This window comes from Rhinoderma darwinii, chromosome 10 (genome assembly GCF_050947455.1).
Source record: "Rhinoderma darwinii isolate aRhiDar2 chromosome 10, aRhiDar2.hap1, whole genome shotgun sequence".
Classification (NCBI taxonomy): domain Eukaryota; kingdom Metazoa; phylum Chordata; class Amphibia; order Anura; family Rhinodermatidae; genus Rhinoderma; species Rhinoderma darwinii.
Window position 1 is genome coordinate 46,173,523 of NC_134696.1, and position 60,948 is coordinate 46,234,470.

The following is a 60,948-nucleotide window of genomic DNA, read 5'->3' on the forward strand; positions in this document are numbered from 1 at the left end:
GTCATAATGATGGCGGCTGCGAGAAAATCACGCAGCCGCGTATCATACGGGGCTGACACACGGAGCTGTTAAGTGCTTTTTGCGCACACAAAACGCTGCGTTTTTTGCGTGTGAAAAACGCACACGCTCGTGTGAATCCGGCCTAACTGTCCCTAAATGCAGTCTGGCTGTTCAGTTGGCAGCATTTGTCAGACACAAGAATGTCAAGATTGGGCATCCCCTTTTTAGATAGCGCTACAGTGCCCTCTGTAAATAATGGCACAGTGCCCGATTTAGATAATGCCACAGTGCCCTCTGTAGATACTGCCACAGTGCCCCTGTAGGTACTGCCACAGTGCCCTCTGTAGATAATGCCACAGTGCCCTCTGTAGATATGGCCACACCCCATTACATAATGCCACAGTGCCCTCTGGAGATAATGCTACAGTGCCCTCCGTAGATAATCCCTCTGTAGATAGTGCCACCCACCTAGATAATGCCATAGTGCCCTCTGTAGATAGTGCCACAGTGCACTCTATAGATAATGTCATTGTGCCCTCTGTAGATACTGCCACAATGCTCTCTGTAGATACTGCCACAGTGCCCTCTGTAGATAATTCCAGTGTCCTCTGTAGATATGGCCACACCCCAGTACATAATGCCACAGTGTCCTCTGTAGATAATGCCACAGTGCCCTCTGTAGATAATCCCACTGTGACGTCACTCACAGGTCCTGCATCGTGTCAGACGAGCGAGGACACCGGCACCAGAGGCTTCAGTTTGTTTCTGCAGCAGCATCGGCGTTAGAAGGTAAGTCCATGTAGCTACTTACTTGCAAACGCTGATGCTGCTGCAGAATCAACTGTAGCCTCTGGTGCCGGTGTCCTCGCTCGTCTGACACGATGCAGGACCTGTGAGTGACGTCACAGCGTGATCTCTCGAGAACACGGCTGTGTCTGCACTGCCAGAAGCTGGGCGTTCTGAAGAGAAGTGGATGATACTTCTCATCAGAGCGCCCAGCTAGTAAAAGTATTAAAAACGCCCCGATGTACGCACATAATACACGCCCACTTGGACTTTTACTTTTAAACACACCCACTTGGACTTTTGCAAGCCTCATTTGCATAACTACAAAAATGGTCATAACTTGGCCAAAAATGCTCGTTTTTAAAAAATAAAAATGTTACTGTAATCTACATTGCAGCGCCTATCTGCTGCAATAGCAGATAGGGGTTGCAAAATCTGGTGACAGAGCCTCTTTAACCCCTTCCCGCTCCTTGACGTACTATTACGTCATGGCAGCTGTATCGTTCGCGCTCCATGCCGTAATAGTACGTCTCGGGAGTAACGGCCGTTTCGGCCGTCCTCCCGACACATACAGGAGCTGTGACGCTGCTGTCTTGTTCAGCAGCTGTCACAGCTCCTACAGCGGGGACCGATCGCTGTGTCCCCGCTGATTAACCCCTTAAAAGCCGCGTTCTATAGAGATCGCGGCTTTTTAGGGGTTAAGCTGCCATCGCCGGCCTGCTACGCGATAGCGGCCGGCGATGGTGACTATGGCAACCGGACACCAAACAATGGCGTCCGGCTATGCCATAGACGGAAGCCTAGTGGGTCCTGACAACGTCAGGACCCACTATGCTTGCTGTCAGTGAGTAGCTGACAGTTCTAATACACTGCACTACGCATGTAGTGCAGTGTATTAGAATAGCGATCAGGGCCTCCTGCCCTCATGTCCCCTAGTGGGACAAAGTAATAAAGTAAAAAAAAAGTTAAAAAAAGATGTGTAAAAGTAAGAAAATAAAAGTTTTAAAAGTAATAAAAGTAAAAGTCCCACTTTTTCCCTTATCAGGCCTTTATTATTAATAAAAATATATAAACAAACAAATAAACTATACATAATTGGTATCGCCGCGTCCGTAACGGCCTGAACTACAAAATTATTTTGTTATTTATCCCGCACGGTGAACGCCGTAAAAAAAAATATTAATAAACCGTACCACAATCACAATTGTTTGGTCACTTCACCTCCCAAAAAATGGAATAAAAAGAGATCAAAAAGTCGCATGTACCTAAAAATGGTACTGATGGAAAATACAGTTCGTTACGCAAAAAATAAGTCCTCGCACGTCTTTATTGATTGAAAAATAAAAACGTTATGGCTCTTAGAATAAGGTAACACAAAAAGTGAATGATTGTTTACAAAACGTATTTTATTGTGCAAACGCCATAAGACATAAAAAAAAACTATAAACATCTGGTATCGCCGTGATCGTATCGCCCCGCAGAATAAAGTTAATATATCATTTATAGCGCACGGTGAACGCTGTAAAAAAAAAAGTATACAAAAACAATAGTAGAATTGCTGTTTATTAGTCACCACGCCACCTAAAAATGGAATAAAAACTGATCAAAAAGCCGCATGCACCCCATGAAAACTACAATGGATTCCTCAAGGGGTCTAGTTTCCAAATTGGGGTCACTTTTGGGGGGTTTCCAATGTTTTGGCACCACAAGACCTCTTCAAACCGGACATGGTGCCTAATAAAAAAGAGGGCTCAAAATCCGCTAGGTGCTCCTTTGCTTCGGAGGCCGGTGCTTCAGTCCATTACCGCCCGAGGGCCACATGTGGGATATTTCTCTAAACTGCAGAATCTGGGCAATAAGTATTGAGTTGCGTTTCTCTGATAAATCCTTTTGTGTTATAAAAAAAATGGTATAAAAAGAGTAAATGTCACCTCTACTTTGCTCTAAATTTCTGTGAAACACCTAAAGGGTTCATAAACTTTCTAAATGCTGTTGTGAATACTTTGAGGGGTCTAGTTTCTAAAATGGGGTGTTTGATAGGGGTTTCTAATATATGGGCCCCTCAAAGCAACTTCAGAAATGAACTGGAACCTAAAAAAATAAATAAATGAGGCAATACTTGGCTTCTTACATTATACTGATAATGAGCCGTGCCCACTCCGAGATGACCCCAGTTATGACCGTTTGTATAAATGGAGACCCCTATTAGACCGTTCCAGTGCCCGGTTTTCCCAAGCATACACCCCCGAGAAGTGTTTTTCTATTGATGAGTCCCTGGTACATTTTAAAGGGAGGGTTCAATTCCGCCAGTACCTGCCAGGTAAGAGGGCAAGGTATGGCGTGAAGATGTATAAGCTGCGAGAGTGCATCAGGGTATACCTACAGATTTAGGATATATGAAGGAAAGACCACCCCCAAACCAGACTGCATCCTGGACTACAATAGGTACATGGGAGGGATGGACTTGTCAAATCAAGTCCTGAAGCCCTACAGCGCCATGCGGTGAGGTATAAGAAGCTGGCCGGGCACATCATACAGATGGCATTGTACAATGCGTATGTGCTACGTCGATGTGCAGGCCAGAGGGGAACTTTCCTGGAATTTCAAGATCTAATCTTTAGGGACCAGGAAGGGGGGGCGCATCGTACCAGGGCAACACTTTCCAGGAGAAGGTCCCCAAACCGGTGGAAAGGGAAAGAGTCAAAAGAGGTGCAGAGTCTGCTATAAGAGGGGGATAAGGAAGAACACAATATACCAATGTGACACGTGTCCCGAAAAACCAGGGCTCTGTATAAAAGATTGTTTTAAAATGTATCATACATCCCTTGATTTTCAATTTACCCTGATGCACTCCGCACAGCTTACCCCCCTCATCGTTCCCTTCTGAGCCCTGCCGTATGCCCAGGCAGCTGATAACAGCCACATGTAGGGTATTGTCGTACCCAGGAGAACCCACATTACAATTTAAGGGGTGTATATCTCCGGTGGCGCATGCTGGGCACACTATATTGGACACTGAAATGGCATATACATATATAAAATTGCAAATCTCACACTGCACCATCTGCTGCGCATTATCTTTTACACAGTACCTGTGGGGTCAAAATGCTCACTACACCTCTAGATGAATGTCTTAAGGGGTGTAGTTTTTAAAATGGGGTCACTTCTCGGGGGTTTCAACTGTACTGGTACCTCAGGGGCTTCTGCACACATGACTTAGCACCAGAAAAGCTCCAGTAGGCCAAATGGTGGTCCTTTCCTTCTGAGCCCTCCCATGGGCCCAAAGGGCAGTTTATCACCACAAATGGGGTATTGCCGCACTAAGGACAAATTGGGCAACAAAATGGGGTATGTTGTTCCTTGTGAAAATAAGAAATTTTGATCAAAAATGACATCTTATTGGAAAAAATATCATTTTTTTCATTTCACAGCCCAATTCAAATAGGTGCTGTGAAAAAACTGTGCGGTCAAAATGATAACAAAAACCATAAATGAATTCCTTGAGGGGTGTAGTTTCCAAAATGGGGTCACTTCTGGTGGGTTTCCATTGCTTTGATACCTCTGGGGCTCTGCAAATGCAACATGGCACCCGAAAACCAATCCAGCAAAATCTGGACTCCAACAAACACATAGCGCTCCTTTCCGTCTGAGCCCTCCCATGGGCCCAAACGGCAGTTTATCACCACAAATGGGGTATTGCCGCACTAAGGACAAATTGGGCAACAAAATGGGGTATGTTGTTCCCTGTGAAAATAAGAAATTTTGATCAAAAATGACATCTTATTGGAAAAAATATAATTTTTTTCATTTCACAGCCCAATTCAAATAGGTGCTGTGAAAAACCTGTGCGGTCAAAATGATAACAAAAACCATAAATGAATTCCTTGAGGGGTGTAGTTTCCAAAATGGGGTCACTTCTGGTGGGTTTCCATTGCTTTGATACCTCTGGGGCTCTGCAAATGCGACATGGCACCCGAAAACCAATCCAGCAAAATCTGGACTCCAACAAACACATAGCGCTCCTTTCCTTCTGAGCCCTCCCATGGGCCCAAACGGCAGTTTATCACCACAAATGGGGTATTGCCGCACTAAGGACAAATTGGGCAACAAAATGGGGTATGTTGTTCCCTGTGAAAATAAGAAAATTTGATCAAAAATGACATTTTATTGGAAAAAATATCATTTTTTTCATTTCACAGCCCAATTCAAATAGGTGCTGTGAAAAAACAGTGCGGTCAAAATGATAACAAAAACCATAAATGAATTCCTTGAGGGGTGTAATTTCCAAAATGGGGTCACTTCTGGTGGGTTTCCATTGTTTTGATACCTCAACGCCTCTTCAAACCTGGCATGCTGCCTAAAATATATTCTAATAAAAAAGAGGCCTCAAAATGCACTAGGTGCTTCTTTGCTTCTAGGGCTTGTGTTTTAGTCCACGAGCGCAGTAGGGCCACATGTGGGACATTTCTAAAAACTGCAGAATCTGGACAATACATATTTAGTAGTGTTTCTCTGGTAAAACCTTCTCTGTTACTAAAAAAAAATTGAATAAAATTGAAATTCAGCAGAAAAAATGAAATTTGCAAATTTAATTTCCACTTTGCTTTAATTCCTGTGAAATGCCTGAAGGGTTAAAAAACTTTCTATATGCTGTTTTGAATACTTTGAGGGGTCTAGTTTTTAAAATGGGGTGTTTTATGGGGGTTTCTAACACATAGTCCCCTCAAATCCACTTCAGAACTGAACTGGCACCTTCAAAAAAAGGCTTTTGAAATTTTCTTAAGAATATGAGAAATTGCTGTTTATGTTCTTAGTCTTGTAACGTCCAAGAAAAATAAAAGAATGTTCAAAAAACGATGCCAATGAAAAGTAGACATATGGGAAATGTGAACTAGTAACTATTTTGGGTGGTATAACCGTCTGTTTTACAAGCAGATGCATTTAAATTCTGAAAAATGCTATTTTTTGTAAATTTTCTCTAAATTTTGCAATTTTTCACAAATAAAGACTGAATATATCGACCAAATTTTACCACGAACATGAAGCCCAAAGTGTCACGAGAAAACAATCTCAGAATCGCTTGGATAGGTTTAAGCATTCCGACGTTATTACCACATAAAGTGAAATATGTCAGATTTGAAAAATGGGCTCTGAGCCTTAAGGCCCAAACTAGGCTGCGTCCTTAAGGGGTTAATAGACTTTCATTCATGTCAGTGGTTGTATAATGCTACATTTTCCTATAGTCACAGCAGGAAAAATAAGCATCTGACCAGTGGTTACTCCCATTGTAACAGTTTATTGGGAGGGCTTCCATCAGGGGTGGGATCCGGCCGGTTCGCTCGGGTTCTCCCAAACCGGTTGTTAAAATTACAGTCGGTTTGCAGAACTGGGGTGAAGCGGGAAACCGGTACTGGTTCCCTGCACTCAATTGTATTTGCGTCCTTAGGATGCGAATACAATTGAGTTGACTAGCGCTGCCCTGGCGATGCACATGATGCCTCGCCATTCGGCGCTTTAGTGATGATGCAGTTGGCGCGATGACGTCATCGCGCCGCTGCGTCGTTCCACTGGAGGAAGACTGGCGTCGCTGGAGGATGGCGCGGCAACGGGACAGTTAAGCATATGTTTGTTTTTTTCCTTTTATTGTGAGCAGTGTTGGGGGCCTGAACTATAGGGGGACCTAACTACAGTTGAGCACTATATAGGGGACAATAACTACAGATGAGAACTATATAGGGGACAATAACTACAGGGGAGGACTATATAGGGGACAATAACTACAGGGGGTACTATATAGGGGACAATAACTACAGGGGGAATAGATAGCTGACAATGGCTATAGGGGAGGACTATATAGGGGATAATAACTTCAGGGGAGGGCTATATAGGGGATAATAACTTCAGGGGAGGACTATATAGGGGATAATAACTTCAGGGGAGGACTATATAGGGGATAATAACTTCAGGGGAGGACTATATAGGGGCACTAACTAGAGGGGAGGACTATATAGGGGACAATAACTACAGGGGAGGACTATATAGGGGCACTAACTACAGGGGAGGACTATATAGGGGGCACTAACTACAGGGGAGGACTATATAGGGGCACTGACTACAGGGCAGGACTATATAGGGGCACTGACTACAGGGGAGGACTATATAGGGGGCACTAACTACAGGGGAGGACTATATAGGGGCACTAACTACAGGGGAGGACTATATAGGGGCAGTAACTACAGGGGAGGACTATATAGGGGGCACTAAATACAGGGGAGGACTACATAGGGGGCACTAACTACAGGGGAGAACTATATAGGGGGCACTAACTGAAGGGGAGGACTATATAGGGGGCAATAACTACAGGGGAGGACTATATAGGCGGTACTAATTACAGGGGAGGACTATATAGGGGGCACTAACTGCAAGGGAGGGCTATATTTATGGGGCACTAACTACAGGGCAGAACTATAGGGGGGCACTAACTACTGGGGAGGACTATATACGGGCACTAACTACAGGGGATTATATAGTGGCCCCTATCTACAGGGAACACCATAGGGGGCGCTATCTACAGGGAACACCAGAGGAGCACTATATACAGGGGATGCCACAGGGGGCACTATCTATAGGGAACGATAATAATAACAACGCCACAGGGGGCCTTATCTACAGGGAACGCTACTATCTACAGAGGGCACTACGAGGAGCACTATCTACAGAGGACACTATGGGGAGCATTATCTACAGGGGGCTCTATGAGAGGCACTAAAGGGCGTTTTACACTGGGCGACTATCGTGCAGACCAGCGTTCATATAATGCTCGTTCCCGATAATTGCCCTTTGTAAAAAGGTCAACGGTCATCAGATGAACGAGCAAATGCTCGATCATCTGCTGTTCGTATCATTTTAAAAAAGTTAAATATTATCGTTGTCGGCATCACATCTCCCGGTGTAAACAGGGAGACATGCTGCCGACATGATAATAATGTATGGGGACGAGCAATCGGAGTAACGACCGCTCGCCCCCATCCATAGCTCAGTGTGAGAAGAGCAAACGAGCGCTGACCAACGATGTATCGCTGATCGGCGCTCGCTGAACCGGCCGAATATCAGCAGGTGTAAAAGCCCCTTATCTACAGGGGGCTCTATGAGAGGCACTATCTACAAGGGGCTCTGTGTGGTGCATTACTTTACAGTGTTTGACACAATTTTTTTCATGAACACAGTGTATCATACTATTATATTCAGGAGCGCAGTGTATAGTACTATTATATTCAGCACAGTGTGTAGCATTATTATATTCAGCACAGTGTGTAGCACTATTATGATTATGGGCACAGTGTATGGTATTATTATATTTGGGGGCACAGTGTATGATACTATTATATTTAGGAGCATATAGTGTGGCACCATGAGAATTTTATCCTCGTTTATATGTTGGAAATGTTGGAAAAGTGAGGAGCTGAAGATATCTGAGCGGCAAACTCTGCAAAAATGGGTCGTGGCCGGGAGAAGTCATAATAGAGAACCAAAGAAAAGAGAAAAAGAACAACTTCAATCTGAGAAGACGTCACCGGTGAGTCACTAAATGTAAATGTTTATTCCTCCTGTGACTGATCAGTACTGTAGTCACTGTATGATCTGTAACAAGATGATGGGTGTATCATTCTTTTTTTGTGAAACAACAACTCCCAGTATATCCTTACCATTGTTCTGGCTATACTGGGAGCTGTAGTTTTATGCCATACAAACTTATATGGCAGGGATTAAACTGAATTTTCAAATGATCTCTGTACTGAGCTTATTTGTGCTTGTGCTGTATTTATGTACTAAGCTTGGTTCTGGTGCTGTATATATGTACTGAGCTTGGTTCTGGAGTTATATACATCATAACAACCAAGCTCAATACATATATACAGCACCAAAGAGCTCAGTACGTATATACATCACCAGAACAAAGCACAGTACATATATAGAACACCATAAGCAAGCTCAGTACATATATACAGCACCAGAACAAAACTCAGTACATAAATACAATACCAAAACCAAGCTCATTACATAAATACAGTACGGAGCTTGGTTTTGGTGCTGTATTTATGTACTGAGCTTGGTTCTGGTGAGTATATATGTATTGAGCTTAGTTCTGAAGTTGTATATATGTATGAGCTTGGTTCTGGTGTTGTAATGGCCGGAAGGAGGTGAAGGGAAAGTGAGCCCTAATCTACCCACCACCCTGTCCCTGCCTACTTGCAACGACCCGCCCTAGGCGACGAGGTACAACTGGGCGGCGGTCCCTACGCTGTCTAAGTGCACAGGAAAACAAACAGGGAACATGCAAGGGAAGGGGCAGTAGCCACGGAACGCCACGAGGAAACGGAGCGGCGAACGGACAGTCAGGACCAGGACGAAGTGAGTACACCCAAGCGGGCAAGGAGACAGAAGCAAGCCAGGGGCAAAGCAAAGCAGGTCAAGCAGAACTGCAGCAAGGCAGAAGCACGGCAGAAGCAGGCTGGAGCAAGCAGCAGTGGGGCCAGGAATCCAAAAGAATTACAAGCACTGAGGGAGAGAACAGGGCAGGTAATAAAGGACAGGGGGCGGAGCTAACTCCGACAGACCAGGCCGCGATAGGCTCTCCCACTCCTGAGCCTGCCACCCTGGTTGGTGGGAGATGGTGTCAGTCGAACAGGTCTGGCCTCAGGTGTGGATTGATTAATCCCAGGAGTATACCTAGATGAAGTACCTGGCAGATCCCTAACAGTACTCCCCCTTTTAAGAGGGGCCACCGGACCCTTACTAAGGGGACCCGGTTTAGTGGGGAAGAGAAGGTGGAACCTCCTGATCAATACCCCAGCGTGAACATCACGGGCAGGTACCCAAGTCCTCTCCTCCGGCCCGTATCCTCTCCAATGGACCAGGTACTGGAGGGAGCCCTGGACCATCCTACTGTCCATAATCTTGGCCACCTCGAATTCCACCCCCTCAGGGGTGAGAACGGGAACAGGAGGTATCCTCGAGGGGGACCAGGACGGGGAGCAGCGTTTAAGGAGGGAGGCATGGAAGACGTCATGTATGCGAAATGATGGGGGGAGCTCCAGACGGAAGGATACAGGGTTGAGGACTTCAATGATCTTATAAGGTCCAATAAATCGGGGAGCAAACTTCCTGGACGGGACCTTAAGGCGCAAGTTCCTGGACGACAACCAGACCAAATCCCCGACGACAAACCGGGGGTTAGCAGAACGTCTACTATCCGCCTGAATCTTTTGTGCGCTCTGGGACGCCTCTAGGTTCTTCTGAACCTGGGCCCAGACAGTGCACAGTTCCCGATGAACATCCTCTACCTCAGGATTATTGGAACAACCAGGGGAGACGGAGGAGAATCTTGGGTTAAACCCGAAATTACAGAAAAACGGGGAGACCCCTGACGAGTTACTGACCCGGTTATTCAAGGAAAATTCAGCAAGGGGAAGGAATGAGACCCAATCGAATTGACAGTCAGAGATGAAACATCTTAAATATTGTTCCAGGGATTGGTTGGTCCTTTCCGTTTGGCCATTAGTTTCGGGATGGAAGGCGGAGGAGAAGGACAGATCAATCTCCAACTTTTTACAAAAAGCTCTCCAAAATAAGGAAACAAATTGTACCCCTCTGTCAGAAACGATATTGACTGGGGCCCCATGGAGACGCAGGATGTGTTTCACAAACAAAGAAGCTAACGTCTTGGCGTTAGGTAGCTTCTTAAGGGGCACAAAGTGGCACATCTTGCTGAAGCGGTCGACTACCACCCACACCACCGACTTGCCCTGAGATGGAGGCAAATCGGTGATAAAATCCATGGAGATATGGGTCCAAGGTCTCTGGGGAATGGGCAAGGAACGTAGTAGGCCCGCAGGTCGGGACCTAGGGGTTTTGGACCTAGCGCAAACCTCACAAGCGGCGACGTAAGCCCTAACGTCTTTAGGCAACCCAGGCCACCAATAGTTTCTGGTAATGAGGTGTTTGGTGCCCAAGATGCCAGGATGACCAGATAGAGCGGAGTCATGGTTTTCCCTGAGTACCCTCAGCCGGTATTGCAGGGGAACAAACAGTTTGTCCCCAGGGACGTTCCCGGGAGCTGCACCCTGATCAGCCGCGATATCAGAAGCTAAATCAGAATCCGTGGCAGAGACGATTATACCAGGGGGTAAAATACAAGCAGGATCCTTCTCAGAAGGAGGATTGGCCATGAAACTACGTGACAGAGCATCAGCCTTAATATTCTTGGACCCAGCCCTATAGGTAACCAAGAAATTAAATCTGGTAAAGAATAGTGCCCACCGAGCTTGTCTAGGATTAAGCCTCCGGGCCGATTCTAGGAAAACCAGATTCTTGTGATCCGTAAGAACCGTTACCTGGTGTCTGGCCCCCTCCAGGAAGTGCCGCCACTCCTGAAAAGCCCATTTAATGGCTAGAAGTTCGCGGTTGCCAATATCATAGTTACTCTCCGTGGGCGAAAACTTCCTAGAGAAGTAAGCACAGGGGCGGAGATGGGTGAGGGAGCTGGTACCCTGGGACAAGACGGCCCCCACTCCCACCTCGGAAGCGTCAACCTCCACAATAAATGGCTCCTCTTGGTTGGGCTGAATCAGCACGGGGGCCGAGATAAAGCACTTCTTGAGGGTCTCAAAGGCCAGGACGGCCTCAGGGGGCCAATGGAGGACATCAGCACCCTTGCGGGTAAGGTCCGTAAGAGGCTTAGCGACGACCGAGAAGTTGGCAATAAATCTCCTGTAATAGTTGGCGAACCCTAAAAAACACTGTAACGCCTTAAGGGAGGCAGGTTGGACCCATTCCGCCACAGCCTGAACCTTGGCAGGGTCCATGCGGAATTCATGAGGAGTGAGGATTTGCCCTAAAAATGGTATCTCCTGTACTCCAAAGACACATTTTTCAGTCTTAGCAAACAGATTATTCTCCCGAAGGACCTGGAGCACCTTCCTGACATGCTCCACGTGGGAGGACCAGTCCTTGGAAAACACCAGTATGTCATCAAGGTACACAACAAGAAAATTACCCAGGTACTCTCTCAGGATTTCATTAATAAAATTCTGGAAGACAGCAGGGGCATTACACAACCCAAAGGGCATGACCAGGTATTCGAAATGACCCTCGGGTGTGTTGAACGCAGTTTTCCACTCATCCCCCTCTTTGATGCGGATAAGGTTATATGCCCCCCGTAGATCGAACTTAGAAAACCATTGGGCTCCCTGAACCTGATTAAAAAGATCCGGAATCAAAGGAAGTGGGTACTGGTTCCTTACGGTGACCTTATTCAGGTTACGATAATCAATGCACGGCCTAAGACCACCATCCTTCTTCCCCACGAAGAAGAAGCCAGCACCTACAGGAGAAGTCGAGGGGCGAATGAAACCCTTGGCCAGGCATTCTTGGATATACACCCTCATGGCTTCACGTTCAGGACATGAAAGATTAAATATCCTACCCTTAGGAAGCTTGGCACCAGGCACCAAATCGATAGCGCAATCGTAATCTCTATGGGGGGGCAACACCTCGGAGGCATCCTTAGAAAACACATCGGCGAAGTCCTGAACAAACTCAGGAAGCGTGTTTACCTCCTCCCGGGGAGAAATAGAGTTAACAGAAAGACATGACATAAGACATTCATTACCCCATTTGGTGAGATCCCCAGTATTCCAATCAAACGTGGGATTATGCAACTGCAACCAGGGAAGGCCTAAAACCAGATCAGACGATAATCCCTGCATCACCAGTACAGAGCACTGCTCCAAATGCATGGAGCCAACAAGGAGTTCAAAAACAGGAGTATGCTGAGTAAAATAACCATTAGCAAGGGGAGTTGAGTCGATTCCTACTACAGGGATAGGATAAGGTAAATCAATACAAGGCATCTTTAGTGACATAGCAAATTCCGCAGACATGATATTAGCAGATGACCCTGAATCCACGAAAGCACTGCCCGTGGCAGCCCGGCCAGCAAACGAGACCTGAAAGGGAAGCAAAATTTTATTGCGTTTCACATTAACGGGAAATACCTGTGCGCCCAAGTGACCTCCCCGATGATCACTTAGGCGCGGAAGTTTTCCGGCTTCTTATTCTTGCGCCTGGGACAGGTGTTCAGTAGATGCTTGTCGTCCCCACAGTAGAAGCAGAGACCATTCATTCTGCGAAACTCCCTACGTTGTCGAGGGGACATGGAGGCCCCGAGTTGCATAGGTACCTCCGAGTCCTCCGTGGAGGGGCGAGGAGACGGGACCTCGGGGGGGATCGCAGAAAAGTCAGAGGGGAGCACACTGAAGCGTTCTAGCTGACGTTCCCTGAGACGTCGGTCAAGTCGTACTGCTAGGGCCATAACCTGGTCAAGGGAGTCAGACGAGGGGTAGCTAACCAGCAGATCCTTCAGGGCGTCAGATAATCCTAACCTAAACTGGCACCTTAGGGCCGGATCGTTCCACTGAGAAGCTACGCACCACTTCCTAAAATCAGAACAGTATTCCTCAACCGGTCTCCTACCCTGACGTAAGGTCACCAGCTGACTCTCGGCTAAGGCAGTCCTGTCAGTCTCGTCGTAAGTGAGTCCAAGGGCAGAGAAAAAACGATCAACAGAGGAAAGTTCAGGGGCGTCAGGAGCCAAGGAGAAGGCCCACTCTTGGGGCCCTTCCTGGAGTCGGGATATGATGATACCCACCCGCTGGTTCTCGGAACCTGAGGAGTGGGGCTTTAGGCGGAAATACAGTCTGCAACTCTCCCGGAAGGAGAGAAACGTCTTACGGTCCCCTGAGAACCGGTCAGGTAACTTGAGGTCAGGTTCTAGAGGTGAGGTGAGGGGTACTACTAAAGCAGCGTCACCCTGATTGACCCTTTGGGCCAGGGCCTGGACCTGTAGGGAGAGGCCCTGCATCTGCTGGGCCAGGGTCTCAAGGGGGTCCATGATAGCGTCAGCGTAGGAGAAATGGTAGACTAGGTAAAGGCTTGTAATTATGTAATGGCCGGAAGGAGGTGAAGGGAAAGTGAGCCCTAATCTACCCACCGCCCTGTCCCTGCCTACTTGCAACGACCCGCCCTAGGCGACGAGGTACAACTGGGCGGCGGTCCCTACGCTGTCTAAGTGCACAGGAAAACAAACAGGGAACATGCAAGGGAAGGGGCAGTAGCCACGGAACGCCACGAGGAAACGGAGCGGCGAACGGACAGTCAGGACCAGGACGAAGTGAGTACACCCAAGCGGGCAAGGAGACAGAAGCAAGCCAGGGGCAAAGCAAAGCAGGTCAAGCAGAACTGCAGCAAGGCAGAAGCACGGCAGAAGCAGGCTGGAGCAAGCAGCAGTGGGGCCAGGAATCCAAAAGAATTACAAGCACTGAGGGAGAGAACAGGGCAGGTAATAAAGGACAGGGGGCGGAGCTAACTCCGACAGACCAGGCCGCGATAGGCTCTCCCACTCCTGAGCCTGCCACCCTGGTTGGTGGGAGATGGTGTCAGTCGAACAGGTCTGGCCTCAGGTGTGGATTGATTAATCCCAGGAGTATACCTAGATGAAGTACCTGGCAGATCCCTAACAGGTGTTGTGTATATGTACTGAGCTTTGTTGTGGTGCTGTATATATGTACTGAGCTTAGTTCTGGTGCTGTATTTATATGCTGAGCTTGGTTCAGGTACTATATATAAGTACTGAGCTTGGTTCTGGTGTTGTATATATGTACTGAGCTTTGTTGTGGTGCTGTATATATGTACTGAGCTTAGTTCTGGTGCTGTATTTATATGATGAGCTTGTTTCCGGTGCTGTATATATGTACTGAGCTTGGTTCTGGGGCTATATTTATACACTGAGCTTGGTTCTGGTGCACTTTATATGTTCTGAGCTTGGTTCTGGTGTTGTATATATGTACTGAGCTTGTTTCTGGTGCAGTACATATGTACTGAGCTCGGTTCTGGTGAGTATATATGTACTGAGCTTGGTTTTGGTGTTGTATTTAAGTACTGAGCTTTGTTCTAGTGCTGTAACTATGTACTGAGCTTGGATAATATACCTACATGGAGAGCACCAGAAACAAAAAATCCCTAAGGTATTTATCATAACCATTTATTACACCTAGTGCGCCATGTCTATAGGGACCCGGGCATAACAACCCATAATGAACATGGTGGTAACGGTGAAACCCGCTAATGAATATAACAAACCTAAAAGTTTGGAGTCTGACACACCAAAGTACAATTAATACAATGTAATTTTATTAAATCAATATAAAATATCACAAATTAAAAGCAGAGATGATTTCCACAGTGCGGAAAGACAACCAGATTGTACAGAGAATGTAACTGTATACATATAAATATATAAATAAATATATAAATAAATAACACTGTGTAACTACAAGAAGATAAAGATACAGCACATTACATTTGTATAGTATGTTTGTTATCAATACATGAAAAGGTAAGAGGACCTATTCAGCACTTCATTTGTGGGCTATATATCAATAATAATAAATGATGAAAATGTAAATAGATCTATGATGATATAGTAATTAGTATGATTAGCACTGTATGCACCATGTGAAATCAGTACATAGTGCACCCAGGAAAATACCTGTGTTAACAGCAGAAAATTGCCTATATCAATTTGTCAAAAAGAGAAGTAAATGCCCTCTATGGAAGATCTATACTGATAGGGGACTCTTACCCATCATGGAAGTCACCGTCTCTGGTGTCAGCCCCGACGCGCGTTTCGGCCCGGAAGCCTTCGTCTGAGGAGCTTTGTTCTAGTGCTGTATATATGTACTGAGCTTGGTCCTAGTGTTGTATATATGTACTGAGCTTTGTACTGGGGCTGTATATATGTATGAGCTTTGTTCTGGTGCTGTATATGTGTACTGAACTTTGTTCTGGTGAACAAAGCTCAGTACATATATACATCACCAGAACAAAGTTCAGTACATATATATAGCACCAGAACAAAGCTCAGTACATAAATACAACACCAGAACAAAGCTCAGTACATATATACATCTAGTGTTTTATATACGTACTGAGCTTAGTTCTGGCACTATATTTATGTACTGAGCTTTGTTCTGATGCGGTGTATATGTATTTTACTTTGTTCTGGTGCTGTATATATGTACTGAGCTTAGTTCTGGTCTTGTATATATGTATGAGCTTGGTTCTGGTCAAGTGTATTTATGTAGTGAGCTTTGTTCTGGTGCTGTATATATGTACTGAGCTTTGTTCTGGTGCTGTATATATGTATGAGCTTGGTTCTGCTGTTGTATTTATGTACTTGGCTTGATTCTGGTGCTGTATATATGTACTGAGCTTGTTCCTGGCAGCTTATCTGTGCATTAGCCGGGAGAGTTCTCGCGGCTTACTGCGCACGCCGCACTGTCCACCACACTTCTCAGAGTCCAGAGCCTATCTAAATGGGCTGAGCACGCTTAGGATATTGAATGTGCGCATATAGGTCTATACGTAATGGGTGAGTTTAATATAATGAGCGTTGGTAGATAGGTAGGTAGGTCTGTATGCTTATGTAATTATATACGTAGTGTGGAAATCCACACTAAAACATTCTGGACAGGGAATTTATTTATTTAGAGTCCACTTTAATATAGGGCGTATTTGGAATATCGTAATTGTTTATTTTATTATTAGAATCATTTTCCATGGTGCCATACACCGCGATTCTCCCCTCGCCCCCGACGTCTGTGTCTTTGTCCGCAAAACAGGCAACCTGTTGTTAAAATTTTTAATCCCACCCCTGGTTTCCATTGATCAGCTGAGGTGTGAGGCACTGAGTTCCTTACTGGATTCTATCAAATTTATATCTAACAATAAATAATTACAGACTTGACTAGTGTCAGATTGTGTATAATTTCTGAAAACTGAAATGGTTTTGGCTGCTGCATTTGGCGCAAGGAAGAGGAAAATATAAGTGACCTGACATAACTGCTGGGACTGCGGTGACTGAACATTTTGGAATGATCCCGGCAGGTCATGCTGTGTCTCTGCAGTGTTTACATCTTGGCATGTGTACAAGTATGACAATATAACTGTGTGTCAGTCTGTCTGAATGTAAATGCACAGATCTGGGACCTTGTGTGACTGTGTACAGTATGTACAGATAGACTGTACCCATCTGCACAGTCCAGCATCTCATGTAACATTACATGTTATATGACTGTAATCATGTGATTTTATACAATGTGACATGTCTGCATTACTAATATTGACCATCATGTACATGGCTGGATCAAGGATAGGCCCCCTTTCCAATAACAGTTTCATATAATCCGTGGATAACTGAAGATGGCCGTACGCATGAGGTAATTGTCAGAAGATCCCACTGATATCAAAAGGATCCGCAAACAACCTAATGTGTCAAAATTGTTGGATTTTAGCATCCCTGATATTTGGTCCTGAAGGATAAACAGCGTCAGATGCATCTGGTGTTCGCTTATCTCTTCTCCATATTGTAATAAACATGCATGCTCCGCCACAGCTCAGAATAAAGAGAATGGACCTCTGACCCTTGCATCAGAATGTCATCAGTATTACTTATGGACTGTCTTCTAGGGAAATAATTTAATAACACAAGACAGCCCCTTTGAAAAACGGATGCAATACTGATGACATACGGACCAAATACGGTTGCAACCGTATTTTAATCACTCTACATAACTTCAATTGGCGTTTTCCATTCACAATATGGGTGAAGGTACTGCATGCTGTGTTTTTAAAATAAGCGCATATTTTACATGCACATGTGAATAGCCTGATTAACATTAGCTCCGTACTATATTCTGCAAAAAACATAAGGCATACGGATGTAAAATATACTTGTCTGATAGAGGTCTTAGGCCTCATGCACACAACAGTATTTTCATCTATCCCGAAATATTGTCCGTAAATACAGATCAGTAGGCATCCGTATTCCATCAGTATATACGGATCCGTACAAAAAGAGGGAGGCTGCAAATTATGTCATCAACATGTTGCCTAGCAATGCTTCCGTAAATACGGACGGTTTACGGATGCACATCAGTAGCCTTCCGTATTTACGAAAGCTCCCATAGACTTCTATGGGAGAGTCCTTGCCGTAATTACTGACAAGAATAGGACAAATTCTATAATTTTTTCAGCACGGACACCCATCAATAAAAATACTGAAAAGTGTCCGTGGCCAATAGAAATGAATCGGTCCGTAATTACTGTCAGTAAATACTGTCCGTGATTACTGATGAAAAATACTGTCGTGTGCATGGGGCCTCATGCACACGACAGGCTTAAGGCCTCATGCACATGGCCGTGCCCGTAATCACAAAGTATGGGAGCACGGCCCGTAAAAAATTAAAAGTAGGACATGCTCCATAATTCACGGCATGGTTCTACGGCACGGACACCCTTCCGTAGCGATACGGAAAGGTGTCTGCGGCCAATAGAACCGGGCGGGTCCGTAATTGCGTGAATCAGTACAATTATCGCCTCTTCTGTCATGTATTAAAAACATTTCAGACTCCGATGTCTTGCTGCTGGTTGTGTCTGAGAAGTGCTGGAAGGAACTGAGAGCTCAAGGCCCCTAGAGGGTATGGGCCCTTGTAAAAATGCCCCTTTTACCTTACCTGTTCATGTTTTAAATATGTCTCAGGAAAAATATGACCTAAATGTCTATAGCAACTATTGCCAATGGTTTCCGTTTGTCTCCATTGTCCAGGGGTTCTGTCGTTTTGACGGAATCAATAGCGTAGTTGACTACGGTATTGATTCCGTCAAAACGACGGAACCCCTGTACAACGGAGACAAACGGAAACCAATGGCACTGGATCCATCACCATTGAAATCAATGATGATGGAAACGGAAACCTCTGGTTTCTGTTTGTGTCAGTCAGGGCTCCGTTCTGTGGGAAAGCTCAGATGGAACGTCAGAACGGAGCCCTGACGCAGATGTGAACAAAACCCAATGTGTAAATAGGGAAGCTTGATTTATGTCAGCTTCAATGTATATAAAACACAACGTAAGTTATATGCAAACATTGGGAAGCAACCGATGACTTCAGGGGACAACCTGCTCACCTTGATCTCGCAAAGAAGAATTCAAACCCATCCTGTTTATAGAAAATAACGACAAAATGTGGAGGAGAAATGACCAGAGCCATTCATGAAAAGGGCTACTAACGCAGTATGCTCATAATGAACAGGGTTGGCATGAATTCTGGTGGTAAAAGGCCCTTAGGATATTAATTTCAGGGATCTCACTAGACAGGGGTTATATATTTAAAGAGGCTCTGTCACCAGATTTTGCAACCCCTATCTGCTATTGCAGCAGATCGGCGCTGCAATGTAGATTACAGTAACGTTTTTATTTTTAAAAAACGAGCATTTTTGGCCAAGTTATGACCATTTTTGTAGTTATGCAAATGAGGCTTGCAAAAGTGCAAGTGGGCGTGTTTACAGTAAAAGTACAACTGGGCGTGTATTATGTGCGTACATCGGGGCGTGTTTACTTCTTTTACTAGCTGGGCGTTCTGACGAGAAGTATCATCCACTTCTCTTCAGAACGCCCAGCTTCTGCCAGATCACGCTGTGACGTCACTTCCCCAGGTCCTGCATCGTGTCAGACGAGCGAGGACACATCGGCACCAGAGGCTAGAGTTGATTCTGCAGCAGCATCAGCGTTTGCAGGTAAGTAGCTACATTGACTTACCTGCAAATGCCGATGCTGCTGCAGAATCAAATGTAGCCTCTGGTGCCGATGTGTCCTCGCTCGTCTGACACGATGCAGGACCTGTGAGTGACGACACAGCGTGATCTGGCAGAAGCTGGGCGTTCTGAAGAGAAGTGGATGATACTTCTCGTCAGAGCGCCCAGTTAGTAAAAGTATTAAAAACGCCCCGATGTACGCACATAATACACGCCCACTTGGACTTTTACTTTTAAACACACCCACTTGGACTTTTGCAAGCCTCATTTTCATTTCTACAAAAATGGTCATAACTTGGCCAAAAATGCTCGTTTTTAAAAAATAAAAACGTTACTGTAATCTACAGTGCAGCGCCGATCTGCTGCAATAGCAGATAGGGGTTGCAAAATCTGGTGACAGAGCCTCTTCAAGGGATTGTCTGGTTTAGCAATTTACCCTATTAGGGATTTCTGGGTTAGGAGAGGGAAATCCCTGTTCAGGACCCTTGTTTATTAGTCAGAGCTCAGGGTGGCTACAAAGAATGTTTCTAGCTCTGGAGGACCCAGCACTGTGTAATGCTTCATTTCCTCTGTGGTGGTGCTGCAGGGGAATTAAACACTTGGTGCTGGTTCCCCCGCAACAGCTGATTTCTGGGGGTCTCAGCAGAAGGACATACTGTGACCAGCCCATCATCTGGGAACCCTTCTAACAAAATTAAGTGCAAAGTAGACATGCCCTTTAATCTGATTTACTTCAAAGTGGCAATAAACTGGCCATACAAGGCATATGTTGGTGAGATCCAAGATACCCTGGTGTCATGAAGGTGTGATCTATTCTCTATAAGAAAAAGACAAAGATCAATCAATTAGATGGAAAATGTCATTGTAGGTATCCAGCTCTCAACATCTCACCAGAAACAGAAATATTCTTTGTATAATAAACTCTGGCCCATAAATTGGACTGTGAATTGCCCCCTGTAGTCGAGAGGGACTAAAGCCACTTAAACGTGGTAAAAATGTGCAATATCAAAGGTATAATTGGAATATTCTTCCTGTAACAGAACTCATTGGAGGAGATTTACTAAAATTGTCTAATAAATGTGGCCCAGTGTTTATCATTTCTTTCTATTAACCCCTTCCATGCCTGTTCCCCACCAAACTTCTCCCTACTCATGTGCTGCATTTAATATCTTAAGGTATTCATCATATATCTAGTGTTAGATCATGAATAATATATATCTTTTTAAAAAAAAAAACATATTTGAATCACTAGCCTTCCACACACCCCCCCCCCCCTCTATTAATATAATGCGACTCCTTTCTTGTCTGTGGGTTGGATGTGATATTAGTATTTCAAGTGAATAGACATGAGCTGCAATACCAAACACAGCCTATGGACAAGAGTGGTGCTGTTTTTGGAAGAAAGCAGCTATTTTTTTCTTTATCTCATACACAGAGTTGTAGATCGGCTTTACTTCACCTGGGGCATAGATTCAGATCACTGACCTAGCCCTGTGTCTAAATACCCAGGCCAAGGCAGAGCGACATGTTTGTACCCTCTGGCACCCAGCACCTGGAGCACATGCCCCCTTGCTTAACCCTATCAATCCCTTATCAGTTTACATATATTATATCGCAAGGGATTTTTTAATGCAGCAAATCACACTATAGGAGGAGCTTATTAAGACCCTGTGGCTCAGTGGTCAGCACTTGTCTTGCAGCACTGGGGTCCTGGGTTCAAATCCAACCATCTGTTTGTATGTTATCCCTATGTTTGCATTGGTTTATTTCCACACTCCAAAAACATACAGATAGGGAATTAAGATTGTAAACCCCACTGGAGCAACTGCAGAGCATGTTGGTGCTATATACAGATGTAGCCAAGTTTATCTTGACTTTTCTGCAGCGTGATATCACACAACAAAAGTCAAGTTAAAGGTTTCTACTTTTTTCACTATAATTCACGCCAATTTCTGGCATAAATGATAGTACATTTGTTGCGCTGTTAGTGACCCCGCCTCTTCCACTAAGCCCTGCTCACTATTTGGTAAAGTGCCGCGTGCGGTATAAATTTTACTTTCTTGCAAATTGCGTAGAACGTTTAATAAATTCTCCCTACGTGTATGGATGTAAGAAAAACATAACCTGTCAATAATATTGGTGGCTGCACTGGGGACACTGGAGACATGGGCATCCTAGATAAGCTGGTATACCCCATGCCCTCTGTCATCTCTCACTGTTATAAGCCTTGGCACATGCAGCGGGCTTGTAGAAGGTAGTAGTGGGTGGAAGGTGACATAATGCTTCGCTGGTTGCCATAGAGGAGTACCGCCCTGCATTGCTGCAATAGGCTGGCTGCAGTGAATAACCCTGACTGAACAGGCAGGTTGGGGCTGGGCTATGTGCATGGGAAGGGGGAGGAGGAGAGCATGTGTAGACTGGGCTGTAACAGCCTCTGGTTAGGCAGGTTCTCCCTCTTTTGTCTGCCACTGTGTTTTCAAAAAGCTTTAGAAGTTGTTGACTGAGCCAGTGCATTACCAGCTGGGACTAGACACAGGACTACTTCCTCAGCAGGAGCTATAGGACGTAGACTCGCAAGGATCTACCGGAGGCTAGAGGTGAGTAGTGTTACTTGTAGCAATCCTCATGCTATATCCAAGACTTATGGGCCCTGCCGTTTCCTGGAAAACTGCTTACTCTGATACATACAATGTATCAAGCCTTACTATCATTAATGATGAGAGTAATAACCTTTATTTCTATAGCGCCAACCTATTCTGCAGGCTGTATCATCTGATATTGCGAGGAACAATGGCATTACAATACATTTTCTATAGGTTGATTGCTTTAAACATGGTATCGGTTGTCGCTTAGCCCAGCATGTTCTAGAGGGCTATGGTATATGTCCGTGCTATCGATCTAGAATTCTGCGCCAGTAAAAATGTTACCTATGTATGTTCTCTTCATGATCGCTTCTGCATCAGTTCTACAATTAGTGCATATTTGACATATTGATAGTGGGGTATAGTACAAGACTGTCTAAAATTATATGGTTTTCCAATAAAATATAAAGCGTTATTGAATCGTATAAATTCTCCATACGCAGCCGTCTGATATTCCTGCGTTAGTTTGCCCATCGCAGCTGGTCCGGTCTCACCTGGTGACTATGAGGCATGTTCTATCAAGAAGCCCTGAAGTCTGATTGACATTCCATCCAGTCCATAGCAGGTCTGTACATGTGCGAGGAGGACATCTGCCGCCGCGCTCACGTACTGGGAGTCTCCACAATTAGACTTTATAGAATGTATACAACCCTGGTGAAAACCAGATTTATATCACACGATATAGCCTAAACGTGGACGAAGCATGTGGATATAATAGGATGCGAATCTATAAAGTACATTGGAACTTCCTTTGCCTTGAATGTAAATGTGTTTATAATGCAGGCTTTATAAAAAACGTAATACCATATGGCACGTAAAACGCTGAGACATAGCATATGTTGTGTTGGCTGTGTTATACTCGTAGCATGAAGTATGGCGGTGCTTTGGAAGAGATGATAATAATTACCATTCATAAGGACAAGATTCTATTCTGTCGACGCAGTCCCAAGGTTCCGTGTTTTATTTGCCGCCATATGTCTTTAAGTATCTGCGGACATATTTGCGGTTCACACTTGTTGGTTTATTACGATTTTCAGAGTAAAGCCTGCCCACCATATTGATTACAATAATTATGGGTATGGGGTGTAGATAAATGTTTATTTTCCGACGATGGGGCAGGTTTACTAGTCCTAAGTTTTAGACAATGTAAAGGTATTCCGTAAATGTGCCAAATTTTTCATGGTTGTGCACTTTTCGCTTCCTTATACCACCTATTAGTTGGCTTAATTTGCACCAGTTTTATGCACCGAAATTTAGGTGCATGTGGCACATTTTAAGCCATGCCCCTTTTCTAGGCCACACCTTTTTCTATTAAGTCACACCCTCTTGCCGAGCATGCTGGAAAAAAAATTCTTAAATAGTTAATAAATGTGGCGAGCGGCGTGTACGCCAGAGTTCTGGCACGTTTTCAATAATAAACCTGCCCCAATATTGCCATAGTGTCAATATTGGCCTGGAAAAACTTTTCTCACCTACTGCTGGGGACTTTAATGAAAATGGTCCTGAAGGAGTCCTTACACAATGCAGGGTGCTTTGCTTCCCATTCACTTCTAGATGTTACTACTCAAGCATCAGTCTGGGATTTATAGATTGGCAATTTTAAATGGTTCATTGAATGTAAAGGTTGTTTTGTGAATTAGGCTGGTTTCACGCAGCCATAATATAGCCGCATTTTTGGAGTCTGTGTTATGGCCGCAAAACCTGGCCTCTTCTAAAATCCTACAGTGGTCTGCGCTGGTGATCTGTGATCTGCGCTTAGTAGAACTACGGAGGTCTAGATGTTGCAGTATTTGATTTGCCAATGAATCTCCTTTTTAGAGTATCGTAGGCTCAATCATTACGGAATTGCATCATAAGCATTTCCTCAATTGTTATATTAGCGTTCAGCAGTAGCAATCTAACAATGGAGAAGAGGATATTAAATTCCCTGTAGTTCCCCTTGAAGCCATTGACAAATTACAGAACATCGTAACCTCATAAAACAGTCTATAGCCCGCTTACAGGTCAGCTATGGAGAATTCAATTTCTCCAAGGCTTCCATAGCTTGATGACACTAGTAGGCATTATAGTGTCATATAGACTGTGTAGTATGATAACATTTTTATGATCGTTTTGTCTGTAAGCCTTATCTAGTAGTGCAAATATATCTAGAGAACTTCAGTTATCGGACTTGATGTGTAAGATGTTGATAAAGTAATTTTACATCCTTCTATGCTTCTGTTCATACTACGTAACATGCAGATCGTGTCCAAAGGGTATAATGGGTCCTACTTATGCCGAAAGAGTGTCCTTTTGGCATATATTCAGGCAGTATGCACTGGAAAGCATAGGCAACAGGAAAGAAAACATATACTGAGTGGTACGTTTTTTTGTTTTGTTTTTTTATAGTGGGCGAAGTTATACAGTTGCACAGGCGGAGCCGTATGTTCATTGTTTACATCTGGAAATTTGGAGCTATCTATATAAAATCTTTTAGGCTTTCCTGTTCAATCTGGAGCTTTCTAGTTGTGGCAAAACAACAACTCCCAGTATGCCCTGACAGCTTGCATCATTGGTGCACCCATTGGTAGTAAGCTTCAACTTATTTCGGGGTTGTCTCATTTAGAAAAAACATTTTGAAATACCCTACTATGGTATTGTGATTTAATAGAGGGGGGGGGTCTAATCGCTAGGATATGCCATCACCTTCAGTTGGGGGTCTGAGCTCTGGGACCCCCAGAGATCCTAAGAATGAAGGGGCCACAGCGCTGATTTCGCTTCTAAGTTTCCTTACATAGCAGCGCTCCTGCCCCCCTGACTGTGCAGGGAACGGAATGGGGCTCTGCTGAAGTGAGCGGGGGCACCGAGGTGCAGGAAAAAACAGTGAAGGGAACGCAGCGCTAAATCAACACTGCGGCCCCTTCATTCTCAGGATCAGTGGGGGTCCCAGAGGTCAGACCCACACTGAACATAAAGTGATAACATATCCTAGTGATATTCCATTATTTTATAAAATAGGAATTGTTTTACAAATATTCATAGATATTTCATGGTTCCTGTCTGTAGATTATACAGATCATTCACATAGCTGCCCAAAGGAAGCCCCTTGTTTTTTCAGTGCTTTTCTTTTTGGCATTGAACTCCTGATCTCCTTCCCCCTTTTTTGTTATTGAAATCCTTTTATTCGCTCTCTTGCACTTTCACTTTCAAATGTTGTTACTTGACTTGATGAACTTGAAATTGTAGGATGGACATCAGATCTGGGAAACAATGTTCCATTTGCTACCTTACACCGGTCTGCTGAGCCTTCGCAGATAAGGTATCACAGACCTTCATCTCACGGAGACTAGAAACTTTCCATTTGTGATCTGATGGGGTTGTTTTTCAACCTTTTTGTAAATGGAATGTCTGCAGTCTAAACCGGAGGTTAGCAGTCAAACTACAACTAAAAATCCCAGGAAACACTGTTGCCCTTTAGCTGTAGAAGCTTCTCCGTTTTTTCTTGTGGCTTGATTATATTTGGTCCTTTTTTAAAAAACACATATCTGATCCTTGTCAACCTCCAACCGCGGATTTTGATGCTGCCTGACCGGCACATAAACAAAAATCTGTGTGTCTAATGTATATGGCCAGTTTAGGAAAGCAGAGATCCTCAATACCTGACCTATTAGTTGGCATTTCTAAAAAGTTACAAAAATTAGAAAACTTATCCCATAGGGACATGTCACGCTTTCCTATCACCAGGACCGCTCTCTTGCATATTAATGGGAATATTCCCTGTAATGGTCCAGACCAAATTAAGCATCTATCTCATTGTTGCATGTCTGACTTAATGAAATTTTACCAACTTGTCCAGTGGAAAAGAAGCAGAGCCCCGATACAGACGTCATCATTAGAGTTTGTCATGGAAACCTGCTAATAAATCTGTAACAATTGTACTCAAGTGTCTTCCAGAATGAGATCAGGATCTTGTTTCTTCATCTAGTGCTATATGAATATAAACCACATCCTGACCTTACAATGGCCTCATTAATCTGGTGGTCCCACTTGAAAAACAATCGGAATTGTGGTTATTACGACAACCATTCAATGGTTTTATTTTGTAGGATAACTAGATGTGCCGAGGTGTACACCGCTTGGTGTCCAAAATGAATATAGGTTTTTTTGTTTGGCTATACCATCAGACCGTTACAGGTTTGCACTGTCCAATGGGATATATATTCTAACCTGCTCTCAGCTGAGGATTTGATACAGTGTATATCTATGTTGGTAATGCTCTGTGAGCTAAAGACAGCAGCAGCACAAGCCATCAATGTGCAGAGTAAGGTTCTGCGATGCCCTCTGGAGTACCGCGACCGCTTCATTGTTTATCCAGGCATGGAGGCTGGTCTGTGCATGCGACTGTGCCTGGTAGTGCAGCTCTGTACTGTTCACTTTATAGGGCTGATCTGCACTACCAGGCACAGCCGCATGTACAGACAAGCCATTGGGCCTGTATACCCATTGAAGGGGCGCAGCGGTCACTGGAGCTATGCATTGCCTTTGTGCTGCTGATCAGAAATGAATGGAATATCCTGATTGGTGGGGGCCTCCAGGGTTGACTCCCACAAATTGATCGGCCATTAATATTTTTTTTTTATCCATGCTCTTCTTGTTTTTAAAGAGTTCGGGCTGTAGATACGTTTCATGTAACCCTCCCTTGTGGCCGGGAGGGTTCCCAGATGGTAGCGTCCCATCTGGCCAGGTATTTTCCAAATTTTTGTGGGTGCAATAACGTGCCCTCTAATTCAAAGGGTTTGGGGGGATCTACCCAGAGGCATAACTTGAAGCTATTGGGCCCCAATGTAAAATCTGTAACCAGGCCGCTGCCTACCATGTGCCATTTATAATACTGGTGGCAAAGGTTGGACCCCTCAGGTATCTGGGCCCAGGTGGGACTACTACCTTTGCCTTCTCTTATAGCTACTTCCCTGTGTAAAAATATTTGAAGTAAATTCTAAGCTTTATCTTTAGAAAGTAATTTTATTTTTGAAGGATAACGTAGTATATTCATAGGTTAAGATGGAATCCATAATAGTGTACGTGCAATATTCATCGTAGATAAACTTTGCTGATGCGAGGTGTGAACAGGATGCAGTGTGGGAGGGAGACGTATGTCGCAGTACAGGCGATAAAAAAAATCCCTGACCTGACTTGTCCTTGGGAGGTTACTGTACCAGCAGCAGGCCTCTTCTCTGGATAATAAGAACACTTATCAAGATTTTGCTAAGGTCGGAACAAAACCAGAATTGCCTGGTCTGAATGAAGCGTCTGATTTCATAGATTTTTCGTGATAAGCAGAGGTTTTATCCTCAATGGCCCGTTGTGACCTCAATGGATATGTCAAAAATAATCTGACCTTAGAGTGGCCCGCTGTACCCACCAGATTTAAAGAAAATGGGATTTCTTTCTGTTTAGTCAGCTAGAAATATTGATTTATTTTTCTCTACTTGGCAAAGCAATGTGTCTGTGTATCTTATGCCTGACATAACGGAGAACCATTCCCCCTCCAATGTCCTCCTCCTTTTAGTGTCTATTGATGTAATACCTCTAGTTACGTAGCATCTCCATATTGTCCTGGCAGCAGTTTTGCAATCATGTCTTCAATTGGTCTTCATTAATAATTGACATAAATGTAAATGCTACTTCTTCATTCTGTGCCACTCTGCTGCAGGGCTATTTTTAAGCCAGTAATAAAAGGAGAGGAAACCTTATATCCACATTTTCCATTACACGGATCTTGGAACGTCTTCCCATCTTGATTATGTGGGATGGTAATAGGTAGTTGGTGAAGGCTGATTTAGACCATTTTCTGCCGACTGTCGGTGCCTTTTTCATGTCACGTACAAGATGGATATCTGTGGAAAGTTGATCTCTTGCATTGGATTTTTTTTCAGTTGTTGTCGTGTGCAGTCATGTAAAGATGTTTAATGTCAAACGACAGATTTGCATTCCATTAATAAAAGCCCAGAGCAGGCAACTGATCAAGACAGGGATTGATTTATTGAATTGTAGTTTTATTTTAGGCCTTTGTCGTCCAGAACAACCACATGCACAGACCAGCCATGAATGCACAAATCGTACAGTAAACGGCCATTTAAGTCCCAGCTTCAATTCATGTTTTACGCAGAATCATAGGTGTAATTTGAAGCTCCTGGGATCCAACACAAAATCTGCGACCGGGCCCCCAATCTACCATGTGCTATTCACAATACTGGTGTCTTCTTATGAGACATCAGCACCGTTACTCCCCCTCATGCACCCAGGCATGGGGCAACATGCCACCCTTACATCCTCTATAGATACGCTTATGCCCAGAACCTTTGCTCGTTGTAGAAGTCAGACTTTTTACGATAGCCAGTCACAAACAAGATGTAGAAATTTGATCTAATGGGCTTCCTAAAGGTTAATATTACTTTGTGACGGCATGTGATGTACACAGTGAGTTACTTGCCCTAAGGCCAGGGCTCCACAAAGAATAAACATCTACTATTGTCGCATTAAAGCTGGGTGATACCCTATGGTTTGGCGGCCATATTGACGTTCAACCAGCTTCCTAGAAATTATTTACAAGTGGCCGACTCGGCGGAACAGGACATTTTTGTTAGCTGCTATTTTCAACTTTTTAGACAAAATATTCTAACTTTTTATGTCCTATTAATACAAGCCGCGTTTCTCCAAATATGCTGTTTGTTTATATGTAACCCAACCAAGTTATTCAGTCTGTTCACTGACGAGACATATTAATACCATAGAAACATTGCTAAGAACTAGACCACCCAGTCTGTGCGGAGTCTTTACAAGCAGGATGCAAGCTGTAGGTTCCAGGATACTGTTGGTCTATTTACTGTAATATTCGCTAGTGTGTCTTCCAGCACTCTGGATTCTATATATACATCGTTGTTGAAGCCTGCAGTTTACTTATAGAGCCCTTGTTGAAAGGCTATATCCACCCTTGAATCCAATTTATTTTTTTTATTGTCCCGATACATGCAAAATAATCAATTTTGCAAATACTCTTGATTCAAAATCTTACTGTTTTGTGTATAGAACTCCTATGCAGTTCTATAGGTCTCCATGGTTACAGACTACAAACAGACCTACAAAGTCTGATCCTGCAGTCCTACTACCTTTTTATCTGCTCCCTGATTCTTGCTGACAAACATGTGGTAGGTAAGTAAGAAGTAGGAGATCGATGAAAGGAAGTATGACTACAGGATCAGACTACACAGGGTTTAAGTGTAGTCTGTAACCATGGAGACAAAGGTCTTCATGGGAGCTCTATACACAATATGGAAGATTTTCAAGTGGCTTTATTTTTTATTTTAGGTGCATTGAAGCAATACAAATAGTTGTAGCTTGTAAAGGTATACATTTTTATTTTATATATTTTATAGTGAAAATTCCTTTAATCCAATATCTGATCTTTCTGAAACTCTGATAATCTGGCATGGTTTCCAGCACAGTACTGTATGATGATCATTTCAAAAGACCACAAAACCGAGCAGAGAAATATCTGATAATCCAGAAAATCTGATAATTTAGAACCTATCCAGTCTCCTTGCACAATTAAATGAATTTTACTGTAAAATCTATTCTGATGCACACTCCTCTCAGGGAGAGACAAACATACAATTTGCCAGATTGTCAGAAGAACAAAGGGAGTTTCTTCTAGATTTACATTCCCTTTATTTAAATGCAGCAAATATCTCTTTCCACAGCAGGAAGCTTTGCATGTTAATAGTCAATGTTCAGCTAAATATAGACCCTTTAGCCACACCAGAAAACCTATAGCCTTGTACAGCTGACAGGACGCTGCGGTATTGTGGATCATTCGTGTATTTGTACAGTGATAATGAATATACAGTACATTATGGGGCTGCCGAGCAGTCCGCAATCCAGATAAGAATTCATGCTGTGAATGTTTTCAGTCTGGGGCAAGTTTCTTGAATAGTTCTCTATTTATGTAATAGGTGTACAGAATTAGGATTTTTTTTTTGCCATAGAAATAAAATAAAGTTGGCCTTATTAGGGCTGGATAATAACATTATACAATGGACAGGGGGGCTGCATCCAGTAAGAAATGGAATTGTTAAAGGGGTTCTCCGGAAACCTATCAATACGGGTAAAAGATAATGGTATTCTTGCTCTACCTTTTCAGATCTGCACTCTTATGTCAGTTGCACACGACTGATGTGCCACTCGGACCTTTTTAACGGCATCCAAGTAGCACCCGATAGTCTTCACGGACCCATTCACTTTTAACGGGTGAATCGGGTCTGTGAAAATTGACCCAATTCTCCGATCCGTGGAAAGATGGCACATGTCCTATCTTTCCACGGATCACTGACGAGACTCGGCCGGCGCGCACTGTCCAGTGCATGAGGCATTAAAGTGACAAACCACTAGTGATCGGCCAAAAGAACAGATTTAGAGAATTGGCATCTGCCATTTTTCGTAAAATTAAATCTTGTGGTCGATTTTAACAAGTTTTTATTATATAATAAAGTTATGTGACGTTCTAATACGGTTTCAAGTCCTCAACATTGTCAACAACTTTTTTTGTTTATAGCTGAAAGCTGATAATTCCAGACAGACCAACCTAATACCTCTCAGAGCTGAGGGTTTGCTAGAATTGTATCCTTCTTGGCCATCCAGAATGGCTAAACTGAATGCAATGTGCTTCATGCATTAAAAACTATTCTAAGATAAAGTGTGAGTGTTGCATATAGTAACCAATAAGATGACCTCTTTCTTTTTAAAATATGCTCTGGAGAGATGAAAGCTGGAATCTGATTGGCTCTTAGCAACAGTATCACTTTCCGAGAACAGTATTTCCGAAATGAGAACTAAAGTAGCAAACCTTCAACTGTGACAAGTATTCGGTCTGTTCAGGTTTTCAGCCTCTGCTAGCAGAGATTTTGGAAATGGTAAGAAATTGAAACCCATAGCGGCATTATTTATTAAGAGGCGCACGCCATGAGATAGAGTAGACCTCATGCTAAGACCCGCCTACTTTTTGGAAGGGGTGGAAGTGGGGTAAAAATGCAGAAGTTAAAACATGCTGGAGGTTGTAGTCTAACAGCTGGAGAACCACTGGGCTATATTATCATATCTGATTGATACACGAATTCTGAAAACTTGCACGTTATTTGTTACTATATTCCCATGTAGACAGTTTGTAGCAGTAATCCCTATGTAAACCTAGCCGTGTATTTACCTGATCGGTGGGCAGGACGTTTTGTATTTGGGACGCTGTGTCCACACTTGTAAAAACAAACAAACCCCCCTCTGTATACAATGGGTGTTACATGATATGAAAATTTCACCCTAATAATCCACTGTTATGTTTCAGAATTTTTCTGTTGGCGTCAATGTTTTATTATATTTGTGTACAGCGTAATATAGTGATAATTTTTATATTGCCATGAATAACTCTTGTAATTGACACCAGCTTAATCAGATAACCGAAAGTTGTTCGTACTTATTTTCCAAGCGCCCAGTCTGTGCCAGAACGAAGCAGCTTTAGGCAATGGGTTAACTCTTTGTTTTTATTTTTTGCCGTATTAGGACTGCGATAGAGGTCCAACAGGTCTCTACTGTACCTCTCATATCAAACGGAGGCATATGAATGTTTTTTTCAGTTCAACTCCTACAGAAACAAAAAATCAGACTCCATTGCTTCTAGGGGAGAATATATCCGTACGTACAGAGTCCGATGGAGCCTGTATGGTGTTGTCCGGAGGCTTTACAGCTCCGTACTTAGGGGTGGTCCAGTCCTAAAAAATTGATGGTCTATCTTCAGGATAGGCCATCAAGATCGGATACGTCGGGGCCTGACTCCTGACACCCCCGCCTATCGGCTGTTTTGAAAGGGCCGCAGCGCTTGTAGAAGCGCTGCTTCCCCTTAATTTCCTTTACTGATTACACTTAATCGCGGACACACTAGTAGGAGGGCTGTGACCCCTTCAAAACAGCCTTTGGGGTGCTGGGAGTCAGACCTCAACCGTTCAGATATTGACCGCCTATTCTGAGGATAGGTCATCAATTTTTATAGGACTGGACAACCCCTGTAAGCTGATGCACAAACGTATTACGGATCCATTTGGTTCCTATACAATTCTAAGAACCCATACTGTATTTCTGTGTGCCTCCGATTCACGAATTCACAAGAAATAAATTGTGGTATCCTCCAATAGAAGCATTTCTTTCTAGGGGAAATATGGGGCTCACTGAGACACCTTATGGCGGCACAAGTTGTGCCTACACTTTCGTGATACTGACCCATAGGGATTCTGTGTGCCGCCATACAAGGTCTGTGCAGATGGCATTGCCCTAACACTCCAATATTTGTGACCCATTCGCAATTTTAAAAAAAATAATGGAATTGGAAGCTGCAATATGAACACGGCCAGATTAGGGCGGTTCACCCAGCGTTTTCTGGCGCTGATTTTGAAGCAGAAACTATGTCGGAATCTGTGCCAAAAAAACGCGCCCCCCCCCCCCCCCCATTGATTTCAATAGGAGGCAGTGATGTGTTTGTTCCAGGGTGACTTTTGGCAACTCGTGGAAAATAAACCTCTCTGCCTCCATCATCCCATTGAAACAATGGGAACAGAAAAAACCTGAGGCGCTCGTTTGGAGCATTTTTTTGCTGCGTTATTTGCCTTCGTTTTTGCATTTGATTCAACAGCTTAAAAAAACGCAGGCAAAAAAAGCGTGAAACTGCCAATTTTTATTTTTTTTCTGCCTGTCCACAAACTCTGAGTGAACTTACCCTTAGCAGGTTAGATAGTGATTGGATATTGCCGGTAATTGCTACAACCTGATATTGCTGGTAAGGATCCCTACATATAAGCTCCGACTAGGGGGAAACCCAACTTCTACTCCCGTTTACATCTCCAAATACTTCCATATTAAACAAATACTGGCAATCCCGTCCTCCCGCTGCCACCTGCTGTGCGTCTGACACTAATGAGCTATACAATTGCTCTCTGGTTAATCTGCATGTTAATTGCAGCCCTGGAAGTTATTACGAGCGCGGTTTCAGGCGGATCATTTGCATTACACTGCTCTTTTGTTTCGTGTGCATGTTTAGAGAACAGATCTAGTCAACCCTCTGACAGTCTTTCCTATTCATCCCCAGGTCTTGAGCGTGAAGGTGGGAAGCAGCTGCTCCTCGATCTACAAAGAAACCTGCCAGCACGATGGTATTTCAAGCAGTAGGGAAACTACTGGGGAAGCAGTAAGTATTTTTCCCCCCAAAAAATAAATTTCTGTGTGCAAGAAGAGAAAGGGTCTGAGCTGGGACTTTCTTCTAACCAAACCACTCAAAATATAAGGGATTACATAAAAGCAATAGACCGAAAAGGATCTTTTGGCAGATGCATGTAAAAGTAAATTCCGCCATTAACATGCATGTTGTGCGGTAGTAAAACCATTCTTTTCTCTATCGTTTGCCTTAAAATACAACTATTTTAGGGGTTATCCCACCAGAACACATATTTATGGCTAATACCGGGGTGTAACTATGGGGGGTGCAGAGTTTGCGGTCACACCCAAGCTTTGGTGCCTAAGGGTCCAAAAGGTTCCTCTGCCCCATGAGGAGCACAGTACTATTAATGATGCATTGTAGTTACAGATTTTTTTTTATTGGGGTTTAGGAGCTTAAAATGGGTTTTCTTATTAGGGACATTTGACATATCCACAGGGTCCTGGGGCCCGATGATTAGTCGTTTATTGCATGTCCTATCAGTATGCCATAAAAATATGGTGGGCGCTCCCCTTTAATGAATACAATGACCCAAATTTCTGCTGAAATGACAGGGCTATCAGGTCGGAAGCTGAATAAGAATGTCTTGCTGCCTGCACATATTTGACCTTGTTTTTTTTTTTCTTAAAGGTATTTCAGAAATGATTTTCATGATTGTACTTTTATTACCGTAATGTCAATTTCCGGCATTGAAAACTATGTAGTGAAGTAAAAATAAAACGAAATAGCTTTGTCATGTGTCATGGTTTCATACCTGTATGCATGTCGGCTACGGACATTCTCAATAGCCCTCCTAAAAGCAGGATGAGATTATTTATTGGTGTTTCCTGAAGACAATGCAATGACCGGAAACGATACAGCAGACCAATATCACTTTGGGGTCCCAGAAGGGTGTTACACAATTTCTGTATAATTAAACATTACTTGTGGGGTGTAAAGCTGGCCATAAACATTAGGCTCTGTTCACATCTGCGTTGCGGTCCCGTTCTGACGTTCCGTCAGAGCTTTCCGTCAGAACGGGACCCTGAACTGACACGAACGGAAACCAGAGGTTTCAGTTTCCATCACCATTGATTTCAATGGTGACGGATCTGGTGCCCATGATTTCCGTTTGTCTCTGTTGTGCACCGGATCTGTCATTTTGCCGGAAGCAATACCTCTGGTTTCCGTTCGTGTCAGTTTGTGTCTGTTCAGGGTCCCGTTCTGACAGAAAGCTCCGACGGAACGTCAGAACGGGACCCCAACGCAGATGTGAACAGAGCCTTAGATTTGTTTGGATGAGTGACCTCGGACCCCTGTCCCCTCCAATAACATGCTAGTTCAACTAAATTGAATATGTATGTTATTTTAATATGGGGACAAGTAGCTGCCGGGCCGATTCCCCCTTCTCATCATGTTCTTTCCCTATGTTTAGTATGTACGTCAGGCAAGCTAACAGCATACACGCTAAACGTCTCCATAGGGCTCAATCAGACCGACGCAGGCCAAAAAAGTGTCCTTTTTGCTTCTGTCGGGCTGGTATACGTCAGTAAATGTATGGAATAGCATAGTAGACTACGATGGAATTCTGTAAAAAAGAAACCTAATGCGTGCTATACATTTTTCAACATGGGTGAGATGCACTGTATGGCATATGTTCATACGTTATGGGCTATTTAATAGTTTTTCATGATGTATACCTTTGAAGACTATGGGTGACGGACCCATTAAACGAATGCCACTATTAGGCACCCATAGTATAATGGTATCCATTTAACAGATATCCTTATAGTCTAGAATGACAGATGCCACTTTCGGGCATCCGTCACAGCCTACGTGTAACATATACGTCAGGAGGTTTTCCTGTCATATATGTCAAACGCAGTGCAATAATGTGATGAGATCAGACGGGTAAACAAACTATTGTTCCTGTTTTTCCCCTGAAGTTCTCTATGGGGACATCTGAAGTCTGTTTTATTTGAAAACGGTTGTATCATGATATAGGTAAGGATATCCTCTCAATTTCCGATCATTAGAACTTGGAAAGCACTGCCTCTTCGCGTCACACTACATAACCTTTTACAATGACCACAAGGTCGTCCATTGACTGTTAAGAGTGCCAACAGGAGACTAAGCGGCATGACGATTTCTTAGCGCTACTGCTACTTTGTTCTAGTGATCAACAAGGCCACCATTGTTCGGACACCCGCAGGCCAGACATTGGTGGCATATCCTAGTAATATGTCACTAATAGCCAATTCCACCTTGGAACGGTGTGTGTGTGGTAAAACAAATCTCATCCACACGCTGTGTAAATACTGAGCGGAAATGCGGCTCAGAAATTGACCTGCGGCTCGGAAATTAACATATCAATTGTCTTTACGTAAACGCTGCTTATATGTTGGGGATTTCGCCATTGGGGATGTAAATCCTGCATCAAAAAGCAGTTACGTTTTTTGCAGCAGATTTGCAGCGATCCAGCTGCAAAAAAGGGAACTCCGAAAAAAAATAATTAAACTTACCTAGCAGTCTGTGTTTCATCCTCCTGGGATGAGGCTTCATCCCATGTGGCCGCAGCCGCAGCCAATCACAGGATGCAGCGGTCTCCTAGGATGAGATGTCACCCCAGGAGGCCGGTCTGCCAGCAGGTCGGCTAAGTGCTGCAGTTTTTCGCAGTGGACGTTCCGGGCGAAAAGCTGCACCACGGTTTGGTGCACTTTTTTGCCCAGAATTTCCTGCGGCGCAGCATGCGGATGCGCAGCGTGCTAATACGCAGTGTATCTGCCCTGTGTGAACTCCGCCGTCTTAGATCACCAGTGAATTTACTTTTGACCCTTTCAATACTATAGACCACCAAAGATTTTGAAATTCTGAGAAAGACTGTCTATAAATGGCAGGTAGGGGTTCCTACTTAGAAAATGGGACCCTGGGCAAAAATCAATCAGGAATGCTTTACCTTCCTAATATTGACTCTGGGCTCTTTGTGCAAATATCACAGATTGCAGATATCACGGATTGCAGATGCTGGTAGTTATTATTTTGAGTACATTTTTATGGATATAATTCATGCATACTGCAGATCCCTATGGTCGTACCCCATTCCTAAACACACTTGGAAAAAAATCTTTATTTTAAAAGCTAGCCTAAAAAATGTTGGATTTACTTGGATTTGCAACTGTAATGTTAGTCACAAAAATAAATAGATTATAACCCCATTATAGTCAAAAAGTCAGTGAGTCGTTTTCTTATGTCAAGATGTTCAATTCTATTGACAACCAATACGGCCACCATTAGGCTGTGTTCACACAGGGCGGATACGCTGCGTAAAAGCCCACAGTGTATCCGCCCTGTGGGCCGCAGGGAATTCCGGACGAAAAACCGCACCAAATTTTGGTGCAGTTTTCCGTTAAGAATGTCCGCTGCGGAAAACTGCCCGGAAAAAAAATGGATACTTACCATGGCGACGTGTCCCTCAGACGTCCTGACGTCATGACTCTGCCCATTTCAAGGGAAAATGCTCTTTAATAAATTGTTGTGATTTAAAGCGGGTCAAAAACATTTAAACCCAGTAAACTCTTCATAAATGTTTATTTATTGGGCCATTTCCTTGAAGACCCACCCTATCCTTAATAAACGTTGTGAGTAATTAGAGGGAGAAGTGCAAGTAGGACGTATAGCTGTGAAGCGGGGGTGGTAGATTAGGGTGAGGCTTTGAAAAGCTGCCCTACGAAAATGCGGCTTGACTTTCCTGTTCTAATTATAGTTGTAACTTGTCATGTCCTGTCATTATCATAAATATGAAGAAAATCTACGTATAAAACAGGGCACGGGACACTGGACTTCCTCGTAGTTGTACTAAGATTAGACATTGCAGGTTCTCCGCTTTTAGTCCAGCCCTACTCGTTCGAGTCCCTTGACAATAAGCCGATCACAAAGTATCTCCCAGCTGGGACCACCAGTGATCAGCTGTAATCTGTGGGGAAACATGGCAGTTTTTCCTGCAGCGCCACCACAGGGGGAATTAATCATTACACATTCACCGCTCAAATTGATGGGTTGTCTGTGTAATGAAAGACAGGAGAGGTCGTCCATAGTGAGACACATTTCAACCGCTCTCCACTCTGATCGATAGGTGAGAATCCTGAACATGGGACCCCCTCTATTAATTCCGTATTCCCTAATATGTTATAAGCGCAAGATACATAACAAATAGCTAAATTTTTTAACATTTTTAACAACTTGACAAAGGAGTCTATATTAGGTGTGTGATAACCTGTGTGATACAGCCTATGAACAAGATCGGTAAGGTTTGTGAGGGTTAAGAAAAGAAAAGCAGTCAGTCACCTTGATTCACAGTCTTCAGATCTTTCTTACTGATGATTTTGGGCAACTTCACGTCAACACTTCTTTCTTCCTTTTCAGTAGCAATAAGATCAAAAAGAAGGCAGCGGCAGAAAGCGAGAAGCTCTACCTGGAACCGCGATATACAGGGGCTCGAATACTGGATGCTGATATCTTAATGTTGGTGGCATTGCCCAAAGGACTCAATGTAGACGAATGGCTGGCTAGTAATGGTAAGTTGCCCAATTCTATTGCTCCCTGTTAATAGTCTGTCTGGATCATTCAGTAAAGATGTAGCAGAGCTGAGTTTGACATTTTAAATACAACTCCTCATATCATCACTGTGTGTTATCAGTGCTTTTACATAGGGCTGCTGTGAAGCCTACCGTGTTATTTTAACTCTCCGTTATCACTCCGCACATACAATGCAACACTAAGAAATTAAGCTCTGCTACACCTGTATGAACAAAAGACACCCTGCAGCGGATTATCCTTAATGGGTAACTCTAGTAACTTTATCCCAACAGTAGTACAAATGAAAGGGCAGTTTGTTTGTGTGTGTGTGTGTGTGTGTGTGTGTGTGTGTGTCTACGTCTACGTCTCAATGGGAGAATTCTATAGACTCGGAAGGAGCTTTTTTTGTTGGTGGAATCTTTTTCTTCCTTGTAATCTCCCCATTCACTGTGTCCTGAAAGAACCTATTTTCAGTCGTAAACGAGGCGTATTATGCCTCGATTTACACCTGAAAATATGGCTTCAATACGTCGGCAAACATCTGCCCATTCATTTGAATGGGTTTGCCGACGTATTGTGCCGACGACATGTCATTTACGCGTCGTCGTTTGACAGCTGTCAAACGACGACGCGTAAAATGACTGCCTGGTCAAAGAAGTGCAGGGCATTTCTTTGGACGTAATTTGAGCCGTTTTTCATTGAATTCAATGAAGAACAGCTCTAAATTACGGCCATCAATGACGCCTCGCAAAATGCGAGAACGAGCAATTACGTCTGAAATTACGGAGCGGTTTTCTCCTGAAAACAGCTCCGTAATTTCAGCCGTAACGGAGGCTGCCGTGTGAACATACCCTTAAAGTGTCTTTCTCGTGAAGAGCCACGACCGCAATCTCCTGGTCCAGCTCCTGGAACCCCTCCCTGGCCATAACAGCTGAAAGGTTCATCCGGCAATACATTTACCGTACAGGAGAAATCTAGTATTACATGCTGGCTATTCAAACGATGGTGTTTAATGCAACTTTTGTAATTTTTTTTATTATTTTTTTTTTTTACTTTTTGAGACACAGCGTCTTCTTGCGCGCCAAAAAAACTTCTGAAACCGCCACCTGGTAATTTCAATGGGAGGCATTTTTATTCCGCAGAAGCTTTTAGCCACTCGCAGGGAAAAAAACGCTATGTGCATTCTTGCCGCGGTTCTGCGTCTGAAATCAATGGGAGGCAGAGAGCTTTCTTCGCATCATTTTCTAGGGGAATTTTGAGGCAGATATATTTTCCGCCTATAAATGTGAACTAGGCCTATAAAAAAAAAAAAAAGTCTTCAAAGGTTTACATAGCCTATAAGCTTTCTTTACGTACCGTAATACTGAAAAACCCCTTTAACATGACATGAGGGGTCATTTTATTCTGAAGTAATTTATTATTAGTATTGAGAAATATTATTTTAACACTCGTATGAAAGCTGCCTAATATGTATATGTGTGTATGTATATTAGATATATAGATGATTAAGGGAGGATTTAATCTAGATTTCTGTCTGAGAAAGGAAGGGGGCCAGAATCCATACACACCAGCATTAGTGTTGTATTTTATCTAGGACTCCAGTCTACCCTTTGGGCTACCATCTTGCCATAAATAGAAAATGGAAAAAACAAGCTACATCAAAGGACCAATCCCGCACACAATGGGGTAGAAAAATATTGCATATAAATTTATTCAGTGAGAAGTATAAATGCCATTTCCCAATTAAATGGTATTGGGAAATGGCATTTATACTTCTCACTGAATACATTTATATATGATTTTTTTTCTACCCCGTTGTGTTCGGGATATGTCCTAGGATGTAGTTTTTGCTTTTCCCAATTTTTATTTATGGTCTTTTTCAGCTAGGACGGCACCATAGAGCATTTGGCTATACTTATTGGGGTCCAATATATGTATTGGATAGGTTCTATCTTAGATTATTCCTTACCATCTTGCCATCTCTGTCATTCTATTCTTCTCTTAATTTTTTTGTCATACCATTCTCGCCAACATACTGGTTGTGGTTGCAAAGCCCTTTGGCCATGTTTTTGAAGCTCGCATGACACCGAGATCTGTCCTGCATGTACCTCACAACGTGTTCTATCTCCCATGTTTGGAATAAGATATGAGAACGCAGTGTTTTTCATGCTGGGTGAAGCATGTGTATGTTTTTCTCACTGTGGTATGTGGATGACTACTACCGTTTACACAATTGTCACATACTTGTCTCTTTAGTAAGAAGTCCATTACTATGCAATGTTGTAACAGCAGCCACGTTCTGTGGTAGAACTACAATTACCAGCTTTCTAAAATGCATATTTAGTATATTCTGCACTAGGACAGCTTATTATGGTAACAGAGCCGCTTTAAAACGTATATGCTATTCCGGGTCTGTGGAACGTCGGGTGACAGTCTCTATGGGCACTGCCATTGGTTGAAATCCAGTTTCTGCTAGCTGTGTAGGACACTAGGAGAACTATGAAATTGATGGATTAAATTTAGTAGAATGTCATAAATACCTATTGGACCTCGACCTGTATGGAGAACTGGGGTCCAATAGAGACATGTGGTCACCGATGGCCAAGAAATGGAATATACGGAGACCACAGGCCAATCACCAATACTCGGCTGTTTCCGTAAATCCAATAACCTACTGTTTAGCCAGCTCTTCTTCTCCTCCTCCATTTCTTGGTAACTGCCAGGCACTTTGGATTTCTAAACAAGAGTCACGGGATCCCCATTATTCCTATAGGTTGAGGTTCCAGTGGTCAAACACCCATATTTCAGATATTTATAATGTATTGTACATATGGTACCCCTCTAAATCAAGGGTGGACACAATACTATAGACTTAGACCACTTCAGAAGTCAGTTAGATTTTTTTAGTAGACAATAACAGACCACAATAGAAAAAAGCCTATGAAGAAAAGTTAGGCGCCAGCAGCAAATTTTGCAGTCTTATTGACTACTTGGCTTGTGGGATTTGTCTTCCAATAGGCAAGCACAGCGCTTTTGGCATCCGCAGAACATGTAGAATTCTTCCTTAATGCTCTGCAGCATTCCCTCCTATTTCCCAGCTTTTCCTGGATTAGGATTGTGACTCATACATCATGAAGACCACAGATCTAAGCAGCCAACACTGAAGACTGGAAGATCATTGCGGTTGGACCAGCCAAAAAAACGTCCAAATGAATAGGATATATGGCTGCTCAAACCAGCGCAGTTTATACCATATGAATTGAATTTGTGGCTGGAATGGTTTCATTTACTCTTATGAGACCTCAATGAGTCAACATCATTGGTTTATGGCATTCATCGCCCTCTGCTTTACTGAAGCATTGCCTGCTTTGAAGATGTCCTTACATTGAGCTTTCAACATTGAGGCTCCCATTTGTGTATAAATCATCAATTATAATTTTGTGGGAAGATAACCGCCTAAGTGAATTCTGAGGATCCTGAAATCCTGCTCTAGTAAACTAGACCCACTAGAAAGATCAAGGAAAAATTGCATATGGATCTGGTTACATCTAATCAAGTTAAGGCTGTGTTCACATGGGGGTGTTATTTTGGCACAGGTTTTTTTTTTACCACATAAAAAATTTAGATCAGTTATTTATTGCATTTGACAATAAAGTTCTAAAAGCAGACTATCAACACCATGAGGGCATCTGATGACTAAAGCGGACTATAGACATGTTGAAAGTTGTACCGTTAATAGTCAGATTCCCCCATTAACGTGTATGTTTGGCTAAGACAATGCCTAAGAGGGAGAGAAGCATCTGACACTTCTGGTGCTGCAGATCTCAACGGTGATCCAAAGAGTTGAGCAAGAAAATCACAATCTGCCTGTTCCTTGTTTTCCCAGACGACAAAACATGGCCTACGGTATCTCCAACTTGTGGTTCTTCAGCTGTTAAAACTACAACTCCCAGCTTGCAGCTGTCCGGTCATGTTGGGAGCTGTAGAGCCAGAGGTTGAAGACCACTGGACTAGGTACTGCCAACCCCCATAGATACTGGATTGTTATCAGATTTCAAAATGTTGGCGGTCCCCTTTAGAGATGAGGGTCTAGTTGTAGAAGTGGTATTGTTGCTCTGGTGGGGCTATGCCAACTTTTCAAGGGGGAAAGAAAGTGGCATAAAAGTGGTCTATCTATTTATTTTTAATCTAATCTATGAAAAGCTTATCAAGATTTAAAGGAACGGACTGCTGTATGTGCCCTATAGAGGCATATGTATTGTCTTCAATAGACGTCCTGAAACCAGAACTTTATTTTATTCATTTATATAGTGCCAACATAATCTGCAGCACTATACTGAGATTGTCATCACTCACCTCGGTCCCTCGGCTCACAATCTAAATTAACCCATCAGTGTGTATTTTGGAATGTGGGAGGAAACCTTCGCAAACAGTGTGAACATACAAACTCCATGCAGATGTCCTTGGTTAGATTTGACCCCAGCGGTGCCAACCACTAAGCCAGCAAGGCTTGAGGTTCCCCTGTTAATAAGTTGGTCACAGGGTTCCTAGCAGTGAGACTTTCACAATTGGCTCTTGGTGGTAATAAGGGGCACAATATGTGATGGCACTGACCAAACTTTTTAAAAATACTAAATATACTTCACCTTATGAAGGATTCGGTCTCTTGTCTATGGATAGCATTGTCAAGACGCCTCCGCACCATAGTTGTTTCATGGCTGAGTGCTGCTAATTCAGCATCTGTTACTCATTTAATGCTGACATTTAATAGAGGATTACTGGGTCTAATTTCCAATTTCTCATTCAGTTCCTTGACCACAAACTCTCTCTCCTCCCAGCACTTCAGAGTTTTCTCTTTTTCTGCTGGGAGAGCAGGCTCTGTTTTCATTGCTACTTGTATATCACAGGGGTTAGACATAATGTAGAGTTATGATACATATGAGACCTCCCAGTTAAAAATAGATGGCGCCTGTATGGAGCACCACATTAACCCTCTGGACGTGTTGGCAGGTTTCTGCTACCAAAAACCTGGAGACTAAATGTGGTGTTTGCCCCTGAACGCTGGCTGTGATCTAGAATCCTTGTCCCCTGCCTATTGGATGATGACTAGAATAACTTTTAGGGTATGTTCACATGGCCTATTTTCAGACGTAATTCGGGCGTTTTATGCCTCGAATTACGCCTGAAAAGACGGCTCCATTATGCCTGCAAACATCTGCCCATTGCTTGCAATGGGTTTTACGATGTTCTGTTCAGACGAGGTGTAATTTTACGCGTCGCTGTCAAAAGACGGCACGTAAAAAGACGCCCACGTCAAGGAAGTGCTTGTCACAGTAAGGGTATGTTCACACGCAGTGTTTTCAGGCGTAATTCGGGCGTTTTACGCCTCAAATTACGCCTGAAAAATGGCTCCATTGCGCCTACAAACATCTGCCCATTGCTTGCAATGGGATTTACGATGTTCTGTTCCCACGAGCCTTCATTTTACGCGTCGCTGTCAAAATACGGCACGTAAAATGACGGCTCGTCAAAAGAAGTGCAGGACACTTCTTGGGACGTTTTTGGAGGCGTTTTTCATTGACTCCATTGAAAAACGGGCGTAAAAAACACCGCAAAATCATGAGTTGTTAAAAAAACGTCTGAAAATCAGGAGCTGTTTTCGCCTGAAAATAGCTCCGTATTTTCAGACTTTTTTGGTCACTGCGTATGGACATACCCTTAAGCTCGTAGCCAGCATGCAATAACTACCAGATCAAAGTCGGTTGTCTGACAACTAATCCTAGTCCCTCCTTTTTCATGGAGACATTTTATTTCTTTGAAGAGAGGAGGGGTGTCCCAGTGGGGTCGTTCATCCTTAGCTAAAACAAAATTTAAAAAAATAACCAGTGTGATTGATCCTTTTATAATAAACAGATGACAGTATTTGTTGGAGTATATTAACATTAGACTATCATTCTACTTTCCAAGTAAGAAACCTAATGTCTACAGGAGCCGCTTAAAGGCTATGTACACCTTCGAAAGCGTTTTGTTTTTTGTTTGTTTGTTTTAAATAAAAACGTGTATCTGTGTGTTTGGTGTAACTTTCTAATTCGTTTTTATAAAAAAATTATTTTACAGCTGCTTTCTATCCTGTGTACAGAGCAGCTGTATCGTGTACTGAGACCTGTATCCGTAAGTCCCGTGGGACTGACGTGACTGGTTCAGTGTCAGCGGGTCTCTGACACGCAGGATCGAGCTGTTACAGATCACATCTAAGTTTATAATTTATGTGATAGATTACAGGTGGATAATGCGTGTCAGAGACACGCAGGACCCGCTGACACTGAACCCGTCAGTCTCGCTGACCTGACTGATTCAGGTCTCAGCGCATGATACAGCTGCTCTGTATACAGTATATAAATCAGCTGTATAGAAAAAAGTGTTTTTTTTAAATAAAATCTAATTACAAAGTTGCACCAAAAACACAGCGGTAGATAGATAGAGATATAGATATATTCTACAATAAATCTGTCTTTTGAAGGTGTACATAGGCTTTTAAAGTGTCTGTGTACCGTCTTACATATTTGAAGATTACATCAGTGGGCGTCTGTGAGCCAAATTCCCCTCCCAATTGCAAGGATTAATGGGCTGTAGAATTCTATGAAGCGATTTATCGTATCGCTACAGGACGCGTTGCTAAAACTTCTGGTGACCCAGCCACTGCAGAGGAAATTTAGTATTGCATGGTGCCTATTATAACTAGCCGGTCATGTGATACATCATCGCTCGGAGACCTCCTTTGCAGCCCTCTTGTACTGGCTAAAAGAAATGCCCCCCACTCTGCGATGACCTGGCTTGGTATATTGACATGAGCTTTGCAGTTGGGGCAACTCCTTTTATCAGATTTCTGTATCTGTGAGCAGTTATATGAAAGTATTGCACATATTAGCTGTAAGTTACAGGGATGTAAAAATAAAATAATCTTTATAACCCATATCTTATACAGTTCTGGTTTATTAACTCTTTTTCACATGTTCTTGTTCTTCAGCCTCTGCCTTCTACAACCATGTCAGCCTTATGTACGGCTCTATTTCCGAATTCTGCACCATATCGTCTTGTCCAACAATGAAGGCCTGGTCAACGTAAGTACTGTGTGTTTACACGTTTTATTTATTTTGCTACATTAACCCCTTAATGACCGGGCCATTTTGCACGTTAATGACCAAGGATTATTTCTTGTTTTTTCACGATCGCATTCCAAGAGTCGTAACTCTTTTTGTATTCCGTCGACATAGCCGTATAAGGGCTTGTTTTTTCCGGGACGAGTTGTATTTTGTAATTGTACCATTTTTAGATGCTTATAATATATTGATTAACTTTTATTAACTTTATATTAGGAGAGAATTGAAAATAAGCAGCTATTCCAGCATTAATTTTCACGTTATAAATTTACGCCGTTTACTATGCAGCGTAAATAACATGTTAACTTTATTCTATGGGTCGGCACGATTACGGGGATACCAAATATGTAAAGGTTTTATATGTTTTTTCTACGTTTGCACAATAAAAAGCCTTTTAGAAAAAAATTACTTGTTTTTGCATCGCCGCGTTCCAAGAGCCGTCATTTTTTTATTTTTACGTCGATGTGGCCGTACGTGGGCTTGATTTTTGCGGGACAATGTGTAGTTTTCATTAGTACTATTTTGGGGTACATAGGACTTATAGATTAACTTTTATTTTATTTTTTATGGGGGGAATGGGAGAAAAGAGAGCATTTTGCCGTTGTTTTTTGCTTTTTCTTTGGACGCCGTTCATCCGGCGGTTTAATTAATATGTTAATTTTATTGGTCAAGTTGTTACGATCGCGGGGATACCTTATATGTGTATGTGTTATTTGTTTTGACCGTTTTATTAAATAAAACCACTTTTTGGGGCAAAAAAGTAGTTTTATTTGACTTTGACTGTCATTTTTTTTTTTTTTTTTCACAAACTTTATTTAACTGTTTTACATTTTTTTTTTTAGTCCCACCAGGGGACTTCACTATGCGATGTGCCGATCGCAAATATAATGCTTTGGTATACTTCGTATACCAAAGCATTATTGCCTGTCAGTGTAAAACTGACAGGCAACCTGTTAGGTCATGCCTCCGGCATCGCCTAACAGGCAGATGCTGAAGACAGACCTGGGGGTCTTTGTTAGACCCCCGGCTGTCATGGAAACCCGACGGCGACCCGCGATTTGTTTGCGGGGGCGCCGATCGGGAGACAGAGGGAGTTCCCCCTTCTGTCAAACACATTAAATGCCGCTGTCACTATTGACAGCGGCATTTAATGGGTTAAACTGCCGGAATCGGCGCGCGCTTCGATTCCGGCAGTTGCAGCAGGAGCCAGGCTGTGTATAACAGCCGTGCTCCTGCCGCTGATCGCGTGGGTAAACTGTCAGTACCCGCGCGATCACAGGACGGATATATCCGTCCTCCTGCGCGAACTAGCAGCTGCTGAGGACGGATATATCCGTCCTTCGGCGTTAAGGCGTTAAAGAAAAAGGACTCTCATATCTGTGTATGGCATGTTTAATTAGATAGCACTGTAGCCTTTCTAAAATACAAATACGTTTCGAATAAGGCCTTATGCACTTGCCCGTAATACAAATCCATGTTGGAATACTATGGGTACCTTGCATGGCCCAATCTGTACCGTCGTGATTTTAAAAAGGGGCACATGCAGGAAAGATTGTGGCATGCTCCATCTAATTTTTTTTAGGCATAATAGGTGACTTACTGATCTACCATACTGCAACACAGGCGTAATATTATCTCGTAGGGACTAGATGTGCTACTGTACAGGGTACGCGCACGCAGCAATGTCATGGGCAGGGACCCTAAGCCCGTTTTTTTTACAGAAATACAGAAAGCGATGGATCAGAAGGTTAAAAAATTGTTACATTTAACATCGAGATCCTAATAATATTAAGCATGGATCAATATCCTCAGTGCATGTGTATGGGATTTTAGCCTTGGAAGTAGTTGGTTTGCGCTGTATGCAATGGTTGAGATCCCATAGAAACGTCCTTGTCTTGCAATAGTTAAATCAGTAGTCTTTTTCTATTGCCTAATATGTTGATGGGTGACATAGGACCCTCCTCAAAATCACATGATGCCCCTCTGGCTGCCAGTAATTTTCCTCTGGCCGTTTCCTGCTGATTGTGACACCAAGGCCTCATGATCAGTCAATCATTAACTTGTGGCCAAGGCTGCGTGAACACTTCATCTGTTACTCCGTGAAGCAGCAGAGGATTACAGGAGAAGTATTAATGGGGGTCTATACAATACTCACATCTAGTAAAGCGCATAAAATTGTAATTGACATATAGATATTAAAAGGTCTTTCAGAATTGATAAAGCCATATAACCCCACTCTAGGTGGTTTTACCCTTAAAGGAACACTTCAGAGAAAACATATACTGTGTTATGCTTTAGTGAAGGATCTGAGGGGGTGGTGCATGACACAGGGATTCAAAGAACTCAAGAGAGAATTTGTGTCATGTACCGCCCCAGCGTAAAACACTGCATCAGTTTTGCACCTTAAAATCCGTTGCCTGTGTTTTAACAATCATATTTATGTCTGATTCATTTTTGATCAGCTACTAGAGGGTCCCATGTTTAGGACCCACCTCTATTAGACCTGATTTTAGAATTCTACTAGAAGATCTCAAGGTCACCTTATTACAAGTTTTCCAATTTAATCCAGGCAACCCTATAAAAAGGATAATGCTTGGGTAAGGCCGGGCTTTGGGCATTCTGGATGGGTGTAGTTTATAATTGAACCTTTATAGTTCTAATATGTGGGGATGGGGGTGTACAGTCATTTTTAGTTACAGCATCCTGCTATGGTTTGGCACAATGGGTCTTGGTTGCGACCGATTTTTGTAGATCTTTTTGTCCTTAAATGTAAGCGCAATATAGATGTAATTTCTATAAAAATGCCATACACAGGATCCCAGTGAAATTCTCTTGTAGTGTGCCCTTTTGTTTCTTGCTAACTCCCCCTTCCCCCTAAAAGAGCGATATTCTGCAGAAAGTACAGAGAATTCTTATAATAAACATGTACAAGTATAGGCCTGCACAGCTCCTTCACATAAGGAATCTGGCTGCACCTTTTAAAGGATGAAAATTCCTTCTCCGCTTGGCATGGAGCCTGGTTTGAAGGGGGAGTGAAAACATCATAAAATGTCTGTGCTAAATTTAACTGGATTCTCTCTGGACAGTTCCGCTGTTTATTGGACCAATATAAACATTATAGAGAAATGGCAAGTCATTAAAACATCTACACCTTCACATTTACGGTGAATTTATCTCGTTTGAACCCAATAATTCACGTTTCCAAATCAGACTTGATTCGAGGAATGTCCATGAACTAGAGCGCGCACATCCACAAAACTAACCAGCTCGCCAACTTTATGTCACTGACATTTCCTTTTTTAGGATATTAGGATTATCTGACACCATCAGTTTACTGAATACAAGTTGTGCACACAAGCCTATATAGGTAAGACACACAAGCTCTATGGAGATGTCTTTGGTAGGATTTAGACCTAGGCTACTATTGATGCAAAGCAGAGGCGCAGCTAGGTTCTCCTGCACCCAGGGCAAAGATTCAGATTGGCTCCTTCCCCCTCGCCATGTTTGCTTTCTGTACCAGTCAATGAGGTGTAATTTTTTTTTCACCATTTTTTTAATGTAACTTGAGCATAAAAGCATTTCTACATTTTACAAGCGATATAGTTATATAACGTAGTTAATATAAAATAAATTAAAGAGGCCACACACAGCCCCCTGTAGATAGTGCCACACACAGCCCCTCTCTTGTTGATAGTGCCACACACATCCCCTCTCTTGTTGATAGTGCCACACACATCCCCCCTTGTTGATAGTGCCACACACATCACCCCTTGTAGATAGCGACACACAGCCCCCCTTGTAAATAGTGCCACACACAGCCCGCTTTCCCCCTTGCAGATAGCGGCACACTCCACCCCTTGTAAATAGCGCCACACTCCACCCCCCACTTGTAAATATTGCCACATTCCCCCCTTGTACTTAGCACCAGACTGTAAACAGAGCGGTGAGCTGTAGCCTACCGCTACCACTCTGCGCTCTGCCTGGCGTGACTTACCGGAGGAGCCGAGGAGGTCATGCGGCACAGGCAGCGGCGGAGTTCCTTCTGACTAGGCTCGGTGACAGCCAGGGCCGGCCTTGGGTTGGATGGCGCCCTGTGCGGAACTCTCCATTGCCGCCCCCTACACAAACCAAAAACTAACTACATATATAGACACGCACATACTGGAACATATATACTGTACATACATAAAGACAGATATTTAGACATACAGGCAAATATACATACACACATTCTGGAATATATACATACAGCTAAATATATAGATGTACAGACACATATACACACACACAGATAAATACACAGACTGAAACATATACAAATACATAAAAGTCACATTCACAAACAGACCCATATATACCCAGTACAAATAATGTAGTAGATTTCACGTGCAGCCCTATGTAACACCACAGATAACACAGTGATAACTCTCTGAGTACATATAATGTAGTAGACGTTACCTGCAGTCCTATGTAACACCGCTGATAAGTGATGATTCTGAGTACAGATAATGTAGTAGATGTAAGACATAAACACATGCAGATACATATACACACACACGGTAACATATACACATACAAACACAGAGACACATACTGTATACCGACTACACACACACAGACACACAGACACTCACCATGTATCCTTGCTGACAGGATCACAGGTTTCTTGCAGGATGGGCTGTGGGCGGAGCTTCCTCCTCTGCTTCTCGGGTGTTATTTACTCCGTGTGTGTAACAGCAGATCACAGAGTAGAGGCAGAGCCCAGTGGCACCCCCCTACATGCTGGGAGGGTGCAGCACAGGAGTGGACCAGTCCATTCACCTGACCTGAGTCATCTGACCATGTCACTGACGTGAGGTCAGGTGACCGGTCAGGTGACTGGTCAGGTCGACTCCCTGGCCGTCACATGCCCCAGTCAGAACGCCGCTGCGTGATTTCAGGAAAACAGAACGGCAACCACTATAAAGATACATTAGGAAATGCAGCAGTACAGATGACTTAGTGGGCAGGAGGTGCACAGGATGCACATATCCCCTCATTCATGAGCCCTGACTAATATTCACAAAGTCTACTTATATTTGTGAGGGCCTGATTCTAAACAAAGTTAAAGGTAATGTGTCGCTAGAAATTTTTTTATTTTTTTTTAGTTAAACAATTATTATTTAAGTGATTACACCTTGTTTTAATTTTTTCACAAGTCAGGAAATATTATAAATTAGATTGTAATGTATAACATTTCCATGTGCTGGTCACTAGAGGGAGCAGTTCCCAAAATTGCAGCATGGTCAATGTGGTAAAGCAACCTCCTTGTTTTATGCTGCAAATTTGGGGTAGACACACTCGCTCTAGTGTCCTCACACAATCCCCCCTCCCTTATTCTGGCTAGTGCCAGGAGAAGCAGGGGTTCCGCAGCCGGAAGTCGTCATCTTACTGTCTGGCAGCGGCTTCTGGTCCACATGAAAATGGCGCCGGATTTCGCTCTGCTAACTAGCTTCGTTTTGGTCTGTGTGGGAGCGGCGCATGTGCCGTTCCCACACAGACGGCGTACGCTGCAGAGAATGGAACGGCTCCCGTTCGCATTCTCTATGGGGATGTATGTGCCGTATTCCATCTCTGTATGTGTCGTTAATCGACACATACAGAGATGAAAAAAAAAATGGCAGCCCCCATAGGGAAGTAAAAGTAAGTAAAAAGTAGAACACAAATAAATAAAATTTATGTTTACATCATACTAAAAGCAATATGATAAAAAAATAAAAAAATTTCATGACACCTTCCCTTAAAAGGTCCTGCTAAGTAGCATTCTCATGTAAAATGGCATCCTACCCCTGTTTTATTGATAGACTATAAACTTTGATATCATCTTGGTCATCATCATCATTATACTTACTGTTTAATTTATAAAACGCCCACAAATAACGCAGGTTTGTGTAAACTCTAACCAAATGCATAAAGAAGCAGGTACAATACATGAAGAATAGAGTCCGACCTTTTAAAAGAGCTTCGTCGTGAAGAGTATTATTAAAGAGGACATGTCTTCTACTACTGGGATTTAGCATCCTGAACATGCCCCTCGCACAACTTTTTTTTTTTTTTTTTTTAGACAAAATTCTTATAGGGATAGTTTTAACTTGCCAAAGAAGAGTCCTGAGCAGAGTCCAAGAGCATGTGCAGTTGAAGCCAAGGCTGGTGCACCTTGCTTTTTTGCACATGCGCAGGATCTCAATACTCTTCCTTGGTAAGTTAAAGCTATCCATTTAAAAAGTTGAGGGGTATGTTTAGGATACTAAATCCCAGCAGTAGAAGACATGTCTCCTTTAATAAAATGCTAAAAAATGACCGTTTTATGACACTAAACCCCAGCAATATAACGACATATTGGTGGTTTAGTGCCCCAAAAACTAGTGATCGGTTCCCTTTAACGCCATGCTGGCTGCACTAGCAGATTGTTCAGTTTTAGATTAGGTGTAATGACCTGGCTTGAAATAGTGCAGCTCCTTTTTTCTTCCTACTAATCAAACATTGGGCTTGGCGTCCTGTCAATGTTGGTAACAGGAAGTCTTGTAAAGAGGACAGGCCCACTAATGGAATTCAGTATACTAACAAAAAAACATAACTCCGACGCTGTGAAATGAAAGGTAAAGGTGGAATGTCAAGGGTATTTTTGAGAAGACAAATATCTAACTTTTCTGGTCTTTACGAGAAATCTACATACACAGTAGCTGCGCAGGTTTATGCCAGGAAGCATTTTTATCGGGTTTGTCTTGTTTTTATAAGCTGATTTTTCTTATGATGTTGCTATGGTGCCCGTGGAGAACGAGGGCCCGGCTCAGTTTGGCCCCGTTTTACAGGGCCTCCCCTTCTTCACAGGTAATGTAATGTTTTGAAGGAAAAGGTGAACTGGCCCGAAAGTACCTGCTTTCCCACATGCGAAATGTTGAAGGTGGCATGTAATTGTAACAGGAAGGTGCCCATTTTTTAATTTTTGCCATTCACACAGACCTAACCCTGGGAACAATCAAGTTATGGCCTTTTATTATATTTTTTCACGAACATTTAAATAGTATTTAAAAAGTGTTTCCTTCTGAATTTATTTTTAGAAAAATCTGATTAAAACTACAGCCTGAAATTGGGAATGGTAGTGCCAATCAAGATATGAGCTGAACAACTCATGTCTGACAGGGTGGTTTCTAGGAGTACGCTACATATCAACCAGACCGTACAACATGGACAGCACTTCCTTAGCAACCAGTCTGTCTTAAAACACAGTTACATGGGGGGGGGGGGGTGATGATCGGGCAAACGAGTGCTGATGCAAATGTTCGTTCGCGATCATTTGCCCGTGTAAACATGGCAGCAAGCAGTATGACCACTCAAGTCTTCAGCTGAAGGGAAAACATGATCTCTTTCTCTATCTCATACTGTCACCGGAGTTTTGAAATAATACATTTTGGAGGAGAACGTCTTTAAATATTCACATTAAAATTCAAGGAAGTGATTGAGACTCCATCTGGTCTTTACATTACCGGAGTGCCCATTGGAGCCGTTTTAGCAGAACATCTATTTCACTTGTTTCCCGAGGGGGTTGGTTTTGGGAAATCCAATGTTACACTTGTATGTGTTGGGGCATGTAAACACTGCCTTGCTGATATGAAGTTGCCATGTAACGTGTATCTATAGAAACAGCTGACATGGGCCTGAGGGAAATATAATTAGCTCCGCGTGCACCTGCTTCCCTCTCCACCAGGAATTGAAGTGGTCTCCGGCACGCACCATCTTCTCATTTTAGCTTTTATCTGCGCCTGATACGAAAAATCTACGCACAATTAATTCCTGATTTGCAACATGGGTGGCCTAATGTGAATAGCATTGAAAGGCTGAATATAATTATCATGACAAGAGGAAAAACAAAGGATTTCTGCTAGTCAGGACATCACATAATTACATTACCGCATAAAGAGAACCGGTCACCATTTTTTTTTTTCCCCTCATGAAATAAACATAGGGGGTTACAGTTCCCCTTGGCCTAGGCCTCGTGATATTTTAGATATTGCTCTTTAGTGGAGATTGGAGCCCTTAAATCTTTCCTGCTGTCCATGCAATAAATTATGACCTATAATGAAATTATAAACAAGTCCCATTACTTATCGTGATTACCTAAAAAAGCTTTGCAAGGTCTAATATAATAATTCTATAGCAAGTATATCAGCATTTTCTATTAAAGTGTTATCTCTTTATATGCACAATGAATGCCGAAATGTAGTCTATACTATTGTATGGGTTTCTGGAAAAGCTTTTTGATGACCAATATGGCTGCTCATAGCAAAAATAGAAACAAATCTCTGAAGAAAAAAGGAGCAAGGAAACCTACCTTTCCATCCGGAAGCTTTTCATTGATCCCAGGAAGGCGTCTCTATGATACTGAGGTGTGAGGCACATGGTTAGCCTCAAATCCTACTGAATATTAAGCCCTTGCAGTTCTGAACTTCTGGCATATTTGATTTTAAAAAATCCCAGCAGGAAACTTCTGCCCGTATGTTCCTATAAATAGCCATCTAATTACCAGTTTGGATGTAAGTTATCATTTCTAAAATTGTGGAGCACTGATGGCTGTAGCTGACCACAATGGCGGAAGACAAAAGTCCATATTTAAAACCATACAAAGAAATTCAGTCACACCTCACAGTAAAAATCGTAATGCAGCTGAGAAAGTGGAAAACCATAATGGTTCTTGCTTCTTGTAGATGACTCGATGGTAGTAATAATTGCATAGTAGTAATCTCACAACTCTCCATAGTACTCCATAGTGGGCAGCTGCTGTAGAATTGGCGCTGGAAATGTCCCAGTAAAACATTAGAAGTCTTACTTTCACACAATTGCTCATTTTCCTTAGACCTAATTCACACGAGCGTGTCCGTTTTGTGCGCGTAAAAAACGCAGCATTTTTCCTGTGTTGCAGTTCCATGTGGCATCCGTGTACGGTGCGCGTCTGCGTTTTTTACGCACTTATGTTATCCGTATGTCACATCTTTTTTTTACGTCTGCAAAAAAACCTGAAGGTGTTTTATTTTTTCCTCATCATTTCTTTAGCAACTGGTGTGTGAAAAACACGGACAGCACACCGATGACGTCCGTGTGCTGTCCGGTTTTTTTCACGCACCATTGACTTCAATTGTGTGTGATGTGCAAAAAACTCACAAGGATAGGACATGCAGTGAGTTTCACGCAGCGGAGACACACTGCGTGAAAAACACGTCGGAATGGCACCATTAAATTGCATAGGTCTGTGTGACGTCCGTTGTTATAACGTGCGTTACACTGACGTGAAATACGCTTGTGTGAATAAGGCCTTAGGTGTGGGGCAATTATATGATGATCTTGTGGTATAATTTCTTGTAGATTCTAATCTTTCTGTCCTGGCTGTAATAGAAATCCTCTCTCCATGTCCTGACTTTTTGCTGAGCTTGTGGTGCCGTAATTGTGGACGCATTCACTTCTATTGTTCACGGACACCTTCCTGTTTGTTTATGTGAAGGTGTCCGGCCCGTAGAAGTGTACCACAAATGATGGGACATGTCCTATCTTTTGCTTTTAAAAATGCGGACAGCTTCCCGCGGCTGTGCGCGCAATCGCAGCCCGTTATTACAGGCACGGCCCTGTGCATGGGGCCTTCTAGCCTGTAACCAATCAGACTACACAGAGCTGCAGTGTAAAGCATTGGGAAAGGGCAGAGCAGCCAAAAGATCCTCTGATGAGACAGAAGGTGGATTTTAGGTTACCGCCGACTCCCATTAGATAATGCAAATAAGGCCTCATTCACATCAAGTTTATTTGTCTATGTTTGACATATACTGTACATCGGGAAAAGCTCCCAGCGTGTACCTTAAACAGGCTGTTACGGATGTCCTATCAGTGACATTCGTCACCATGGATACATCATGAACTAGGGTCATGAGAGTTCATTCTAGTCAGTGTAATGGATGCCACAATTAGTCATTCATCACCTATAGACTAAAATAGTGACCGTTTAAAATATACGTCATGAAAAGCCCATGATCACCCATAGGCTCCCATGTTAAAAAGTATGCCGCTCTTTTTTTTTTGCGGGATCCCGTGGGATGGAGTAACGTAGTCAACTACGTTATTTCATACCTAAAAAAGTATACTGTGTACTGACGTACCAGCCCAATGGAGGCCAAAACAACACACTTGTCCTCAATCAGGCTAATGGAGCCCTATAGACACATTTAGCGCGTAGGCTGGGAGCTTTCCTGACGAACACGCTAAATGTAGGGCCAAACATGATTTTAACTAGGCCTAAGCTGGGGTCACTGACCATAGTTTGGTCCTAACGGCGCAGAGAAAATGAGCAGATTACAAATTACAATACACAAAGGTTGTGACTCTTATATAATTTTTAAGACACTGATCGACCATACTTTTGAGAAATTCTGTTACACTTGATGTCAAGGCTGTGATTGCGATCAGATTTAAAGCGTGTGCAACATTTAGCTTTGGTCCCCTAAAGAGAATAGCAAATTAGAAAAATAGGTGACTGCCCCCTTGTGATCTCGATGGTGTGTACGTGCTATTTGGGCTGTATAAGTTTTTGTTTTTAGTGGAAAGGTCTGATGAAAACATGTGAAATTCCAGCTTCTCTGTTTGTGGTTTTTATACATTGGCTCGGTCATCTGTATACTTATTAAACAGTAAACATTTACACCCACAACAAAAATGTCAAGTCAAGTTCAAAACATATCTGGATCTAAAATGTTATGTCTCAGTTCCTAACCATGTGCTACATACCACTGGGGAAAATCAAATTAAATGGGGTAGTCTTATTTTGGAAAACCCACTTTTACCCTTCTAAAATACCCTATTAAGGCATTCTGAGTCCCTCATTCGAGACCTCCATCAATTAGCCGACAGCAGCTACAAAGAGTGTCTCTTTCTTTGGAGGACCCAGGATTTCATTGCATTACAAGAACAGACAATTTACAAATTGCCCTTTGAGCTTAGGCCAGAGCAAATCTAGACTAGGATGGAGCAATAGGACATAGATATTATAAAGACGATCCGAAGATATTTAAAACTAAATAACAGGCAACATATACTTTTCCAGAATGATCCGCATTGTGTAATTCGTGAAGTGTGTGTTAAATTTCAGGCAAGGCCTATATCTTGGCCAAGAGCTTCATGTTTGGCATGTTTGTGTCCCCAGGCAGATTCAGTGGACGGATGAGAAAGGCCGCAAGAGAAAATGCTCGGGCCCGCAATATGCAGACTATGCTGCCAGCATCATTCAGAAAATCTTGACAAATGAAGACTTGGTTCCTACTAAACAAAGTGAGTAATGTGTATTTCCCTTTAAGGTATCTCTCAGTTCTGCTTCAAGCACAGGACGATTCTGTTTAATGTCATGTCAATTTACAGAGCACATTATTGAAGCTCTGTTTATAGAAATAATATTACATAACTGCAGCCTCAGGCACATTTTTCTATTGACTATAATGAATTATCCTCCGGGTGGCATTTGCAGACAATGAACCTGATTTATAATATGCCTATAATTAAAATCAAAGAAGCAGATCTAACCTTAAAGGGGTTGTTTTAAAAAGTGCCAGCAAGTTTTCAGTTCCCCTGCAGCACCACCACAGGGGAAATGAAGCATTACATTTTTGGAATCAATGGGCTGTCTGTGTAATACAGAGATGTGTTTGGTCTACGAGAGCCAGAAATACTATTTGTAGTCACTCTGTACTAGAGAGGTTGTCTAAACACCTTTTCATATACCCTATTATTGAATTCTGAGTTAATAGAGGATGGTCCTCTGTTAAGGATCCTTATCCCTTTGTCAGAGTGAAGAGCAGTTACAAAGAGCATCTATCTGGAGGATCTGTCCTGTCCAGTATTACGCTGACAGTCCATTTATTTCAACGAACACTGTGTAATACTTCATTTTTCCACTGGGGATGCTGCAGGGAAATTGAACACTTACTGACTGATTTCTGAACAGATTACAGCTGAGCATTAGGGGTCCCAGCAGGGGGGACACTGTGAAATCAACTGTCTGTCAAGGGACCCTTCTAACAAGTAGGGACTGTCCAAAGCAGACACCACCTTTTAAGTCGTAATGTCCTAATCTTCTTTTTTTTTTTTTTTTTTTTTTTTTTTGTAATTACTGGTTTGTTTTTTTTACACCAAAGCTATTTTTTGGTGGGTCCTTGCTAAATTGTTGACTTGGCAAGTTCATTTTGCTTCTGGTAAGCTGCAGAGGTTGGCCTGGAGAGGGCTTCACTCTGTGTGCCACTGAATTTTGACGCATTACTTGAAATCCTAGCTGCCATCTGATTTTGTCATAATGTGACCTATTTATTCAAGTTTCTAACTGTATTGGTACTTTTATCCCATTAAACATCCAGTTTACTGCTAAAATATTGCTAGTGCATTTTGGCTTGAAACCACAACGTATACGGAATGGAAGTGATTGTGATGCAGATAACGCTTTCCAAAGGACCAATTATCCGTTACATACACAACTGTGGAGATGACCACAGATGGCCCTTTAATAGTTTGTCCTTGATGTCAAACATGATCTCATCATTATAAGCCACTTGCTTGTTCTCTCGCTCTTTGTCTACATGACAGAATTGCTTTAAGTTAGGACAAAGAAGCAAATCTGTAGCAATGAATTAGCAGAAATTCCTCATTCAAAGTGGTTTGGCTCCATTTAAGAAAAGCATCACTTTTGGCTTACTCCTGAATTAGTATTAATCATCTTGCTCTTGTTGAATGGTATTTTTGCCACATTTAAAACGTTTATGGGAAATACTTAAAGACTATGTAAACCTTTTTAAAACCATTTTTTAAATAAAATAGTGTATCAGTGTGTTTGGCGCAACTATGTAATGACTTTTACTTTCAGCTACAGCTGCTTTGTATCCTGTATACAGAGCAGATGTGTTGTGTGCGCTGAAATCTGTCAGGTCAGCGGGACTGACGGGTTCAGTGACTGTGGGTCCTGCGTGATCGAGCAGTTATCGATCACATCTAAGTTCATAACTTAGATGTGATCGATAACCGGTAGATCCTCCGTGTCAGGGACATGCAGGACCTGCTGTCACTGAACCAGTCAGTCCTGCTGACCTGACATATTTGGGTCTCAGCGTAAGATACAGCTACTGTGTATCCAGGATACAAAGCAGCTGTATTTGGAAAAGTAAGAATAATTTTTAATAAAAAGTAATTTGAAAGCTGCACCAAAAGCACTGTTTTATTTAAAACTAAGATTTTTATTTTTATTTTTTAAAAAATACGGTATTCCTTATTAATAGAGGGGAGTTCCTCATTCAGGACCCATATTTGTTGCCCAGTGAAGAGTGGTTTTACAAAGAGCATCTCTCCTTCTGGTCGACCCATGCACTACACAGGCATCATAGATTTAAATGAACTGCATAATGCTTTATTTACCTTGTGGTGGCACTTGCAGGGAAACTAAACACTTGCTACCAGGATTGCAAATGATCGCTGGGGGTCCCAGCAGCAAGACACCCTATGAAAAGCTTATTCTCAGGGGACAATTCTCACGTAAAGGGAGTGTTCAAAAACATGCTCTTTATTCTACTACTGGATTGCGTCCTGCACTGCAGATAGCACAAAAACTCATGTATATAAAACGCCAATTTATATGGAGCTATTGGACCAACATGGCTGTTTAATGGGATGGCGAGATACATCTCTTTCTGACTGCTATAATTCTTTATGGGTTTTTTTTCTTCGTTTTTTTTGTCGCCTCCTTTTTGTTTATTATTAAAGTGTAATTTCTGAATTCTATTTTCTTCAGGTAAAGAGTTTTCAAAGGCCTACAGACCGGCTATTCAGAAGACCTTCCGTCTCCTTTTCCACCTCCTGGGCCACATCTACACCTGTCACTTCAGAACAGTGGTGAACCTTGAACTGCATCCCCATCTCAACACCCTGTACCTGCACTTTCTCCTCTTCTGTGCAGAATTTCACCTCCTTGATTCCAAAGAAATGGCCTTAAGCGAAGACTTAACCACAGCATTGATACATTCCAGCCCACTTCCCCGAACTTCAGGAAGCCACGCCCGTAACACTTGAACCAACCCCAAGAATAGCACCTATTTTTTTTTCTACGTATGCTGCCACCAGGACTGGTTACCTTGTTTGAAAATAGCAAAATCTATAATATTTGTGTAATCTAATTTCTGGTGTGGCACCTTGAGCACAGCTTGATTGCCAAAAACAAAAGGTTACAAAGTACAATTCTAGATATGTTGCAGAGCATTCTGGGAGGTGTGTGTGAAGGCAGCTAGCCGCATAGCACAGAGCTGATTCCAGCTGACTTTACACCGAGGGACCCACCAAGTGCATTAAGGAGAAACCAAACGAGTAGACATCAATTCACAAGATCTGCTAAGACAAGCAAAGGTCAGGCCGTGCTCACAAAGACATTTTATATTTTACCAGGCAGAAAGCGGTTTCTATGGGCGATGGTGTTTTGTGGAACTAACACTGAATGACATACAGACTTTTACATGTAAATTTTTTCGGTCCGGATCTCCAGAATCGTCATTTTTTGGCTTTTTTGTTTTTAAATAACGAGCATATTTTAATTTAATTTATAAACACGAATTTCCTATTTTATGGATCTAGCTGAATGTTTCATGTATATTTTACTTCAGGGGATATGTTACTTTTTCTTAAGAAAAAAAAAACGCACTTAACTTTTGTAATTTATTTGTTTAAGTAAAAAAAAAAAAAATGCATTTACTTTATATAAAAAAAAAAAAAAAAACACCTTACTGGGTATGTGTTTCTTTACTTACCAATGAACTATACCAGAGTATTTCCATGTCCGTCAGACTCTTGGCAAAAATTTGTGGCAGCTTGACTCTGCTTGCCATGGGTTATGAGAAGACTATCTTCTGCAGGACTTTTAGGCCCATTATTGTCAGAACCTTGGCCCACTGAAGGATACCCTGGTGGACCATTCTGACCCAGGTAGTGTCCATTTGAGTGGCAGACAGGCCTATGCCCTTGTATCTGGGTGTGAGTCCTTATTTGAGCAACCTTGCAGATGAACACATAAAGGGGTGGTCCCATCTAAACCACACCTTTTTATAAATGTGAACCTGCCGGCGATCAGTCTGATCACAGTGCATCTGGAAGATGAAACCCCAGGCATCAACTGCAGGTAGACAAATATTTCTACTGCAGCGGCCACTGCATGGTATTGCATAGCTCCCATTAAAATAGATGGCTGACTATATGAATAATTATAACCTACAAACAAAGCAGATCTAGGGATTAAAACATAAGTCTGAAAGACTGTGCAGCCAGGGTTCACCTGAATCGTATAACCAAAAAAGAATAACCCTTTGATAGCCAAAGCTAAGTTGACAAAGCTAGTAATAATATATGACCAATCGGTATTCTCACATGAATAACTGTACACAAATCCATAAAAACACATGTATCACGAGACAATTAAAAACAAAGATGTACAAAGGGGCGAGGGTAGCAGCAGTAATGCTACAAATACTATCTATTGAAGAAAATCTAAAACAATATTATCAGGCAGCTGTCTATATGGATCATGGTAAACTCGTAAAAAGCGAACAGTGGTTTTATAAGAATATAATACCACTACCATATATTGTGTAAAAGTTGCACAAACCAGAATTGGCCATATGTAAAGTTTGACGCTGCTTCACCTCACCCCAATGTCCAACACATGTTTTGCCACGTTCTGCTTCAACAAGGAAATATATATGAGGCTAAT

The 60,948-nt window shown here is 42.7% G+C and overlaps 1 protein-coding gene across 2 annotated transcripts; it reads left to right on the forward strand.

Moving 5' to 3' along the window:
• Positions 1-21,890: 21,890 nt before the first annotated feature.
• LOC142661420 (MOB kinase activator 2-like) lies at positions 21,891-59,881 on the forward strand. Of its 2 annotated transcripts, none has more exons than XM_075838809.1 (6): positions 21,891-22,094; positions 33,304-33,402; positions 37,831-37,982; positions 45,011-45,104; positions 56,365-56,489; positions 58,987-59,881. In XM_075838809.1, exons 2-6 carry the CDS (start codon positions 33,365-33,367, stop codon positions 59,262-59,264), a joined length of 687 nt encoding a protein of 228 aa, XP_075694924.1. In that variant the 5' UTR covers positions 21,891-22,094; positions 33,304-33,364; the 3' UTR covers positions 59,265-59,881. The 2 variants fall into 2 exon arrangements, with proteins under 2 accessions (XP_075694924.1, XP_075694925.1); XM_075838810.1 differs by having other exon boundaries at positions 37,834-37,982.
• Positions 59,882-60,948: the final 1,067 nt, after the last annotated feature.

Coding starts and splice junctions, on each gene's coding strand:
- LOC142661420 (XM_075838809.1), top strand. CDS start 33,365: ATGGTATTTCAAGCAGTAGGGAAACTACTGGGGAAGCA. Junction 33,403..37,830: donor GGGAAACTACTGGGGAAGCA/GTAAGTATTTTT, acceptor CTTCCTTTTCAG/TAGCAATAAGATCAAAAAGA. Junction 56,490..58,986: donor CTTGGTTCCTACTAAACAAA/GTGAGTAATGTG, acceptor TATTTTCTTCAG/GTAAAGAGTTTTCAAAGGCC.